We start from the raw sequence: 72,089 nt of genomic DNA on the forward strand, positions 1-72,089 counted from the left end.
CAAAGGTGTTTGTTTCTAGGAATGCAACCTTCTTGGAGAAGGAATTTCTATTGGATAGAAAATGGGAGATAATAGAACTCGAAGAAGTTCGAAAGACACCCACGATTGTGGAACCCACACCCGAACAGCCAATAGAGAAGATACAAGTTCCTAGAAGATCCGAGAGGATCTCGAGACCACCTATGAGGTATGGTCTGCTTCTTGAAGAGGGCCAAGATGAGCCTGACCATGGATGTGATCCAAGGATCTTCAAGGAAGCATTGTCTGATGCCGATTCATCCAAGTGGCTTGAAGCTATGGAATCTGAGATGAATTCCATGTATTCGAACCAAGTGTGGAATCTTGTGGATCCAACTGAAGGAATTGTTCCTATAGGGTGTAAATGGATTTACAAGAGAAAACTTGGGACGGATGGGAAGGTGGTGACCTTCAAGGCACGATTGGTAGCAAAAGGTTATACTCAAAGGCAAGGAGTTGACTTTGAAGAAACTTTTTCTCTAGTCGCAATGTTCAAGTCTATAAGGATTATGCTAGTAATTGCCGCATGGTATGACTATGAAATATGGCAGATGGATGTGAAGACAGCTTTTCTTAATGGGGATATTAAGAAAGAAATTTACATGTCTCAATCTGAAGGGTTCACATCTATCGGAAGTAAGCATAAAGTATGCAAACTTCAGAGATCTATTTATGGTCTCAAACAGGCATCTAGGAGCTGGAACTTCAGATTTGATGGTACAATCAAAGAGTTTGGGTTTACTAAGAATCCTGAGGAACCATGTGTATATAAGAAGGTCAGTGGGAGTGCTGTGATATTTCTGGTACTTTATGTTGATGACATTCTACTCATTGGGAATGATGTAGGAATTTTGCAATCAACTTAAGTATGGTTATCGAGTAAGTTCTCGATGAAGGACTTGGGTGAAACATATTTTGTATTGGGAATACAAATCTATCGGGATAGATCGAAAAGATTGCTTGGTCTCACCCAGTCCACATACATTGATACCATCGTGAAGAGGTTCTCGATGGATGAGGATAAGAGAGGAAATCTACCAATGTGTCATGGCATGTCTCTATCCAAGTCCATATCTCCCAAGAATGATGCAGAGATAGAGACGATGACACGCATTTCATATGCATCTGCAATTGGTAATATTATGTATGCGATGATATATACACGTCCTAACGTGGCTTTTGCACTAAGTGTTACAAGTAGATATCAATCGAACCCTGATCTTCCACACTGGAAAGATGTGAAAGACATTCTCAAGTATTTGAGAAGGACTAAGAATCTGTTCTTGGTTTATGGGGGTGGAGAACTAAAATTGGAAGGCTATACCGACTCTAGCTTCCAAAGCGATGTTGACGATTCGAAGTCAACTTTCGGTTTTATATTCATGCTCAATGGTTCTGCTGTTTGTTGGAAGAGTTCCAAGCAAAATAGCACTGCGGATTCAACCACTGAGGCAGAATATATTGCTGCATCAGATGCTGCAAAGGAAGCTGTTTGGATTAGGAATTTCGTCCAAGAGTTGGGCGTTATTCCTAATGGAGTTGATCCAGTCCCGGTGTACTGCGACAACACTGGTGTCGTTCGCTCAGGCAAAAGAACCAAGGTCTCATTAGAAATCCAAACATGTACTGAGAAAATACCACATCACCAGGGAAATTATGGAACGAGGAGATGTCTTGTTAGACAGTCGCCTCCGCAGATAATGTTGCTGATCCACTAACTAAGCCTTTACCAGGACCATTGTTCGAAAAGCATCGCGAATCAATGGGTTTGAAGAATATGGGTAGTTGGCTCTAGTGCAAGTGGGAGATTGTTAGAGTAGGTGCCTATCGAGCCAATGTGTTGGCCGATGGTCCTTGTGAGAACTCTTGTATGACAATATTTATTTTAATAATATTTCACATTATTTAATTTGGCAAATCTTTATCTATATACCCATGCTAGCTGCATAGATAAAACCCTTGAATATACAAATAGTATAAAGAATATGAGATAGTCATGTGATGACTATCATGAAACTCATATTTGAAATACTGTATATTCTAAACTGTTCCTAGTCGATTTAGCCGCCATAAAGAAAGATAAAGGCCGCTCGAGCTTGAGACTAGTATTTGCGATGTGAGTATCATGTTTCATTGGTAGGGGACATGAAGATGTCCAAGCATGCAAATAGATGCTCCTTGTAGAGTGCACTGAACAACCCTCCCTAAAGGACTTTCCAAGTGGTTATCACTTATCGAGTGGAGAAGTCCTAGTTTATGGTTGTACACCATTAGTCCTTATGACCCGGGACAACATGGAGACTCTATATGCTAGTGCTTCACTTTGACTTGTTTACCGACTCATCTGGGGTCATCAGGTGGCAATGTTGGGTGTTGTGACGAAACATATAGGAGTCAATGCATTGTAGTCGGGGATTCACCGCTTACCTACGGGTATGGATATCCTATGTAATCTCATGCATACATAGCTTGAAATCTTTGATCAGAGTAGGTGATAATTAAGAAAGGGGTTTCTTGAATTACACCTTCGATGCAACTACGGCATGACACATAGTTATCGATTCAATGACAACTCTCGATAAACCAATGGTTGTCGAATCGGTCGAGATATATGAGTTGAAGGGACCGTACTGTATGCTAACCATAATTGATTGGTTCTTGCAGGCACTATCATTTGATACCTAGGGAGTCATGTAAGCGATGCTGCTAGACGTTTCACATGACTGGTTGGGTACTATCAGACTTGAGTTTTCTAACGTTCTTATTATCAATGAGTTGATCAATAAGAATGGAGCTATATAGGGTATGCTCATATAAGGGACTTGTTGATCCCGAATCACATGGATATGTAAACTCACTGCTAGTTGTATCAGTGAACCATTGAGGGTCACACAAGTACTAGCTTTCTAGATCCCGTTGAGATTAAAATAAATTCAATGTGTTGAACAACTTATAAAGGAGTTTATAAGTAAAATAAATTAGAAGTTTGACTTCTAAATTGGAGAATGAATGGAATAAGTAACTTTTAATTTGTGAATGTGTTCCAAGATTAAAAGTTGACTTAAAATAATTAGTTTATGAAAATGGTGATTTTTTAAACTATTATTTTGAACTTAGTTAATTAATTCAAGTGTTGAATTAATTTAACACTAGTAGTCATTTTAATGTACAAATAATTAAACACTATTGAGTCTAGTAGAGCTCAAATAAAATAGTGTTATATAATTATTGTTACTAGTGTACTTGAATGAGTTCAAGTTGAATTTAATTAATTGATTAAACTTAAATGAGTTTAGGTTTAATAATTAATTAAAATAAGTTCAAATACCATTTAAATATATATATATATATATATATATATATTATATGTATATATAAACGTGTATATATATATATATGTATGTGTGTGTGTATGATGGAATATGAAGGGTTGTGTTGAGTGGCACAATTTCCATGCATGTTTTGCACTTCCAATGCACGACCTCTTGTGTGCTTTGACCAAGATAATATAATATACACACATACACAAAAATATTCTATTCCAACACCTTGAAGTGGCCGAACCTTGTGCCAAGAAATTCTCCAAGTTTTCTTTTCATTTTTGAGGGAGAAATAAAAGAAATCTCAATGCAAAATTCTCTAAATATTCTAGTGCATATTTAGAGCGGATCTAGATCGTCTAGTCGTGGACCTAATTCGGAGGCTCGAAGTATTGAATCCATTTTGAGCAAGGAGTGCTCTTGAAAGCTTGTAGATTGTATCTACCGTTTCAAGAGCCTAGTTGTTTATCAACTTGGTTGGAGCCATAAATCAATCTTTGAGATTGATAGGTAAAATTCTAAACACCCTATGATTGTTTATGTTTTGAATACTACACAAGTGCTCAGATCTCTTTTGTTAAAAATTTTATATTTTCGCTGCGTTTTCGGGCACGAGTTAACCGATCCCCTTCACTAGTGTATAGTTTGAAGATTCTGCATCAAGCGCCCCATAAAGCAAGACAATTCCTGGAGAAGAAAAATTGAGCTATTTTTTAACTTTTAAAACTAAATCACTTTAAAATAGTATACATTTAGTATTAGTATCACATCAACCTCATAACAAACACTTGCTAAGACATAAAAAAAATTTCACAGTAAGAAACGGATCTCATCAATCTTATAACAAACACTTGGCAGCACATATTTAATCCAACAAACGCACAATAAAGATAGAATGAATCAAAACTCTCAACACAATGAATTAACATCATTAACCTTGTTCTAATAAACCTCATCAACCTCATTCTTAGAACGTATTAAATACGACGTAATACTTTTCGCATGAGATGTTGTCCTTAAACATTGTTAAAAAATATAGAGATATTTATGAATATACGTGAGATCTAAATTTTCTCACGAAAAAATAAATGTTAATACAATGTTTTTGAAACCGGATCGAACTGGCCGGTTCAACCTCTTCGACCGAGAACCGGTCGGTTCTCCGGTCCGAAACAACTCCAAGAACCGAAAAACCGGTCAAACCGGTCAAAACCGATTGGACCAGCCATGAACCGGTTTTTCGAGTTTTTTTATTTTTTAAAAATTTAAAATTTTTTATTTTTAAAATTTTAAATTATATATTTAATATTTTTATATATAAATACACATTATTATTTAGAATTTTTATTTCATTTAAAAAATTATTTTAATAATTATTATTATTTTTAATTTATTATTTAAATAATTTATAACTATAATTGATATTTTGAATATATTTACATATTTATTTAGCTTTCAAACTATGTTATATATATATATATATATATATTTTTGCCTATTTTATATAATTTTGGAATTTTTAAAATTCAAAATATATTATTTATTATATTAAATTATATAAACGGTTTTTTAGTTCGATCGTTCGGTTAAAACAGTCCGACCGGTTGGACCGTTTTTTTAGGTAAATCGGTTCGATCAAAGGTCCGATTATGAAAACACTGTGTTAACCGATACATTTTTAAAATATTATCCTAAAACTAACATGAATTTTTCACGCAGATTTTGGACATTGGATGGTGGTGCAGTGTGCGGAGTGGACGAATGGTTTGTCTCGAAATGACCTGCTGACCCCGATTTGCTTTATCAACTTCTTCTTTTCTTTATTTCTTTTTCATATTCAATTCACAAATTTTGGACATTGGACGTACGTGGGCTTTTCTAATAATTAAAGTTGTATGCTACTTTAATTACAATCATGAAGTCGTTTCATCAAATTATATAATTTTAATATATTATCACATTTAATTGAATTAGTTATCAGAACACCTGTTTAATTAAGTATGATTTTGCCAAATACTGGACGTGATTCCAAAATGCATGTGGTGTGTTTGATTTAGTTGAGAGATATACGTATTGCCTAGTCCTCTCTCATGTATTACCATTTTTTGTTTTAATTTCCACAAAGCAACTTCTTACTTCAAAATAATAATAATAATAAGTCTTGTGCGGACGGTTGTATAAGAGGACTAATAGTAAGAGAAATTTGTAATTTTGGTCTTGTATATATAATTTATGATTTTTGTTTTCTATATTGGTCAATTTTAATTTCAATAATGTATTTTTCAATTTTTTTTTTATTAATTTCAATCAAATATACAGTCCACGTAATTGACACCACATTGAAAAAAAATACTAAAATTATAGATTAAAAGATCAAAGATAACAAAATTAAACTGAAATTTGGTAATATAGAAAACAAAAAATCACAAACAGCCAAATATACATGATCAAGAGTAGTTTTCAAATGATATAATAAAAACTTGTAAACGTATATATGCACGCGATGCGTGCACACAAATTAAATTTCTATCTAAAATATAGTCTTATATTTGTGCATGACAAATTTTTATCTGAAATAAAATAAGATTTGAGTAATTCATATTTAATGTTATGTTTATTTTATTATTAATTCATTATTATTTATTTTATTCAAAAAAAATTATCGTAATTTTTGGGATAAGGGTATTTTGGAGACAAAAATTGGTATGACATAACCTACCAAAAGTAGTTATTATTTATGTCTCAAACTTAATAATAACTAGTGAAAAATACACACGTCTTGCGTGAGTAAAATATAAGTTTTTTTTATATTTATATATTTTTTTAAAGCAAAAAATGGAGTGAGTGGGAGGTTTAGTGAAATAGTGGACTTGAAGGATAATTATGGAATAATGTATTTTGGTGTCCTCAAAAGTAGTTAGTTTAGTATGATCAACTATTATAATAGAATATATATGTATTCAGTTTTTTTTTTGAAAATTATTTTTTTGTCCATTAACTTGTCTATTTTTTTTGTTCTGGTCCATTAACTTTTCAAAATTTGATTTTGATTCGCTAACTTTTACATCCTATTCATTCACAAAAAATTGAATAATATTCCACTTAACAGAAATTGTATTGCAATTGTAGGATAAAATCAAGAGTCGGTGTTGTCTGCAGTGTTACAACACCAACGACAACACAGTGCAGCAAAAAATAAATTAACACAAATAAATTTATTGTGTCAAAAAATAAAAATGAACAACAATTACGTATAGATTATCATTTATGGTCACATTTGAATAGCTTTATTGAAAATTTAATATCAATTGATTATTAAGGGATTGTTCCGCATTGTGAGAATTGAGTGGTAAAGAATATGAACATTAATATTCTGAAAAATTAATTAGTTTATATTATTAATTAATTTAAAAGTGTAGGGTTCAGTACTTTAGCTATCATCATGTTATTTAAGTACAATCGTGAAAGATAAACCTCATCTCTATTAAGTTCTAAAGCGCGCAGTAGCCGTGGCATCACAAATAAAATAATAAATACCATTATATTCTTTATGTCGGATTTAAATTAATTCTTTTTGTCTTTGAATAAGCATGAAAATAGACACGATGTTTGTTTATATTTTTCGGGAATATTTCATTCTCAAGAAAGATTAACAAAGCATATATGATACATACATACATAATGTGTATATACGTATGTATTATTTTTAATCTATAAATGTATTTTCATTCCACTCTTATTACTTTGATTTTCCATTTTGAAAAATATTTATATTATTATCTTGTTTTTAATTCATGCATGTACATAGGACCCGTTTGGATTTGATAGATATTTTTTTAAAAAAATGCTTTTTTAAGCTATAATTTTTAGCTTTTAAAAAAGCTCTAATTTTGACTTAAAAAATGTTTTTTTAAGCACTTAAATGGTCACCAAAATACCTTGTTAACAAAAAGCACTTTTTGATATGGTTTTTGAAACCAAACGGGGTCATAATATTCTTAAATTTTATAATTATTCACTCATTATTTAAATTAAAATATTTCCTCCCATATAAATTCACCAAAAAAATGACATATTTTAGCAATCCAATTTGTGGAAACGTTCCAAAAATATTTAGCATGACTGAATATCGATAATAAGAAAATTGGTTCATTAGAAGTAAACATCTCATCAACCCAATAATAGAACCAAACATATAAAGAATAACTGTGAAACTAGCAAAAAAAATTTTGTCACTTTTACATTTTTACCATTCTTTATTTACTTTTAATTTAATTTTATTTTTATGTGTGTTCCGGAAACAGAAAATATTTATTTGTCAAAAAATAAACAGAAAATATATGGATGTTAGGGAAATATCAGAATCGTGTTTTTAGCTAACTAGAACTAGTTTTTTTTTTAAAAAAAAAAAGAAAGAACGAAAAAAGAAGAACTAGCTTGGAAATCGATACATCTTCAAATGTTTACTAAACATAGCTAAATTTAACTAAAACCTAAAATTTAATTATTTTTTAGTTAAAATTTTGACGAAATCCAAACTTTATTCGATGTTGGTCCCAAATCAAGAACATGAAGGGACATCACTTAACTTTTGACTATTCAAGAATCAAATCATGATCATCATATTATAAATGTCGTGACATTGAGATATTGCTCTACAAATAAAGCTATATCATGAAAGGTTAATAATCATCCAAATTTAGCAATTTTTTAATGAGGATCAAACTTGAACTTACATTTAGAAACCAATATATGTCTTTTCACTGTCTTTGATTTATATTCTTCCAACCTTTTTTTTTTGTCAATTAATAATAATAAATCCAATCCTTCAACAAATTAATTAACAATTCAGTTATTCGAAATAAAATCGCGCGCTTTAACACACATAATTTATATGAAAGTGGATTGTCAACTACATATTGTTAATATGTTTGATTCGATGTAAAATGTATTTTCACGAAATAACTATATATTGATTCGAATCAAAAACACATTTTCAACAAAATCGTTTTTCAGTTGGGAGACGAGAATTGACTTGCTTTATAAGAGTTATATAAGTTCAGACAAATGTCTTGTTAGAACTATTTGTAACTTATAATCAGTTTATAACTCCAAAATCAGTTTGGATTTTGACAGTTTTTTTTTAATTTTATTTAAAGGCAATGACAGTTGATATTATATGTTCTTCAACATGTACATAAATTGCACACACCCGCATGTTATAATGTTATGTATACGTCCAGATCGTGGGCTACTCCGAGAAAGCAGTCAAGCACAGTTATTTTGGGTTTTAACCCAACAAAGCCCGTTCTGTTTTGGGTCAGCAAAGAAATGGCCCAACTCATTCAGCTCGTTTGTTAACTTGTATTTGAAAAGAAATTGTAACCCAAGCATTTATGCCTAATACATCACATCTGGAAAAAATCCCGGTTCAGTCCTAAATATTTTTATGTTTTCGGTTTGATCCCAAATATTTTAAAAAGTTTCCAGTTCAGTCCTAAATATTTTACGTTCAAGATTTCATCCTAAATATTTTCCAAAAGTTTTCGATTTGGTCATTCTAATAAAAAAAAACTTACAAACAAAAGACAAAGTTAAATAAAATAAAATCTAATAATAATAATAATAATAATAAATTTTAAATAAAAATATAATATAAATTATACAAAATAAAATTATAGAATAAAAAAATAATTGAACCGTGCAATCTTATAGTTAAAAACATTATCAATCACAAACAAATAAACAAATATTTTAACAAATAACTAGTATTACTTATTTCACAAAATATTTGAAAATTTCAAAATAAATTTCAAGAGAAGAATATTTATGCTTAACAATTGAGAAAATATAATGAATTATTTGACCACCGTTGAAGTAGTGATATGAAATTAAGTTTTATTTAATAGTAAATTTTTCTCAAATACTAATTTTTTAAATTATAAAAAGAGTTTTAAAAAGATATATATCTTTTTCCAACCTCCAATTTTTTTTTAAAATGTGCAACCATCATGAAGAGAATATAACAAAATTAATAAAAATGTGAAACAACATCATTAAATTTTAATTCCTCAAGTTTTGTTTATTTTATTTAAGTTTTTATTTTTTAGCATCATGAATTTAATATTTTTATTTTGAACATTGTGTAAAATTGATTTAAATTTGGATAAAAACTCTAATAAATTTGTATTTTATTTACAACTTGTTTAATGTTAAATATATAATAAATAATATAAAACTCAATCATAAATTATATAACACTACGCGGTGTTAATTTTAACACACAAATAGATGAAATGATCAAACTGAGAACTTTTGAGAAATATTTGGCATGAAATAGGCAATGTAAAAATATTTAGGACTGAATCGGGAACTTTTGGGAAACATTTAGGACCAAACCGGGAACGTATAAATATTTAGGACTGAACCGGGAACTTTTGAGAAATATTTCGCACCAAACCGGGAACGTCCAAACATTTAGGACTAAACCGGGAATGTATCCAAACATTTAGGATTGAACCGGGATTTTGCCCCATTACATCTTTACACAAATTTGTTACAACTAATAAATTGAAATATTTTTTTCTTAACTCGGGTCAGACCGGGAAAGTGTCACACAAAAGTCTTTTTTTTTTTTTTTCCAAGTATGCACTCTCACAAAAAGCTTATTTTTTTTTTTCATGTTTGATCTCACTTATTAAAAATAGCTTTTAATTGTGTTTAGGACATTGGAATCGATACCGCTTATCACATGAACTTTTAACGGTTTATTTACCATGAGGGATTCTATATTCATTGTGTTTCGATGCGCACTAGACAAATATCGACTAATACACTAGTTCAATGTAATTCAACTTAATCTAATCGAGTCTACGCAGAGAGAGCTGAAACTCTCAATTCACGCAACAAAGCTCATGACTTGGCATACAAAAAAGGAATAGGAGGGGAAAAAATATCAGCAGCCGCTTGGTGCTCCTGATCTTAGGAAACGACGCCGTCGAGGCTATGGGTGGCCGTGGATCTAACCAACGGTTATCCTCTTCGGTGTCGTCCTTCGGGAGTCGAATTTCCTTCTTAATGCTCTCAATGTTTGCGACCATGGCAGCATTGTATTTGGCCGGACGGTAAGTGCTTTATTCCAACCCATTCATTTTGCATTTCATTCATTTTTTAATGCTCCAATTGTTTGTGTCGATCTGATGTTATAGGTTGTGGCAGGATTCCGAGAGCAGAGTTTATTTGATTAACCAGCTCGATAAAAGAACCGGCCTGGTAAATTGCGTGCTTTTCTGCTGTAATTATCTTTGATTTTTTAATGTCCTTTTTTTACCGGTTCGCTAGATCTTACAATTGAATTAATTGGAGTGAGCTTTGAGTATTTTATGGCCAAGTTTATATTTTCCAGCACTATGAAGTGACGGGGCTATAGGACTCATCCTTAATAAGAATAACGGAATCTCTGAACTTGTAGATTGCTTTAGTATTACCACACACTGGATGCTAATACTGAGAGAAAAGAAAATGATCGATAAATCATATACCTGTTGCTCTTGGCCAATTTGAGAACTGTCCTGTTTCTTTCTATTGTTCGACTAATTGCGTTACATCTGTTTCTTGTTTAGGTGATTTTTCCAGCTGAAACTCGATGACATCCTTTTGTGTTTTTATGTCAGGAAAAATCTTCTGTTTCTGTGGATGATACATTAAAGATAATTGCTTGCAGGTAGTTTAAGTTTATCTGTCTACTGCATGTTTATGTGGATGTGTTTGCATGGGTGAATTAGATTTGCTTGTCAGGAAAAACAGAAGACACTAGCTGCTCTCCATGAGGAGCTTGAGAAAGCTAGGCAGGAAGGATTTGTGCCTAAGCATCTCTCAGAAAACAGCGAAACTAATGAGAAGAAAAAGCTTTTGGCTGTGATAGGGATTGTTACAACTTTTGGACGCAAGAACAACAGAGATGCAATTCGTAAGGCCTGGATGCCTACTGGTAAGTCGTAGCATAGCACCTGTTCTAAAATTCGGAATTTTTTCCTGGTATATATCACTGGATAAACAAGTTCATGTCACCTTGTTGTCCAGTGATATGCTTCTTATTTCTCTCAAAAGTTCAGCTTAGGGGCGTGTTCAAGTGGGGTGGGGGTGTGGTCTCCCTGTGAAATGGACATGACTATATTACACTCCAATAACACCTTTACCAAAATTCTGTTGTTTTATAGATTATTTTTTATTTTCTAAAGTTGATTCACGGGACTTGGTAATTTAAAATTCATTCAATGCAGGTGCTGCTCTCAAGACATTGGAGGAAGAAAAAGGCATCGTCATAAGATTTGTATTAGGAAGGAGGTTCATATGATGCTGATTAAAATTGTAGAAGGGTTCCTTAGAGTGCTGAAATTAATTGGTTTTACTTGTCAGTGCAGTTCAAATCATGGAGATAATTCAGAAAGGGAGATCGAAAATGAAAATAGACAGACAGACGACTTCATAATTCTTGTATGTTTGAGTTTCCTGTTCTGATTTGAATTGGTCATAAAACATTTTTTACTACAAGAAAACGTACTTGGCGTCGTATTTCACTAAGACACTAACCATTTCTGGAATTGTTTTGTTGGGATAATTGATTTTCAGTGAAATGGTTTTCAATTTCTACCTAGGGTCGTGCCCCTGGTCTTGCATTTGTGTTGTGTGAATGGCTTTTTATGGAAGCTCCATCTCTCACATACGAAAAAGCATTTCCTTTTCATGTCTTTAGGAAGTTTCCTTTCTCAATTTCCTTTCCTAGCTTATTTCTTGGATCAATCTTGTTTTTCCTTTCAAGATTCCCCTTTTTTTCTCTCTTTCTTTTTTTCCCATTTCCATTTCTCAAACATATATAGCTTATCTCAATATAACTTACCTGCCTTGTCCTTTCCCCCACTCTTTTTAGATGACTCTAACTCATAATGCGTGCATGTACGGCTGTGCCCCTTTTTTCTGTGTTTGTGTAACTATATATAAGGAACGCATTTGGTTAGAGAAGCTTTTTCAAAAAAGAAAATATGATGTTTGATCGAGCGCTTTTAATTTGAATAGCACTTTTGGAAACTGAAATCAAGAAGCCAAAAATTTTAGCTTTTAGAGCTTTAGCTTGATCATGCTTTTAAAATTGAAGCAGTACTTTTTAACTGTTATAGGCCAACATAAAAACTACTTGAGCTTTTGCTTAAAATATCACATGAAAAAGTTTTGTTTAAGGAAGTGATCTTTTAAGCTAAATGCTGATGTATCTCGATGAACTACTATATATGTTGTATTGGATCACACTACTATTTAATATAGATTTGTTTAGATGTTTGAAGGCTCACATATTGTTAAATATTTGAATCTTTCTTCTCAGGGCAATCATGTGGAATCTCTTGACGAGAAAGCAAAGAAGACGAAGTTGTTCCTCATTCATGCTGTGGAGCACTGGGATGCTGAGTTCTATGCTAAGATCAATGATGATGTTTATCTCGATATTGGTATTGTTCATTGACCTTTTAACTTGTGAGTTTTTTGCTTTTTGCTTGATGTTTTGGAAACATCCGTTGAATCAATAAACTCATCTTGTATTTTCCTAGTTGAGAGTCTTGAGACATTTTTTTAATCATTGTAGATTTGTGAAAGAATTGCCATTTCACCCAACATGGAAAACTCCTTTGAATGAATCTATAAAACAATTGAATCAGAACCATGCATTTACCTGAATCTTTTGATATGCTGATAGATTTGTTAGCTTGCAATTCATGCACCTGTTGATTCCTGAACTTGCAAGCACCTCACTGGAGCATTAGGAACAGCTCTTATTTTAGCCACTAGGAACAGCTCTTATTTTAGCCACTCCCCTTTACTTGCTCCATATTGCAAAGAACCGTGCAAAGTTTTGAATTGGTGCTTCTATTGGCACATTGTAATTTCATTTCGTACAGATGCACTTGGAGCTGTGCTTGCAAGTCATTTGGATAAACATCGTGTCTACATTGGATGTATGAAGTCAGGAGAAGTTTTTTCTTTGCCGTGAGTTCATTTGATCCCTTGATTGTAATACTCTTTAAATGAGGAATCTGGATAATATCTTGAAAGTTCTGCTGATTATATATTTGTCCTGGATGGACAGGAAGCACAAATGGTATGAACCTGACTGGTGGAAATTTGGGGATGGCAAATCGTGAGTAATGGGATTTTCCAGCTTCACTTTTGTCATGCAACCACTCTTGTAAACTTTCAATTTAATTTGAAAAGCAGATACTTTCAGCATGCATCTGGTGAAGTAGTTGCTATTTCGCAAGCGTTGGCTCGGTTTATTTCAATCAACCAGTAAAGTTCTTTAGTGTCATTACTCAATCCTTGTTTATGACATTTCTTCATTTCTTATTAATTGTAGTGTTTGGTGGTTGTTTATTATCTTCGATTTCTGCAGATTGATCCTTCATACTTACGCCCACGATGATATAACTATTGGATCATGGTTCATTGGGCTTGATGTGAATCATGTTGACGAAGGGAAATTCTGCTGCTCATCCCGGTCATCAGGTTTCACTATACTACGGCCTCACTCATTTCTATTTTCATTACACTTTTTTTTTTTGGTGGAGTTGATTAATGTTGATTCAATATTTTCAAATTTATAACCCCAGAACTATTAAAAATTGGAGAACTCACCAGAAAATACCCCTTCTGGAAAAAAAAAACTTTCAAGACATTCCCCAAGTCAGTTATTGATTACATTTTCCAAATCGCTAAAAACTATACTAAATGTCTCCTTGTCTTTTAGCCATCATTGTGGTCGTCTGGTCATGTTATTCTCCTATAATGGGGTAGTGTTTCTATTGCATGCGGAGTAACAAATGATACCCCATACTTGTATGCACCAGATCAAATTTGTAGTGATTGACTCCGTTATTTACTGTTCTGCAGGTGCCATTTGTGCATCAGGATAATTAGATTGTAAATGACTAAATTCGATAAAAATCTCAACTGGACCTGTATTACACTGTATATCCAGTGAATGATTTTGGCCTGACTGAAAACGTTGTGAAGATATGCTTTGAGGGGCTGAAAGTTTTCGTGTTGTCGACTGCTTAGAGATCTCATTGTTCAACTGCAAGAGATGGAACTCAAAACATCTGATTATTTTTTTGATATCTTATCTTACTCTTTAAAGGAGGAGAAGATTGGTGTATTGATTTTGCGGAAGACATGGCCACTATATATATATATATATATATATGTATTTTTAAAATGAGCTTGAAACTTAAAGGTGTACAATATCTGAACCATTTTTTTTTCTTGTGAGAACAATACCTGAACTTTTGAGTACGTACCATCTCATCCCCCCACGCCCACCACAAGGCCCAAACAACCACCCCCCTCCCTCCCTCTCTCTACAATGTTAGGCGATACATTTAGGAAGTGTTTGTAATAGATTGTTCTTTTGTAGAAGTGATTAATTTATAGATTATAAAAAAGTTAAGAAAAATCAAAAGTTGGTAGTGTTTGAAAATAAATGTGAAAATCTAAAAATCAAAGTTGGGTAGTGTTTGATAAATAAGTGATTAGGGTGATTTTAACAATGATATTCTTATTAGAATCACTTTTGAAGAATCATAATCACGACATGACTAGTTTTTGGATTTCAATTAAGTTAAGCATAAGTTAACACATAATCTAGGTTTAAAAAACACACAAAAAATAATTTTTTTAAGCCAAAAGCTAACAATCACTTTTTTTAAGTGATTGCAAACACTCCCTTGATATATCCATTAGAATGTCAATTTTTCCTACTGATATTAGTCAGCTGGTTTTGTGTCATGTGATGTGTATTTGAGTATGACAGTATGACTATACATCATATGAGTAAACTTTGTACCTCTAAGGTCTGTAAAAATATCACATCATATCACTTCTTATTCTGATTTTCAGAGTTGGAATTATTTTGTTTTTAATGATTGATGTACAAAATAAACAACTTTATGATGCGAAATTTTTTGTTGATTTCAGAAAAATAATGCAAATGACGTGAATATTATATAAACCACATTTTGTTAAAATAAATTCCAATTCTAGTGAATAGTGATATATATTATGGTAAAAATTGTTCAAAATTATTTCCTTAGTATAACTTTATGTACTTTCTTGCACGTTGCCCCTGAGTGACCTGACCATCTAGGGAATTCCTAGACTCGCACTTTTCAACGCCTAACCGATGAAAGCTAGCTAGCTAGCTCAATGGAATGGTTTTAACATGACATAACTTGTATGCCCACACTTTGCTTGGCTATTCCTCCCTATTTGCTAGTCAAAACTATCAAGCAACCTAATCTCAAGAAACGTGAGTATAAATTTATCAAAAACAAATAAAGAGAAAAGCCAAATTTGTGAATATGGGTAGTTTGATCCAAATGACACTTGCAAGACACCAACACATGGCTTGTGTTGGTTGCATGGTTGAGCTCCTCTCGTTTGCAGCCTAAAAAATAAAGAATACCCAACAAAGCAAAATAAACCGATCGAAACGAATATTGCCTTACAACAAGTGTACAAAGAAGATGTTACGAAAGAATTTGCTATGAAGCCACAAAATGCAAAGTTCCAACCACAACTTCCTCTTGGGTTTGTATGCCACCAAGTGAATAGTTGCCAATATGCCATGACTTAAATGCTTGGATGGATTGGCTTTTTTCGAAATCAAGTAATATTTATTTTTTTAAAAAAAATGAATTGGTAGATAAACCTTTGAAAGCAAAAAATATTTAAAGAGCGCCATTAGGTTTTGATATTGCAGAGGCGTCGAGTTATTGCTCCATTGATGGCCTTATAAGCCAAGAAGATACGAACGAAGCAATGGGCCATCTTCAAAGTTAAAGGTGGCTTTCTTTCTTGTGGTATAGCCATTGATAACTAATTACACCTGCACAAATCTCTTTCTTATATGTTTTCATGCAATTGGGAATTTTTTTTTAAAATATTCATTATGTATTTGTGTTAATGCAATATAAAGAAGAACCATCCAAAACATTGTCTAAAAATGTAACAGGATATATTATGATATTGAGAGTCCCCACTGGTATTTTTGTTACATACACTACAAATGACACATTAGTGTGATGGTGAAATCATTAAATTCTGCGGTCCCATCCTCCCCACGGCTTTGTCGGACTCGGATCACTATCTAAAGATAATCTCATTACTTGCAAATTTGTTTTAATAATTTATTTGATTTAAATGATTACAAATGAATTTCTAAAACCTTTTCCTAGGGTTTCATACTAGCTCGCTTTTCATTATTATTATTATTATTATGATTATTATTATTATTATTAATTATCTCGTATTATTCCATGAATTGGGTTAAACTAAAACCCCCCAAATCTAATTATGTATATGATAGAAAATATTTATTTTCTCTCAAAAAAAAAAAAAAAGTATTTCTCAATGTGACTACTTCTCTATATATCAGTCCCAAATATGAATTATTGTTATTCTCAATCAGTCAAATAAAATGTCTTGTTTTATCTTTATTCAATGAGTTATTTATTCTAAAAAAAACTAGCAATTTAATCATATATAAAAAAATATTGGAACTAACGATACTTATATATTAATGAGAAATAGAAGAAATATTATTAAATATAGATACTAACTAAATATTTTGGATAATAATTTATTTATTTGGGTGCAACCGAATAATTAATAATACTATGTTTTCTTAAAAGAAATTTAAAAATGCACTATCTAACAGTGTATTAATCGTGTATTAATCATAGATATGGGTTATTCTCAAAAAAAAAAATCATAGATATAGGCACTCTAATAAATTGATGAATTTCACGTATATGGATAAATGTTAATCTCACTCTTATAGCATATCTGAAACTGGATGTAACTATGCTGCACTTAAAGATCTACTCTACCAGTAGCACAATCCTTGGAGCACTGTGAGCCCTACATCTTTTTATGTGAAACTCAGTGAGCCAATGATGTGCTTATATCGGTGGAGCATAGTCTCAATCCTCTGAAACTAAAGTGCAATGTGGCATGAATGGAGTCGAGACTTTTATAAACATGTGACGTTTGGAACTGTCGATACTACACATTGGATAGTACCTAATGTGCAGCATTGAAGCCTCTCATTGGCCACATCATGTGGCCTCACATGATTTTATGTGAGGCCCACATGATTTTAGTCAATGAAAAGTCTCCACAGTTCACACTGCCCATGAGGTACTATTCCATGGGCAGCATCGACAAATCCGTTCACTGATCCAAAAACTATATTTACACTCGACAGAGCATCATCTCAACCCTCGAAAACTAACTAAGGTACAGTGTGGCATGATTGGAGTGGGGAATTTTAATGTTCACCATTATAATTAATGCTCTTTTTAATTCTCAGCCCCTGGAAATGGACGGTACATGCATGCATTGGCATGAATAAAAGTGAGAGGTGACGCATATAAAGTTGGGTCAAATCAAACCATTTGCATCCCTTTCATTTCATTCCATTGTCCGTTCGGCGATATCCACTAAATATTATATTGAGTTCGAAACTATATTACAGCGAAGCTCCAACTTTTATCCAATTCAATGAAATTAAATTTTTATCGGTGTCTGACATAATGGTTTTGGTTAGCCTAGAATTAATTGGAAACAGGCTGGCTTTTCAATCCATTATATATATATATATATATATATATATATATATATATATATATATATATATATTCTTTTTGACATGATTGAATTCCAACAATGCTTTTGGGAAATTTGCTTTCGAAAGTTGTAAGTAGCTAGGATTGATTCTTGTCATTGTCAAATGGTGGAAGTAGTCATTATGCGTTTAATTGTAGGTTTCATTTGATTATACTAAGAAATTTATGTGAGAAAAAATTTTGAGTCCGAAAAGCCATGAAATAGACCACAAATGCTAATTGGTTGAGATGTTGGAATATATTGGTTACGCTGAATGCCAAATCCTGTACAAAAAGAGTAACAGTCACTGTAGCTTCGACCTCCTCTTTCTCTCTATGCATCATTTATCAGACAAATGGTAGTTATTTCCAGTTCAAGGGGGTGTTGCCACTCAAACCAAATACCAAAAGCACAAAGAACAAAAAAGAAAAGTGCTCTGCTTCTGCTTCTGACTCTAAATTTCTCCTTTAAAATCTCACCCTTTTGACCCGAATCTCCACATTTCAAACTCTCCCAGCTCCAATTTCTAAACCCATTTCCAGAATCTGGCTCACACTTTTTCAAGGTACCATTCTTTTTGCTCCTGCTCACACAGACATAAAGGTTTGTTTCCCAGCTTTTGTTTCAGCTCCTAGTACCAATTCAAACTACGAAAAGATGGGTTCTTTATTTTGAAAAACGGTTTAAAAATTTCTTGGAGCCAAGAAAGAGCCAGAAATAGTAAATGGGGAACCAGACGTTTCTCGTGGGAATCTTGTTCTTGTTTTCGCTGGTAGGATTCAAGTTTTCTGGAGCTGTTATTCATGGTGACAAGCGGGCTTTGCTTGATTTTGTAAACAAGCTGCCGCATTTCCATTTCTTGAACTGGAATGAAGAGCTTCCGGTGTGCAAGAACTGGACCGGAATCACTTGCAGTGAAGATGGAACTCGAGTGATATCGGTAAGATTACCAGGGGTTGGGTTTCAGGGCCCAATCCCAAAGAATACTTTGAGCCGCTTATCCGCGTTGCAGATCTTGAGTCTCAGATCCAATGGCATTAACGGGTCTTTCCCCATGGAGTTTGGTAACCTCAAAAACCTGAGTTTTCTTTATCTGCAGTACAATAATTTCTCAGGTCACTTGCCTCTGGACTTCTCTGTTTGGAGGAACTTAACATTTGTAGACTTGTCGAACAATGGGTTTAATGGGACTATCCCTAGTTCACTTTCGAGTTTGAGTCAGCTTACTGCTTTGAATCTCGCTAACAACTCGCTTTCTGGTGAGATCCCTGAGCTGCATTTGCCAAATTTGCAGTTGCTGAATTTGTCACAAAATAATCTTGTCGGTAGTGTGCCTGAATCACTTCATAGGTTCCCGAAATCCTCGTTTTTTGGTAATAACGAGTCTTTATTGGAATATAATGTTACTAGTCCCCCTCTTGTTCTGCCTCCTCGTGATCAAAATCCAAAATTAAAAAATGGTGGAAAATTGAGTGAAAGGGCTTTGCTTGGAATTGTTATAGCTGGTTCTGTTCTTGGGATTCTAGCTTTTGGTTTTGTGTTACTTATTTGCTTACTTAGGAGAAAGTCCGTGGATAGTTTCCCTGGAAAATTGGAAAAAGGGGATATGTCCCCGGAAAAGGCAATTTCCCGTAACCGAGAAACAAGCAATAAGATGGCTTTCTTTGAGGGATGCAACTATGCGTTTGATTTGGAAGATTTGTTGAGGGCTTCTGCTGAAGTTTTGGGGAAAGGCACGTTTGGGACGGCCTATAAGGCGATATTAGAGGACGCGACGATGGTGGTGGTGAAGAGGTTGAAAGATATAAACGTCGGAAAGAGGGAATTCGAGCAACAGATGGAAGTTATCGGAAGCATCAAGCATGAGAATGTGACTGAGTTGAGGGCTTACTATTTCTCCAAAGATGAGAAACTTATGGTCTATGATTATTACAGTCAGGGAAGTGTAGCTTCAATGTTACATGGTACAACTTCTAATCTGATCTTCATGATTTCGATACCCGATTTTGTTTGTCCTGCATGGTTCATATGTTTATTAGTCCTTTTCTGTCAAGTGCCATTGTTATTGGTTTGGAAACTCTATGGTCTTAGCTAGTTGTTCTAATAAATGCACACACACACATATATACTTATAATTGCGACACATTGTGATTTTCATCCAAACATGCAGGAAAGCAAGGCGAAAACCGGAGCCCTCTAGATTGGGAGACTAGACTAAAGATAGCCATTGGTGCATCGAGGGGCATTGCTCGTATCCACAGAGAAAACGGAGGCAAGCTAGTTCATGGAAACGTCAAATCATCGAACATATTTCTAAATCCTCGAAAATACGGATGTGTTTCAGATCTTGGCCTGTCAGCCATAACAGCTTCATTAGCTCCAGCACTTGCTCGTGCAGCTGGTTATCGTGCTCCGGAGGTTACAGACACTCGAAAAGCAACGCAACCCTCCGATGTGTATAGCTTTGGTGTGATGCTACTTGAGTTACTGACGGGGAAACCTCCTGTCCACACGACTAACGGCGATGAGATGGTTCAGCTGGTTCGATGGGTGCACTCAGTTGTTCGAGAGGAATGGACTGCAGAGGTGTTCGATGTGGAGTTGCTGAGGTATCCAAATATCGAAGAAGATTTGGTTGAGATGTTACAGATAGCGATGGCCTGTGTGGTGAGAATGCCTGATCAGAGGCCTAAAATGGTGGAAGTAGTCAAAATGATCGAAAATATAAGACAGATGGATCCTATGAACCCAGCCTCCTCTGAAACCAAAGATGAAAATAGGACGCGGTTGCCTCCGTTGTCGTCACCACCACCACCACCACCACCACCACTCGGTTTTTGAGACGAAACAACCTCCAGTCCACCTGTTCACCAACTCGGTGGACGAAGATCGTCTGATTGGAGACTTATTTTGGCCGTTTGGCATGATCCAGGTCAAGAAATGGTTGGAATGGGTGAAAGATATAATTTTTTTGGGTTGTTAAATTTGAGCAGAGATAACAGACTCGTGATATTCTTGAATCTTGGTCTTTTTGTTTTTGCAATTGCACATGCATATGTATTGTCTGTTTCTTCGTGATCTGGTTTACTGTGTAGCTTTTACTACTTGCTAGTGGTATATTTAACTCATGAAATTATAAATATATGTACTAATTTATGGTGCACGTTTTGGACTCAGAATATTTTTATCTTATGATAAAAAATAATATTGTTTTATTTAAAGAAGTCTTGATCTTTTTCCCCAAAAATGGGTCCGTTGAGCTGAACTGAAATAGGGGCTCACAGCCCAAACATTCTTAAGCTCCAGGCCCAGATATAGTTTACTATTTCAATTTGGGGCCCATGGTAATCGTTTGTTCGACATCTCGATAATCAATATTAAAGTCCCACCGAAAAAAAAAATCAAGATTTATAATATAGGTTAAAAAAAATTATAACGTTCAGATTCAACGATTATCACCACTGTATAATTCTCGGTGTCGATTACGGATCAAGCACCAGAGAAACGCCCGGTGCATCGAAAGGATGTAGATAAAGACTAAAGAGGATCGTTGATCTCGAAATTTACAGAAGAAAGGGACATTCTCGTGTCAATTAAAACTGTATACGAATAAATTGCGGAAGAAAAATACTACTGATACCATGTTAAAGTGTATATAGATTGATGAAAATCTTCATCGAAAAATTCACGATGCAATTGAAGATGGAAAGAGAAGTTATTCAATTGAATTAATTGTAAAAGAGAATTTGGTACAAGTATATATATGTAAGTGTAAAACCGCTAAAACTGCAACTAAAAGGATTAAAGTACCACTAATTGACAGCTAAGCATGATGAATTTTACTTAACTAATTATAAGAAAATATACTGTAACATCACGGTTTTTTCAGCGTGCTTATATCCTCACTCACACGCACCCTGAAAAATTTTTCAGGGATCACTCATCCTATTATTTTCCATTGAATTTGGAGTTCTTATGTGAATAGTTCCCGAAAAGGAGATGCACATTCATGATATGAGTTGTACATATCAAATCTTTTGTATCTCTCATTCTGATGTGAGATCAGTTCATTCATGCCACCCATCGCCCATTCATTGGTGGAAATGCACATTCGTGAAATGAGTAGTATATATCAAATTTTTTGTACCTCTCATTCTGTAACACCCGGAAATTTTAATACGTAAATTCGCATGCATAATTAGGAGAAATTAATTTTAAAATAAGGGTTAAATGAATTTATGTGTTATTATGTGATTTATATGCATAATTTAAGTTATTTTAGCATTTAACCCAAAATTAGTGATTTTTGTGATTTATGGAAATTAATTGGTTTTGATCGCGTAGACGGGACCGTGGACGGACGAGATACCAAAATATTTAGCCAAAAATATTTTATGAGTTTTATGAGCCTTAAAATAATATTTTAAGGTATTTTGTCAAGAAAATTTTAGTATTTAATTATATATTTATTTAAGGGGCTATTTTTAGCCAAAATTAGTCTCTTTATTGACTTTTATTAATTTTTAAAATTAGCCTATTTAATAATTTCGAGATTTGGAGTTATCTTAGCAGATTATTATTATTATGATTAGAGTTTTAATTATATTTTCTATGATATATTATCTATATTAATTAGTTAATATTTATTATACAAAAATTAATTTAAAAACCTAAACCTACCCCAAACCCCACCACCCACTACAAATTATTTAGCCGACACTCATCTCCCTCCTTCACGCCTCCATCTTCTTTTTCAGCAGAAAACAAGCCACCATAGCCGATCAACTTTTATTTGAGGATTTATTTGGTCGTTCGTCGTTCCGGAGTCCCGTAAACGCATCATCCGTTCGACAATAATTTAAAGGCATGTCTAAAACTTTTCTTTGGCCACCATATGAGCTATTATTCATGCATGATTATTCTTGTTCAGAAATTTCATAAGTATTTCGAATTTATGCAAACTTTTGATGTTTGATGCATGTATATGAGAATTCATGATCATAACTCATGTTTTTGCCTAGCATGGTTCGGTCCAGGGCTAAGGGCTTGGTCAAGGGGTGTCCTAGGGTCCCTAGGGTCGAGTAGTGTGGTCGGTTTGAGGCTGGAGGGGTCCAAGTCGAAGCCTTCCATTTTTGTTGCACAGCTCGCGCAGATTAGGGTCCTGAGGAAGAAGACTTCGTTCTCCTTCCTCAGGCCATTATTTTGGGTGAGGTTTGTTGGGTTTGAAAGCTTAGGATGTTGGCTAAGATTGAGGACTGGTTTCGTGGCCTTTGGTGGTCTGAGTCATCGGCACGAAGCAAAACGCTGGGACTGCTCCGGCTGCGCGCGAGCTGAGGAAGGGCCAACTTGCAGGGCTTCGTTCTCTGTCTCTAGGCAATGGTTTGGGCTGGTTCTTGTCGTGAAAAAACCGCCTGGGAGTTGGCTTGTTGAGGGTGGTGGTGCTCCGGCCATTTGTGGTCGGAATTGGCCGGCCGAATGCCGGAATAGGGGGCTGCTCGCACGGCCGAAAGTAAGGAGAGGAGGGGGAATCGGGTTGGGGGTTCTGGGTGGTTCCGGGTCGGGTCAGGGTAGTGGGTCGGGTCAGTAGGGTCTAGGTTCGGGTCATAGAAGTGGTTTTACCACTGGCACAGAGGTAGTTTACTACCAGCATAGAGGTGGATTATTCCACCGCCACGTACGATGGTTCTTTAGACTGATCTGTCGGCACAGTTATTAGTCACATTCATGGATATGACCATACTCAGTTTTTATGTTTATGACATGCTCAATTATGTTATGTATGATTAGTTATGATGTATGTACGACTAATGATGAATAATTTTTATGATGCATTTATTTTAAGATCATGCATGCATGTCCACGTAAGTTATATGTATTAGTATGATTATGTGATGCATTATTTTAAACCTCGTTATCAAGGATTAGACATGTTGAGCCTCTAGGCTCACTACGCTTATATGGTGCAGATGAGTATGATGATGTCTATGTAGCTCCTACCGGTGGCGAGGACGTATGAGCGAGCATGGCAGTGGACCCCGTGACCGTCGCAGTTATTTAGATTATTGCATTGAGTTTTGAAACATGATTTATTTTATTATTGTTTCCGCGTATGAGATTTTTCAGCAGTATTGTTTATTATTTTAAATTGATGCATGAAACATTTTTAAGGATTTATTTATTTAATATTTTTTTTAGGTTACTTAAGAAAAGTATGTTATTTTTATATACATATATGTATGGGCGTATATGTATAGTATATAGCATAAAAAAAAAAGTTTTTCCGCATTTTTTAGTAGTTGGGCGTTTCACATTCTGTTGTGAGATCAGTTCATCCATGTCATCTGTCGCCTATCCATTGGTGGGTTTTCATCTTTCAGATATTAACCACTCATATTGCGGACTAGGGGTGTTATTGAGCCGAGTCGAGCTACTACTCGAGCTCGACTCATATTTTACTGCTCGAGCTCGAGCTCGATCGAGTAGTAAAATATATGCTCGAGCTCGATATATATATATATATATATATATATATATATATGTTGGAACGCGTGTTCTCTGATCAAACGGATGTGATACCCGAAGCAGCGGAAGTTTAAAAATTTTATTTTGTGATATGGAACGATTCCATATCGTGGGTATAAAATCCTAACGATTAAAATTGTTGCAAGTAAAAATAAAACACAATTAATATTTTTACCTCTTCAAGCAAAGGCTTGATTATGAACTCCAACAGAATTAATCTGCTCTTCTTGTAAATCCCGGGAACCGATGACTTGCTCGATCAATCTCCGGAATCAGGTCCACGAACAGAAAACAGAAACCCTCTGATTGATTGCACTAGAAATCAATCAGATGTTTATCGTAGAGAATAAACAGATTTGATCTGTCAATTCAGAAAGTGACTTTTCAGAAAAATCACAGACCGAATTTTTTCAAAAGGGAGTAGAGGATTTTCAAAAAATCCCCTTGAAAATATTTGTGTGTAATTCGAAAATTGCAAGAGGAAAAAGTGATTATTTTCGAACCCTACACATGTATTTATATATAATTTCTAGACTGGATTAAGTTATAATTGTATTAGGACACTTACTCCTTAGGGCCCACAATCCATAACTTAAGCCCAACAAGCCAAGCCCGTTATTATAGAAATTAATATAAAATTCATCATGACTCTGATTGATAAACCGATTTCACCAATGTGCACAAAAACCATTTCTGCACCTTTTAAAGTCAAGATAATTTTTCTGAATCCGAATTCAGTGATTTCCAAAAACGCCCATCCCTATGTCATTTTAGGAAATTCCACTCCCTTTAGTTAAGAAGTCCAACTTCTCTTTCGTTAAATTTAACTCTTTAAATTTAACTATCTCAACGGGGTTTAGTAATCCATTACTTGTGTGACCCTCAATGGTTCAGGGATACAGTTAGCCATGGGCTCACAATTCCTTGTGACTCGGAACAACAATTTTCGACTTACCCATCGAATCATGGTAAGAGCGTCTAGCAACATCGCCCCATGATTTCCTAGGTATCACTGATAGTGCCTGCAAGAACCAGTAGGTTTTGGTTAGCGAACAGTACGGTCCCTTCATCCATATATCCCGATCGAATCAACAATCATTGGTACATCGAGAGTCGTTCGAGATTCGATAACTATGCAATGCATCTTGAAGATCAAATAGTGACATCGCATGCGCTACTAGGAAACCATTTCTTAAAGCACATCATGTACCCTGGCCAGAGATTTGTCACACTAATATCTCCTCAGATCGCATAGGATATCCACGCTCGCAAGCATGTGGTGAATCTTTGACAACAAAGCATCGACTCCTATATGTGTCGTAACCCAATCCCGACACCTGATGACCCCAATAGAGTCGGTAAACGAGTCAAAGTACAGTACTAGCATATAGAGTCTCCATGATGTTTCAAGTAGTAAGGACTAATGATGTACAACTAAAACCGCGGACTTTATCCACTCGATAAGTGATAACCACTTGGAAATTCCGGATAGGGTAGTTCGATCATTCATCATATGAATATCCATTTGCATGCTTTGAACATCTCCATGTTACATACCAATGAAACGTGGTACTCGGCATCGCAAATGCTAGTCTCAATCTCGAGCGATCCTTATCCTTATTTACGGACGACTCAATTGACTAGGAACTGTTTAGAATATACAGTGATTATAAGATGTGTTTCATGATAGTCATCCTCATGTACTATCACATCTTACATGCACTCTAGTATCTTCAAGGTCTTCATCTAAACAACAATAGTATATCACAATATAACAATATGAAGAAAGATAAAGTAAATGTCATGATAAAAGTGTAAATTATATTAAACAAAGATTGTTTACATATAGAGTCATCAAAGCCCTTAGCCACAAGTTGGCTAATCGGGCACCCACTCTTTCAATATATATATATATATATATATATATATATATAAATTAATAAATTAATAAATATATTATAAAATAAATAAATATATAAAATATTATAAATATATATATATATATATTATATTTATTTATATTATATATATATATGTGTGTGTGTGGCTTATCGAGTAGCTCGCGAGCTACTCGATCACATATTTTCAAAGCTCGACTCGAGTTCGATTGTATGCTCGAGCTACTCGAGCTCGGTCAAATCGAGCTCGAGTCGAGCTTTGACCGAGCTACTCACGAGTAGCTCGACTCGTTTACACCCCTATTGCGGACCATGTACCGCCCTATGACATTTGACTTCGGGTGTCACAAAAATAGTATTATTTATTATGCTAATTAAAATAAAAATAAATTGTGTTTCTTAAACAGAAAATTCAGATTTGTAAATTTTACTCATAAAATATGATTTTGTAAAACCAAAAACAAAAGGAAAGCAAGAATTGTTTGGATATGAATTTTTTTTGTTATGCTTGTAATAACTTTTCCCTATTCTTTTTCGCCCTTGAAATTTTCCCCCACTTTCATTCTTAGCTAGTAGCTACTAGGGTCTAGGTATATATGTGGGAGTTCTAATAGAATTATAGAAATTAACTCTAGTTCATTTGCTTAAGGAGATATTAGTTACGATATTAATCCCCAAGTATAAATTATTGATGTCATTTTCATGCCATAATTAAAGTAAATTAAATTATTTGAAGTTTAAAACCCATAGGGGGCAGTGAATTATTAGTGAATTTACGAACACGTGCCACTATATGAAAGATCAAACCCAATCTATAGCTAATTGAAGTTGCAAGGGGCGCGACAATCAATCAATTAGTTAGTTAGTTAATTAATTAATTGATTGATTGATTAATTATATAAACTAGTGCGCAAGACTACACTCAAGAATTGCACGGGTATGTAAATCTAATTAATATTGATTAAAAGAATGAAAACAATTTGTCAGTGATAAATATATAAAATCACAAAAATTCATATGAAATTGTTCATGGTAATTATCAGAAATTAGAAAAATATAGTTATTTAAAAATTCATATGTAATAATTACCATAAATATATTATTTATCTATTATATATATCTATTATATATATATCTATATATATATATATATATATATATATATATATATTATATATATATATATATATATATATACTGTATACACACTACAATGTATAGCGTGAGTGAGACCAAAATGAAACACATTCATCATTTATTAAAAAAATATATAATGTTCATGGTAATTATCAGAAATTAGAAAAATATAGTTGTTTTCCGTATATATGCATAGAAAAATTAATAATCAAAATTACAAAGAAGACAAAAATAAAACAAAAATTTCAAATTTTCGAATATGATACATATATCACAATTTATAATATACATAATAATATTATTATCCGATTCAAATTAACATTAATCATATCAGATATTCAGATACGATGAAAATAAAATTATTAAACACACATGACAGGATATATATATATATATATATATATATACTAGTATTTCGATGCATGCGTTGCGTGCTCGTACATTTTGTTTTTTTTTAAAAAATAAATAATAAATTAAAAAATTAAAAAATAATAAAACAATAAATAATCAATTGTAAAATTAAAAAATAATAAAAATATAACGTTTTCCTAAACAAATATTCACAAAAAATATATATATCTCATAAAGTGAGTGTCATATTTGTAAATAAAATAATATCAAATGACACAAAGTGGTTTTTTAATGGCTAGAAAAGAGAAAACTATATAAAATGACTATTTTGCTCAATAATTTAGATTTTATTGAAAATTAAAAGTTAGGAGATAATGGTAATTTCAAATCAAGCTCCACCAATAAATTGAAAGTTTGTAAATTAGAGGGTCTCTACTTTAATAATATAGTAAGATATATATCTGCATTTTATTTATTTCTTTATTTATTTATGGATGAATGCTTTAATTTAAATATTTAAAAATAGATATTCAATATAAAATGATAATACGAATGTATTTTAGACAATGTGTCGGTGGCATACTAATTTTAGTTACAAGTTAAACCAATTTTAATTAGTTTTGCATGGTTCCCACGCTGCATGACTCACCCTTTATTTAATTTCAAATCTGTTTCATGAATTCTTTATACAAACGGTGTAGGCGGCTTTTTTGTCTGATTCTTCGGTTTGTAATCAGCTTTTGTGGCCCAATAAAAAATCGGCCCGGCCCATGCAAGAATTAAGCGGAAGTTCAAATTAGAGGGTGTTTGATTGAGTTTATGAGCTCTACAAAATAACTTATAAGCTATTCAAATTTGTTTAGTAATAATTTGGTCAAACAACTTATAAGTTTTAAAAAGTTTGAATGACCTAAATTTTTTGAAAAATATCTTATTTTAAAATTTAACTTTTCCAAAATATCATTGTATCTTTCTATAAATCCTAATCATGTCTTTCACTCACTAAATATTTTTTTTTAAAAAAAAAATTTCCAATGAATGTCAATTTTTATAAATTAAAATATGAAATAGTTTTATTATTTGTAATATAGGCTTAACATTTGTGATAAAGTTTTAAAACTATTTTTAAAAAACCTCTGTAGTATTATATTTTTTTTTTGATAATTCTCACAATAAAATTAAAGATCTTATATCTTCAAACACATCAACATCTTTAATTTATTTAAAATAAGTTTACTCAAGCACTTTAACAACTTATTTTAAAAATAAGTTCTCACGGCTTGTAAGCTTCTAAACCAACTTATAAGCTAGTACACTGTTTTTTAATAAGCTTCAAACACTCTCTTACTGCTAAAATATTCATGATAGAATTGTCTTGTATGTGTTGATTTTGTTGTTGTTTAGTATTATATACAACAGTATTCTACGGATGAAATTTGCCAATTTGTTTTGCATTACATTTAAAATCATGTAAAATTATTGTCAAATTAATAAATTATTATAATCCTTAAAGAAGAATTCAAAATCTATTAAATATATAGATTTTGGCAACAAAAAAAAACATATAATCACTTTTTGAAAGCATTTACAAACACGAACTATGTATCTAAAGAAACGCAAATAATTAGATTTAATTTATAATGTCTCGATTCAGAAAAAACTCGATAAAGAGTGGGTTACGTAAATTCGAAAACACCTACAAGTTCAAGATCACTGAAGTTGAAGTTATGGTTGCCTTTTCATCTTTAATGTGTGGTAGCTCGAATGCCAACCACCAGATATGATGAATTCGACCAACACCAAAGGGCAAAAATTGGGAGTCATAATGGTAAGTTCTTGCCTGTGGAATTTGTCTTTCCTCGAAAAGCTTGTTATTGTTGGAGGAGATGCATAATTATTACAAATCATATAATATACGTACGTGCATACAAACATACATATTATTGAGCAAAACTCATGCAAAGTAAATAAATACATGTCGTACGTTTCTTGGCCGCTTTGTGTTTCCTTGTTAAGAGCTAGTAGAATATATTACAACTAATTTGGTTCGGATTATTTTATAATACATATTATACGACTATGTAAAATAATTATTTAGTTTATATAAAATAATTTGATTTATAAAAGCGTGATGGAAGCACACGAATGAGCCAAGTGCTCCAAATTGGTGTGCAATTAAATGAGAGCTTTAGATGGTCACAATTCGTGGCAGAGTCAATATTATTGCCTCATTGTAAAGGATTATTGATGGAAAACACCCAATATTGGTGCACATTTAATGAGAATCAGTTTCCACATTTATTGGCTTCACCTGATCAATTTCGAAAAATGAAATCATGAATTAAACTTATTTTTTTTCTTATGTTATATTTTGTCCCTTGACATAATTCACGAGTACCAAACAAAAATGCGAATGGATGATAGACTTCAATCTCTAATTAATCAGTATTCTCCGGTTAAATAATCCAGATATTAATTAATTCATGGCAAAACCGATTCGAGATAATTATTTATTTAATATAATATACCTAGAGAAACAAATCTCAAGCTATCGGTGATGTGCAAATAAATTCTATTAAACTGTACAGCGAAAATTTTTTTGGATATCGTGATGGGTCATCATCAAATGACACACGTAGAGGATTGATTCATGAAAATGGTAAAAAGAATTCGACTTTCGAAAGCAAAAAAAATGAGTCAAATTTGTCGTAAAGGCGTCATCATATCCTAGGTTGCCAGAGTTTAAAAAAAAAAAAAAATTAACCAGACGATGATATAAAAATCTCATTAGACTAGGTCGATGTGTCTATGCTATATTAAGAATAACAATTGTTCATTTTGTTTTCGTGACTTCGATAATTATATAGTATTTTATTTTTGTATAAGATGTAAATGTAGAAAGGTAATGCTGGTCTTTTATGTATGTCAGTATATTCAATTGATTTTGCTCATATTGCTATCTTTTGAACTCATTTTGTTATTTAAGTGATTTATTTTGATTTTATTACTGTGATTTTGATAATATATTTAAATTGTAATTTATAGTACAAGCGTCACATTACAAATCTTGGAGTCAAAGATAGAGTGACCTGTTAGGTTTCAGTCATTTTGACACATCGAAGTTACGGTACCGATCGTCCTCGATATTTAAAATATACAAGCATATTGTATTGTACTATATATTATATTAATCTACGTATTTATATAATATAATATAAGTGAATGAAAATAAAAAAGAAAAAAGAAAAAAAAAATCACCATTGGCAGGAAAATAAAATAAAAGGAAAAATTCCTTGTCATAAATAATATGGGTCCCAACATGGCAGACGTGTCAAAATCCTAGGCGGCCACCGAATGCGGCGGCTCGCAAACAATTATCCTCGGCTTAGCTTGCATCAACCGGAGTTTGAATTACTTTGATTGATAGATAATGTGTGATTAAGCAAGCATTAAGCAATTTCAACTTTATAGAAAGACGAAAAATGAAAAACAAAGATTTAATTTACTTTGAAATGAACGAGATCCCTATAAAATAATGGCTTCATCTCCAAATTTTCGGTCTCCACCGCAACTGAAAAAAGATAGAAGAAAGAAACCACACAACACACACTCCCCTCTTTCTCTGTCTCCAAGGCCTTCCTAATTCCTCTTTCTTTTAACAAACCACACTCACTCATTTTCCTCCACTTTTCTTCAATATATTTCCAAGAAGACAAAAATCCCCAGGAATCCAAGTTTCCGTCTGGGTTTTACTCAAAAATATCGACCCAGAAAAAAAGTTGCTTCCCACTCATATTTTGATTCCTTTTTCCTTCCACATTTTTCACTTTTTTCCATCGATTTTTCGTCCGCCTGGGATTACGGTCTCATCTTTTGTTTTCGTTTTTTTTTATATCTATCTCGTGCTGCGCTTTAGTCTTGCTCTTTTTCTTTATTCCCCCAAGAATCTTCTCCGCTCACTCTCCTTTTTGAAGCTCTTCACGCTCTCATATATCCTCCTTTTCCATGCTAATCTGATATTTCAAACAGTATGATGCGTAAAGAGATTGAGAACACCATGTTGTCTGCTACAGTCAAATACACCGAGCATATAAACCAAACGACGGCCGTCCGGCCGCCAAATACCGGCGGAAGGAATCCTGCTTCCTTCCCCACCACGGTGAGATTTCTAGTCACTGACACGGACGCCACTGACTCCTCTAGTGATGAAGAAGAGGGTTGCTCTGTTAAACGCCGGAGAGTTAGGAAATTCATCGACGAGGTGAGAATCCAGCCTTGTTTCAGAAATGACGGGAGCAAGAACGGAGACGTTAAAACTAACGAAGTTCCGAAGAGAAAAAGGCCGGAGCCCGCTGCGCTGAGGAGGCAGAAGAAGAGCGGTGGACGGAGAAACGAGAGACCGGCGGCGAAGTTGGGAAATGGTAAGAAGTTCCGCGGCGTGCGGCAGAGGCCTTGGGGGAAATGGGCGGCGGAGATTCGAGATCCCCTGCGACGAGTACGCCTATGGCTGGGCACCTACAATACTGCGGAGGAAGCTGCCATGGTGTACGACCACGCGGCAATCAAGCTGCGTGGACCCGACGCGCTCACCAACTTCTCCACTCCAACATTGCTGGACAACAAAACAAGCTCAGGGTACAACTCCGGCGAGGAATCGCACAACACCGCCCGATCTCCCAAATCAGTCCTCCGCTTCGTCTCCACCGCCGAATCCCAACCCGAACCCGAACCTGAGTCTTCTTCAGCAAACGGCACCACCGATTCCTTCAACGAGGACTCGCCGATTTTTCCTCCCAAGGACGACCTGTTCAGCGGGTTCGAGAACCCGGTACCGGTACCCGATTTGTTCGATCAAACGGGTCTGTCGGGTGACATATTCGGAGCGGACTTTGACTGCTGCTACGGACAGATGCTTAACGGGTCGAGTCTTGATTTCGGATTGTGGCCCACTTGGCAAGCGGATGATTACTTTCAAGATTTTGGGGATATATTCGGGTCGGATCCTCTCGTCGCCCTCTGAGAGTAGTTAGATAAAGATTTACTATCTAAATAAAAATGTTAGGAGAAAATCAGCGATTATATAGCTGATCTTTCGGCAGTTTTGAAACAAACGTAGTACGTACGCTAGATTTGTTTATTTATTAGTGGTGCTAATTTAATATCTTTAGTAATTTAGATGTTGTTTGTGCTCATATTACTATTACATTATTAATCAATCATATTAGCACACCGCATATTGGCAAATAATATTGAGAAATTACTATGAAGTTAACCAAAAAAAAGTAAAAATGGACCAAATATGATGTGAATTGCGATCACGTGACTAGTAAAGTTTTGAATTAGGTGAAACGATGGAATGGAATGAATTCTTCTTCTACGTACGTACAAACAAACACGTGTTGCATATATATATATATATATATATATATATATATATATATATTCAGTTCGAATAACTTAACTAAATCAGATTTGGTAGCGACCTAAATCCTGTCGCGTTATTTGTCACTCATAATTACGTGCTATTTTATATTAGCCAAAGTTTTCTAAACACATTTTGGATCCTTTCTGAAGGAACGATATTCTATCTTTCTCGTTTCTTAGATTTTTCAATAAAACAATTAGTAATTCATATATATATTTATGAGAGTTGATATTTACACTTAATTTTTTGTTATTTGAACCCCATTTGTGAATAAATTTTTATTCAACTTTACACATGAAATGGAGTGTAAATAACACAAAATGAAGTAAAAATATCAACTTCATATATATATATATATATATTAAATTTACAGATACTAATTACATATAAAATTAATTAGTTCAATAATACAAAACAGGTTTTTAGGAATAGTACTGCTTCGCTTTCTGAATCTTACTTTGAAAACGACGCAACATAAATTTTGTTGGAAATTTATTACATGTACATATTACATGTGCTTCTGTTGCTTAATATTTTTAGTTTATAGATAGATCTAAACTTGCAAAAGAAAACATAAGATCTAAATCTAGAGAATTCAATTTGTGATGTTAGACAGTCGCACAGATCAAATGATAGCTCGATTTATATTTAGAGTATAAAATAATACTTTTGCACAAAATAATAATTTCTCGTAGAACGAGTCGAATATGACACATAAAAGTATTGAATTGTAAGGCAGTAAAGCCTATCCTTATTCCAAGGGCAGTGAAATCTCGGGTACAAGACCACCAAAATCACGGATAAATTTCTTCATGAATTGGTGGTACTTGGGGGTGGCTCCTAAAATCTTGTCCCATTTTTTTTTCCTTTAAATTAAAGAAATTCATTAAACCGAGTCCAACAAGATTACATCAGAAATAAAAGAAAGCGAATATAAAACTTTACGTTCCAAATCAGTCAAGAACCTACTGTCCTAAACAAATAATGAGCAGTTTGATTCGTTAATCTCTTATCAAAAACAACTTAAAATTTTATAAACGCAACCAATTTAAATTTCTATTATATTATTTTAGCCGACACTGTCTTCTATGCCGGGTTTGTGTGGGGCCCGGGCCCCATAAATGGTCAAGATTCACCGGGTGATCTTCACCCGATGTAGCATAGTCCCTCCCAATATTTAGATTAAACTATGATATATATCCTATCTAGCAAAGCTCATAGACCTTGTCTTTGACGACATTTTCCTTTGGGACATGGAAAATAAAATTAAGATCGGCGACTTAAGTATGGAGCCTCACTATTTTCTGCAGGTGAGATATTACTCATTGGACAATCGGTCGTGTGCTTGTCTTCTCTTGCCTAAATTTAGTATTCACAAAATTCAACTTTGTCATGTGATTAGGAAACCATTTTTCCATCCACCGGGAAGGAAACCATTACCAAAGGGGATAAAGAACAATAATGGACAAATTCCCGAGCTCAGCAAATTAATCGGGATTGAGCTATCTCAACTCAACCAAACTCGAGCAGAGTTATCGTTGCATTTTCTAATATACCTGATATTAAAATCTCAAATTTGAAACCAGTTCAAAAGTCAATTGTAATAAATCTTCTAAACTCCCCAAAAAAATGTGGAGCTAATTAAGTTGGAATATTTTGCGACTTTAACAATCTTTATCCTCCTCAATTTACCCTATAGCTAAGTTCGGATATCGCAGGATATATGCGTGATAAGAATTTGCAAGTTGTACCAAACAAAAGTATTTTATTCTCTTTGGACGTACGCGTTGCGTGCTTATATAGGCCGTATTTAACGAAAAAATGAAAAATAAATGATGAAATAAAAAATACAAATATTGCATTTCAGTGTATAAACATCTACTAAAGAACAAACAAAAATTTTAATTTAACATTTATGTAATTAAATAGCTATCAAATGACAAAAAATAGAGGCATACCAATGGCAACTCACCAAATTTTCTTCATACTTAATATAACATTAAATTAATTATGGTAAATTCGACATTTGAATGACGGAAATTACACTAAAAAATCTCAAATTTAATAATATAGTATAGATATCTCATGTATATTGATAAATATACTTTGTTAGATTAAACACTAAAATACTACGCCAACGATAACATCTCATTTAAGTTATTACATACTTTGAAAAGTATATATATTGATTTAATTAGAGCTTTAGAAAGAAAATTATTATAAGATATTTGCTAGTTTTTGTTTTTGTTTTTATTTTATTTTATTTTATTTAGTTTCTGTTTTTATTTTTACTGTAATTAATTTAGTTGGGGCTCAAATTTCAAGAATTCAAAAGGACAGTTTGAGAGCGGTGGTTGTGGTCCTAGGATGAGCTGTGAGAATTCAGACATGACATAGGTTTGGACAAGCAACAAAGGGTTCATTGAAGCCTTCCAGAAAATCTAAGCTTATGCCATTTTCGTGTTCTTACCTTTAAAGACATGCCAAAATATTAATTTTTACCTTACAATATCTCACATAACCGTCCAACAAATGTATTCATTAAACTTTGTCTTAATGTATTTCTGTAAACAAGAATGTGATTGCCCATTAATACATCCTCTTGTCTTCCTATGCTATTCAGATGATGGGCTGTTCAGGTGACACGATATTCTCATCACTTTGAATCACATTTTCTTATCCACATTAATTTGTTTATTCCGCATTCTATTATAATTCCCCTATTTTTTTAACAGACAAATTAATGTTGTAAAAATGCTAAGCGACCGTTTAGACCGAAAGTTTTAGAAGAAAAAAAACTGTCATGTGGTGCTATAATTGTCACACAATAAATAATAAAACTAACAAAAATTTAGTTATAAACCTTGACGAAACCCCACCCAATAGACAAGTCTTTTGAGATTGACACATCATGAGCTTATAACTTAACATTGGTGCTCTCGTTGAGAGTCGGCGTAGCGAAAGGGATGACCTAGAAAACATGGGCGGAGGGACATTGTCCTTTGGGGGGCCAAGCCCCAATATATATATATAATCTTATTATTATTTTTTTGTTTTTCATTTGTCACAAAAAGCTCAAAATTTTCTAAATCGATCCAAAAATATAATGACAGTTTTTAGTTATTGTATGAATACTCCTTGTAGTTAATATCTAAAGTCTAATTAATATAATAATAGTAATGCATCTTTAAATTTTTGAACTAATTTTACAAAACTAATTATAAACATGATTTGGTGACTCCAATTTTTTGTCTCTTCCCTCCCTTCATCTCACTTTTATGTGAGGATTTTCCATCTTTCTTTATTATCTTGAATTCTAATCCACTTTTAAATTTTAGTAAGACATGTTTGTTTTAAACAAAAAAACTTCATTGATATTAATTTTCTATTACTAGATAAAATGATCATTATGATACAAAGTAAAACTTGAAATTGATAGATTTTCTTTCTATTAAAATGTGTCATATTTAAATAAATAATATTCTTAATGACTATTGTTAATATATATTGAGAAGCTAGTTGCTCAAAAAAATTAGTAGATTTTTTCTTGAGATGCAAGAGAAACGTTCTAAATTTTAATTTATTCGGAAAGTAACGATGTATTTTAGAATTTTTATTAATGATGGATATTGATTATTATTTGATTAAACTATAACGTATTTAAATTTTATTGTTACATATGATAATTTTTTTTTCATTTTTTCCAATATTGTTACTGGCCCCCCTCAATATTTAATATTTCTGGCTCCGCCCCTGCTAGGAAATGACTATCATCAAAGAAAAAGTGAGTGAAAACCGTTTAGAGTAGGTCGCAGCGGACGTCGACTTCTCAAGGAGTCGATAATGTTACAATTGTCTCACATTATTTAATAATAAAACTAACAAAAAATGAGTTATAAACTCTTGAGTCAACCCCACCCAATAAATAAACATTTTGGGATGAACACGTTTATAACCTAACATGCACACTAATTGTATGAAAAAAAAATGAAATATATATGAGAAGAGGTTATGACTTGTTTTATTTTTACCCGAATTTACTTGAACCTTTTGTTTTCCATTTTAGTAGCTAGTCTATTATCTATATTGTTATTATTTTGGTATATATATTAGGTCGTTTTAACTCCGATGACTGATTTATGCGCTTGGGTTTTGTGAGAATTGATTGGGTTTTGATATATACAAAAATTGGCATCAACCAGTCGCACTCAAACATGACAATCATTAAGCAAACGTGTCCCGATTTAAAATCACTTTCTAAAACCGTCAATATCAAAGTTATTGTATATTCAGAATCCAAATGAATATTTCTTTTCAAACCGAATTATCGAGAAAAAAAGAATCTTCAAAACTCATCGCCATTGGAAGGTCAACAATATTATAGAGACACAATTACATTAGCTTATTAAATTATTTTTTAAAAAAAGTAACATAATATTTTAGTCACCCCATGCTTGTAAGTGATAGCGAAATTAAATTATTATTATTTTTAAAAAAATTTATTAATAATTCTTTCGGCAATCCATTCCACTGCGCTGCGTACAAAAGTTAGTTAGTTATGGGGCAGAGGGATTTGCCGAATGTCCGAGTCTTTGCCCTTTCTTTCTCCCTAAAGACAAACTTCAAAGGACACCCAAATGGTCCTCTTTTTTTAAAAGCTACAGTTTTCTTACATTTTCGATAACAGAAAGCGCATAATCAAGAATCTAAGACAATCCTAAACTATCTTTCTGGATAAGGATTCTATTTTCCAGAATCATCACTTCCATTTCGGTTAATTATGCTTGTATATATATATCTTTCATTTATCTCATTATATCTATATGTGATGCGTCTAATCTGTATAATCGACTGTCTCGACTCTTTATAGGTATTTGTTAAGATAATGGGCGTTGACCCATTTCAACCCTAAAAACTAGCTTAAGATACGTAGTCGACTATGTGTTATTTAACTATAAGCAGTTCAACGTACAATAGTAGAACATGCATATAATATTATGTTACAATTATGGATTGAGATCTAACTCAACCAAAAAAAATAGTTTAAAAAAGATCGTACACGTCCATAAATGAAACTCTAAAAATTTTACCAAGACAACATAAGCTAACGGTATTGGATTAGTGCTTGAGCATGACTAGAAATAAATTTTTTTTTAGCTAAACGTTACGATGTTTGACCCCATTTCTGAGATATTTATTTTTTTGGCCCCCTTGAGAAATATGACACGTGGCAGACAGGGGTAAATGTGGGATTTGGAATGTGGGACCCGAAAGGTCATTGTCAACAGCAGACAGGATAGTGATGGAGCAAATGAAATTAGATCCTTTGGGGCTCAATATATATGATATCCCACTCTCCCCTATTTTGTTTAGTTGTCTGCGTACATTGAATAGAAACTTGTCCACCAAAATCTTTATTTTTTTAAGGAAAAAATATATAAAAATCACACCATTTACAAATTTAGAATATCATATTATATTCTAACCATACATCATATATATTCGAGTTTAGAAGAAAGAAATGATTTTGAATATAAAATTGTAATAATAATGGTATAAAGACAGAATGTCATTAAATAATATTCATGAAAAAAGTGATGGGTGTGGGGGCAGACACATTTAATGTGCTCACGTCTCACTTGCTCTAGCTAGTTGTGGGCTATGCATAAACATGTTGGCTTTTTAACAGTCACTCAATTATATTACTAACTTTTATATATTATAATAATAATATAATAATAATTACGTCACGAGTCTTTCTGAATTTTTTGTTTCCCGCATTTCAAAAATCATTTTATTTTAAAATATCATCCTATTATATTATATGATAATAATTTGGCAATACAATGAGACCATTCTTTCACGTGAAAAAAGCCTTTAAATGCAAATTAATGGAAGTATATTCGGAGCCCATCTGTGAGCCTTCTTGGGCTGCCACTTATCCTTTTTTTTCCTTTTCTTTCCGAAGAAAGAAGAAGGCCCACTTCAGTTGTATTTCCAGATTCGATCTGATAAGATCATAGCTTTAAAATCAGATTTTTAAAGATTCGAATCAGACTATAACAAAATAAAGCACAAGTCTCTTGTAAAATACCGTGAAACAATCTCACAAGAGTTTTTATTTAAAATAAATCATAATATTTGTCTGTGCCTAACATTAGGTGTTACATATGATACATAGATCAAAGTTCTAACATATAATTTCTTAATCGAATGATAAATTACAGGGAAAATGTATGATGTCAAGTCATTCTGTAAAACAATCAAAGTTGTTGAAATAATATACCTTACATTCTGTCAATGGTACTGTCGATGACTTATCACAAAGCAACCCCCCAAAGCTACCGTGAGGAGAAGAGCAATTTGGTATTCGGGCATGGTTTGGGTTGAAATCAACATTTCATACTTTACAAGGGCCAATGGGATAATTATTTCTCTAAGACTAAAAAGCTTATGCAAATTCAATATCATGAAAAACATTGTGGAAAAAAAAAATTAAAATACAAGAATTTGCTTTTCTTTTGAACTTGTTCTCTTGCTCTTATCTCGAAACTTATGTGCCTTTTACTTTAAATACTGAATAACTAAAAATAAGACAGTTTTTTTTGTTCAGTAAATTAGATAATTACTATTTAGTCTTCTTTTTTTTTAAAATACTAATGGATGTACGTTTACGTAGAATGCATTTAAAGCTAATCTTATAGAGATAAATTGGAATTAAAACCATAACAGTTTATTTAAGATAATAGGAGATAATTTAATGCATTAACTTCTTGCAAATTGTTTGCCAATATGTATCATCAATGCATGACCTAAAGCACCTTTCAAATTTTCAATGGAGCAAACAATCCATAGGATACCTCAAAACCACAAAAGATAACATTAAATTATCAACAATGGTCCATTCATAAAGATTCTGAAGTTCATTATTCATATTTCATCACATCACTAGTCTATTGATTTTAGACGCAATGAACATGATTTTGAAAAACGAAAAGCTCTGACAAATGAGTTCAGGCAACCAATGGAGCATCAAGAGAGTGGATGAGATATGTTAGAACCAATGCCAGCAACATGAGGAAACAAGCAATGCCCTGATCAACCGTTGTCCCTGTTCGAATGTACGGCCAAAAATTAGTAGATCATACATAACCAGACAGAATTTTTGCTTTTAAGTTCAACCACTGAGGTAACATGAGACACTTGACGAACTTTTACAAAATGCATTTGACAGTGTTGCACTGATTTTAGATGCGAGTTCATTCATGTCCAAACCGAAGTTGCTGCATGTTATGGTTCTATACTACCAAGACAAGAGAAACAGAATAGCTATGTTTAATTAAAGAGAGAAAGTCCATGTTACAGTTGCAAACAATAATAATGAGCCTAGAAGTATTTATATTCCATTGTAAGCAAAATAGAAAACTTAAGCTTAGAGATACAGTGTCCAAAATCTAAGCAACAAATAGAGTGACTTACAGGCAACAAGCAATGGCTAAGCCTGAAGTGTTATGAAGAGGAGATGAAACAAAGATGTGAAAATTAGGAGGGTGAGACTATTTTTCTGTATGTGTAATATATAAAATTATAGAAGCCTATGGGAAAATTTAAGGACGACGGCTGCCCTTGCCAGACCATCTTCGGTCCAGCTTACAACTGCTCTATTTCTCATATGTGAGACAAAAGCATAGCCTAGGCATTCGATGTGTTGATAGAACAAGTGAACAATAAAAAAAACTCAAGGTCTTCAATAATCTTCAGGATATATCAAGAAATCAGAGGGCCCGTAAGGGAAGATATCCCAAGCCCTTTTAGTCGGAAATCAATAACAGAAGATGAACTTCCAGTTCCTAAAACATTTTACGTTGTCATATAATCACACAAAATTTTACCAAACAATATCATAATTGCAAGCATATCCTCGTAACGAGCTTTTTTTAAATTTCCTTGCATTGTCCTTATGATAAAGTAAAATGTGAAAGCATTACATAAGATAATTAGCAGCTCTGGTTACAAATCTGTCTCAAGAACAGTTATGTATGTTTGTTTATCCACCAAATCATATCATTATGTTTGTGTAAAATAATACCTACAATCAATCCATTTTACACGACGGCATCATTCCATATTTCTCTGAAACTTTATAATTTCAGCTTAAATTTCAAAAGACAAGATTCTTAATTTCCAACTTGCATATAAATAATCAATGTGATCATCAAAATGTGGATTCCAGAGCATTAAATTCAGACAAAATGCCTCTTTATTATAAAAAAGTTCTCAAATCCTCCGATTTCTTTGTTGAGAAAAGACAAATAATAACAATGCATTCAAGATCTAAATTTTGCCCCAACCCTTTAAGTTCGAAGATCAACCAAGGAGGAAACAAGCAACGAAATCACAAAGCCCGTGCAGCATTTCTCAAATAACATCATATCAAAGCAAGAAGAGCCAATAAAATGCACAATTTATAGAATAATCTTCCCGTAAAACAACGTTCAAGAACAGCATTTCCAAGATTGTACGCGTTAAAAAAAAAAGAGGGGAAGAAAAAAGAAACCCACCATCACTTGTTGGAGAAGGAGCGGGGGCCAAATGCTGGTGGCCCTGAACAGAAGGCAACAAAAAGATTGCGAAAACAAAAGAAAACATCGCAAACACGCCGAATGAAACTTTGCAATTCATCTCCATTTTCTTTCCTATATTTTTTTTCCCTCTCTACCGCAGAGAAGCCCTTCAGAGGGGAATTTTGTTCCGATTTCCAAACGAACGGCTCCTGCGCGGAGAGAGAGAATAAATGCGTAAGCAAATAGCAAAATCTTGGATGCTTTTTATAAAGAAGATGCCAAGAATCGAGTGGCGGGTGAGTGCTGAACATTCAAACCATGTTATGTTGTTTTTTTTTGCAGATTTTAATGATATATTTATTTTGTTGTTCCAAAGTGTTTCTGTTTCCTTCACCATCGAGAAAATCCGTATAATTCGCAATAAATATTTTTTATTTTTTTGTATTTTTTTATTCTTTTTTTTGTTTTTCATAAATTATTATAACTCTTTCGGATTTTGAAGGGAAAAAAAGAAAAGGAAGAAGATAAATATGATTTTGCATAAAATCCATTTTCCTATATAATAATAAAGATAATATATTTTTTGAAACTATAAAGATAATATATTAAGTCAAAAGAATATTATTGTTTTTTTTTTTTTTTGCATATTCACACCCCGTTAATGAAATGATATCTTCGGGCTACAGCCTAAATGTCAAAATTTTTGATAACTAAGAATTTGACATAATTTTTTTTATAAAAGCAAAAAAAAAAAATTAATCGTAAGTTCTTATGTGTATTGTGGCATTAACAACTTTTTGTGAGTAATACAATGTGTTAATGTTTCGATGTACTTCCTTTTGAGTATGTTTGTATGATTTACTTTTTATTGATAAATTTTTCTTTTATTGAAAAGAAAATATTATTTGACAAGATCTACACACATTTTTATTAAACTCAATTAACCATGATAAAAAAATGTGCCCCAATTAAATATGCGTTATTTATTATTTTTAAGTGAATGACAATATGTGATGCAATGAAATAAAAAAGATTGGTTGCATTACGATATTTCATATCGAAATTTGTAAAATATTTTATATTTCTAGAATAAAACATGTTTCTTGATAAATAAATTCACAAATTTGGGTAAACGCAATTGATTTTCTTGCTTTGACCAAAAATGCGAAAAAACATTTGAGATCCTTAAAATTGTAAAATAAACATAATCATATTTACAATAAAAAATAATATTATTGATATTAAAAGTAATGATTTTTTTTTTTTGAATGATTCAAATAAAAAACTCTTCTAATAAAACTAACTCGTAAAATCAACGTATAATATTTATTGCCGAATTAAAATGATGTAGATCTCGTGGTACCATCGAAGGCAACCAGACGAACCAGGGATTGGTAAGGATTGGTGGGATCCACCTCGTGCTAATTCTGTATGCTTAGCCAGCACCACATGCTATGGTCCCAATCAAATTATTTGTCATTATTATTTTATTTCTAATCAATTAGTACGTGCTTCACCATACTAATTATCAGTAAACAATTAATTATATTTTAAAAAAATTATTAATATAATTAAGTTTTATCTTTATTACGCAACACACACATACAAGATAAACTATGTATGTATTTATAAAATCTTGAAATGGTTGACCCAAAGGAGACCTTATCTCATACGAGTTCGAGGCTCGTGCAACACTGAAGTGCTAGTGGACAGAACGGACAAACCTAAATTTAAAACAGTACAAACGAGAGGCGGGGCAGATACGAGGAACGGACGTAGATAGATCAAAAAAATCCAACACATACATCCGTTAGAATCGACAATGGAAGAGCCATGTGTTGCCAAGTCAATCATCATCAGAAACATACTTTTGCTTCTTCCATTTGTATGCTGCTTCCAAAATCTTGAGATTTGTCGTCTGTGTTTCTTCAGGGAAAAGGTAGTCGATGTACTCCTCGTACCTGAGAGTGATGATAGCATTAGCATCAGTTGCCAGCAAAAAGAAAATTCAATCAGCTGGGTAAGGTCAGCGAGTACAAAGATTTTGTGGCTCTCGAACCAAATTCAAATGCCTCTTATTAAACTTGAGAACTGTATAATAACGAAAAATTGGTAGCTTATTCATTGTTTAAAGAAAAGTATAACAAGTTACGTATATAACATTTCTGAAACACATGATGAATCGGTAGAAACCAAGCAACAGGGAGTAGAAAATATGCCAAAGGGCGGGCAGAAAATTTGAAAAGAACGGGGATAGGGAAAACTTATTATGGCAACTGTGTATATTTGCAAGGTAACCAAATTCAAATATCGGAAGTGGCACAGACAAAAGATAATGTACAGAGTGTGCAACACAACAAAGGGTTGAGAAGAAATGAAAAAGGAAAAGGCCAGTTGCATACCCTCCTGGACCATCCTCGGTTTCTATGTGCCTCCTCTTTTTGAGTTTCTTCGGAAGCTTGACACGGACCAAATCTACATTGCCAAGTTCACCGAAACAGCTTTCCAGGTTCATCCACTCCTCCAAAAGCATTGCCCTTTCCTCTTTTAATTCCGGAGCAGAAGTTCTAAAATAGCCAAGGGCTCTTTCAAAAACAGCTGATAAGCAAAGGAAAAATGTGAGGTTTAAGTTCACATTCATCAATGAAACATGCGAATTGCAGAAAATGTGATATTCTTACCTCGAGCATGCTGAAGGCATTTCCTCTTTTGTTCATTGTCATCTGAGTCCTGCAAATCCTCCATAGCAGATGCCTCAAACTTAGCATAACTAATCCACACCTTCAAGTGTTTTGTGCGGTTCAAAAGCCTCTCATAAAGGGCTCTAGTTCTTTCATATTCAGACTCTGATATTTCAAAGTCAATGTATGCCTATCAATGAAGAAAAAAGAACGACAACGTGAGAAACTAGTACTTCAAAACACACACACACATTTGTATGTATGTATATACCATAACAAAGCTATAAATGAAGAGGCATAAAAATGAGGCCATATCTTGGACAAACACAAGTAACACATCAATAGTAGAACGTAGAAGCAAGTTTATTCCCATAAACTTGAGTGGATTAATATGAAGTCATTCAGCAGAATGAATTGAAGAGCAAAAATGAACAGTCGGTAATGCTACTGCATTATCCAAGTACCTTCCATAAAACTTCTGGCATATCAAGTGCAGGCTGGTCAATTGCAAGCTCAAAAAGAGCTCTGGCACGCTCGGTTTCAGCTAAGGACCTTTCCAGCTCAGCAAATTTGCTCCAGGCATAACAATTCTCAGGTGACCATTCCAAATACTTTTCATACAATTTTCGACAGCGTTCAATGTTACCAAGTTGCAGCTCCATTTCAATGTACTTCTTAAATATCTGTTAACAAATGCAGGAATTTAGATAACAAACCAAGAGAAAAACCAGTAATAAAACAATCAGTGGCCCAAAACAAGAAAAAGAGATTGTATATCACAGTAAACAAATGAGTTCCATCATACCTTATCTTTGGGAGCTCTACCAATCGCTGACCCTAAAATTCGTCGAGCCCGATCGATAGCTAACTGACGTATTTCAAACTGTGCGGCCATCAACCAAATCTTTGCAAATGAAAATTTGTCGTGAGGAATCATCTTGAGACACAAGCTGTTTCATTTCATTGTCAATCGGCAATATGTTTGATGGATAATAATTCCACGCGAGTACAATATCAAGTATGACCAGGAAAAATTCAAAAGGAAGCATGGAAATGGATGCATAAATCTTTCTGCTCATACCTCTCAATAAATTTTAAGCTGACAGAGTTGACTATCAAAATGGCTTACAATATTTATTGGAATTAAAGAGTTTTTTACGCTACTTTCACATAACTTTCATTAAGCAAAGGCAAAGCAATTTCCTAGACACATCCTCCTTCAATTCACATCTAAATTATCTAATACCATAGTTGTCAAAAGCGTGAGGCGCAAAAAAGCGCTCAAGTGTGTTTGGGCTTAAAGCGCAAAGCGAAGCGCACGCTTTACGGACAAAAAGCGCAATAAACAAAATATTATCAAAATAATAAAAATAAGGTAAAGAATCTTTGCAAATTTGACAGATAAACATCAAATATCAAAATAGTCATCATCTTCATTATCCAAAGTTGCATAATTCCAGGCAATATCCTTTGGATTCGATGATGGAATTGTTGTGTTTGATTGTGACATGATTCTAACAACTAAAAAAATAAATAACAATCACAAATTATTGATTTAAAAAACACACACTTGAATACAATTTACAGAAATTCATAAAATTAGGGTTTATCTATTTGGACAGCAAAGAGAAGGGGTGTGGTAAGTAAACACCGGCAGGGGCCGCGAGCGCCGTGGCGAGGCAGAGCCAGAGCCGCAGGGTGAGGCAGTGAAGCAGAGCCCAGGGGGAGTGAGAGGCAGTGAGTGTCGTGAGTTTTGAGAAGAGTTTATTGGGCTTTTAAACGTTTGGGCCTTGCAAACTTAAAATTGCACCTTCAAGATGCGATTTTAAGCCTGCAAATAAAAAAAAAAATTAAAAATCTGTGTTGCTTCCATGAAGCGCACAAGCGAGCGCTTTTCGCCTCAAAGCGAGGCGCACTGAAGCGCTCGCTTCACGGACCTGCTGCGCCTCGGAGTACCCTGAAGCGCTAGCCTTGCGCCTAGAGTCGCTTTGCGCTTAAGCAAGTGCCTCGGTCGCTTTTGACAACTATGTCTAATACAGAAAAGAATAGGAAATTCTTGGCGTTGAGAATAGTTTCGTAATTTCGAGAGACCGGGGAACTTTAAATTCTTTTTTATAAAGTTAAATGAGTTCCACAAATATTGGGAATAAGCAACACCGTATAGGAAATTCTTGACCTTTGAGCCTAGTGACGTAATTTTGAGAGTCAAGGGAACTTTCAATTCTTTCAATGAGTTACATAAATTTTCAGGAATATGTGACTGCCTTGATGCGCACGGTTAAGTAGGTAAAATCCTGGGGCTCAAACTCAACTATGTCAAATGAACGGATGTGTCATCCAGATGCACCAACAGCAAAATAGTTATAGATTATTAGGCCGTGTTATCATTCTAACATCAATATCCATGATTTCAACTTTCATTTTTTCACCTACTATGAGACTTTCCAGTTTCCACATTCCAAACACAAAATCCTAATATCCTATACATTGTTAGAAAGACTCTTCACAACACATGGTAGAAACCTTCTATAATTCACACAGAAATTCACAGATAAGAGAAATATATAGTGACAGCAGAACCATAAGCCACATAAGAACCATCTAAAAGACCAAATTTGGTAATTTACTTGTAGACGTCTCTGGTGCGATCCACATTCTGGGCATCTAGCTCTTCGTATAATACATAATTAATCCTACACAAAACAAATGCGACCAGTCAGCATAGTTGATTCCGGAAGACATTATACAAAAACAATTCAGAAGCAAGCCTTACCACAAGTAGATGTATCTTTGCCAATACCGCTTCTCTTGTGCAGGTGGAATGTTTGCAATGGCCCTCTCATATATGTCCTCAATCTTGTTTTTATCTCCGACACTCTCTTCCAACCTTATATAATCAAACCAAGCGTCATAATTAAGTGGGTTTTTCCGAACCTCGTCCTCATACTGAAATCTCCTCTTGCCGACAATGGCATCCTCGATTCCTTCCCTATCACCATACTGTTTCTCAAAAGCCACAAATTTTTTGTAAATCTCCTCCGCTCTCCCCTTAGGAATATGATCCAAGGCATACTTATATATACACCTTGCTCTCTCAGTTTCTTTACACTTCTCCTCGAATTCCGCAAATGCCACAAACAACTCCTCCGCCTCCTCGTCATCGGCCAACTTATCCACAGCCCTCTCGTAACAACTCCTAGCGCGAGAAACATCTCCACTTTTAAACTCGAACTTTGCAAAACGCACCCAAGAACCTACTTTTGGGTGACAAGCTACGAATCTTTCAAATATCTTTCTTGCCCTGTCGACCTCATTATATCTCAACTCAAACTTAATATACGAGAGCCAGCCCTGTTGATCAGGCATCCAATCCATCCACCGCTCAAAAATTTGCCTTGAACCAGCCACATTGCCTAGCATCTCCTCCATATGTATGTATTTGTACCACAATTGATCGACTCTAGGCAACAACACAGTAGCCCGGTCCCAAACATTCCTCGCATGATTTATAAACTTATTCTTCATCTCGAAATCAGCATACTTCAACCACAATGTATGATCCCTGTAATCCACCTCCAGCGCCCGTTCCCAAACGGACCTAGCGCGGGTAAAATCCTTCTGGGACTCTTCCCACTTGGCATATTTCACCCACACGCTTTTATTCCACCGAACTCTTCGGATTAGGTCTTCGAATTCCTTGCGTTTGCGGAGGCGGTAATCTCCTAGCTCTGTGACGTCGGTGATTTTCTGCTTGGGTGGCCGGATTTCTGCTTCCTGCCTCTCACGGGATTCTCGGAGGATCTGCTCCGCCGTGATTTGGATAGGCGCAGGAGTCTTGTTCTTGACTCTGGTTGGCCGAGGCAACTTAACCTCCGTATCTCTTCGGGTTAGGAAACCCAAATTCGGGTCCGCATCCTTCTTGCTGGCCATTGGTGAAGACGGTAGGATTACACAGAGCCTGGATTACGATTAACTCAAGAGGTTAGTAGCAAAACAGTGCAATTGTTATCATAAATCTCATTCTCAGCCTAAAAATCAGTCATATTGCTCACGAGAAAAATCACGAGAGTTTGGGAAATTAATGGAAGGGGTGAAGTACTGTTTTAAAGGAAATTTAATCGGTCCTCACCTTCGAAAAATTGACTTTTGAGAGCGGAAATATAAAGCAGCGAACCGGTACGAGAGCAGAGAGATGGAGATAGAATCATAGAACGATTCACTCTGCAGACTGGAATTTAGGGATTAAGGTTGTGGGCCTATACTGCGGGCTTCTAAGTTTTGAATATTGCAAGTCCATGGGTCATGCCCAATTTTATTAAACAATGTATAAAAATATGAAAAATAATTTATTTTGAAAATCGGTTAAATCTGTTAATCGATTTTTTAAAATAAAAAATCGAAACCGAACCGATTTGACCAAATTTTTTGAAAATAAAAACCAAAATTCTGATTTAACCGAACCAAATTTCTGAATTAGATCGGTTCAATCGGTTAATTCGGTTTAACCGAATTGATGCTCACCCCTAATGATATCACATATTTTTATATATAACATGGATTAATTGTACTTATTTATAATAAAAAAATAATTTTTTGACATAAAAAAATAATACTTACCTATAATATTTGTTTATGATAACTCAAATTAGAGATTCATTTAACAAAGTTAACACGTGAGACCGTGTCGCAAAAATTTTTATCTTCTAAAATAGGTCTTTTGTTAAACGGTCTAAAAAATCATTAACCGTGAGACGGATCAACCTACCCATATTTACAATAAAAAGTAATACTTTTGCGCATAAAAAAGTAATATTTTTTCATGGTTAACTCAATTAGATGATCCGTCTCATAAAAATAAACTAATGAAACTGTTGAACATAAATTTTTGTTAACACAAAAATACCTCTGTCGTTATGGTCACAAACAATCACTCCCTGGTCCCTGATGAGTGCATTTTCTATGCATTAGTTTGTGATATTTTTAAATCTATTTTGTGTGCATTCATATTATTTTTTTGTGTTTTTATGTGTTTTAGTGTATGTGTGTGTATTTCACTCTCTCGGTTAATTTTGTAGGAAAATAGATTTTTGAAGAATAAATTACGGAGCAGCCTTTGTCAAAAATTAATTTTTAATTTTATAGAGCTCCAAATCCAATTTTTACCGTTCAAAATGAAGTTCCAGATGTTTTGAAGCTGCTGTCCAAATTTCAGCTCGATCTGATGGCTAGAACTGAAATATGAATTTTTCAAAAAAAACTGCGCGCAGGCAAGGATGTATGCACGGTCCCCGTGCATGGGTCCGGATAAGGGTCCGTGCATCCTCGTAAAAAGTTCGGCGTTTTCAGTTTAATGCACGAACCTAGACACATACCCTTATCCAGGGTCCGTGCATGTCGCAGAATCAGAAAAAATAGAATTTTCGGGAATTAAAACTTTCAAATTTTCGGGCTTTATTTCTTGAGTTTTCAAAGACATATAAATAGGAGATTGTCAGAGGTGAAAAGGGGTTCGAATCGCATCAGATAGACGGCGGCTAGGAGGTTTGGAGATTGAAGAACGCTCCATTCGAGTTTTTCTTCCATTCTTCTTTAGATTATTAAACTTTTGTTGAATATTGTTTTCGTTATTTGAGTAGTTTTTCTTCAACCAAGACCGCGAGATTGGCCAGACTATTTTATGTTGAATTTGTGGATTTTGATTTGGGATTTTTAGATCTTTATTAAAGTTATTGATTGTTGGATTTATATTTTGTTCTTGTGAATAATCTGATCAATTATTTACTTGGATGTTAATTGATTCCGAGTCGAAAGGTTAGGAATTGATTTCGATCACTCCAATAATTGACATATGGTTAAACCGACTAGAAATAGTATTCGGTTTCAGTATGCGGTTTTAGGTTAAAACTGAATTATCACAAATATTGAATGCATTCATGTTTGATTAGAATTATGAAAATTAATTCGTCATAACTTGAATAGGTTTAACATGTTCTATAAATAGACTGTTAAACAAGATAGGATAATTCGCCGTGATTTAAGATTAAATCTGGATCCTAGATTTGCCACTTGTTTACATAATTTGTTTGGTACCTGCATGTGTCTTGGTTGTCTCGTTTTAATTAATTTTATTTTCAGTTATTTTTAATTCTTATTTCTTATGCATTTTATATTTTTAAATTCTTATTTTTATTCAATTCAAAATCTTTTTTATTATTTTGTCTAGATTAAGCTAAATAATTAATTCTTGAGAATTGACTACAGTTCCTGTGGGATTGATACTTGGAATCTCAGTCCACTTTACTACTACTTGACCTAGTGCACTTGCTAGTAAGCACCGAATTTGGCGGTCAGTCTCTCATTCATATAGATGAGTAATGATTGGATTTTGCTATCTTTCTAAAAGGCGATTCTATGCTACATCCTGTGAAACACTCCCTAATTTTTTTGAGATGTTCGCGCGAACATTTTTCTAAATGACAAAAAATAGCACGCTAAATGACAAAAAAAGTACATGCGAGGTCCATGTGATTTTTTTCACCAAGATGTTCGCGCGAACATCTTAACAAAAAACACAAAGAGAGTGTATCTCACTCAGTGTAGCATAAAATCATATCTCTCTAAATTCAACAAGATAAACAGAGATTCCATATATATTTCATATTGCAAGTGCAACATCTCTTGCCATAGTGCTCAAGTAATCATAGCAAAGCGTTCAAAGGCCTCTTTGCTAAATTAACCATAAGCGTTCCAGAGTGTTAGCTAGCATGCCTTCCATGCTTGATAAGATTGTGGAACTCACTCTTTTTATTGATAAGTGGGCAACAAAATAAAGTACAGGCAGTAGAGTCTAAGCTCGACCGAGTTATTAAAGAATTAGTCGATTGGATCGAACACGCACCAACAAGAAAGCAACATGCTCCGCGGATTGGTTCATAACTTTGAATTTGTCATTGATATATATATATATATATATATATATATATATATATATATATATATATATATATCGTGTGAATATATGTTATTGATTTTCGGGTGATTATTCTCCCATGTTATAGAATTATGCAGATAAATTTTGAAAATTGAAAGCAACAGAATCATAGTCGTAGAACATGATAAGCTGACCTTTGAAAAGTAAAAGGCATCAAAACATCAACACATTTATCAAAATGACTTTTTTAATCCATTATTAATCATGTATTTCCTCTTGTACCTTTATATCATGTGTTAATAAAATCTCCTTATCTCATTATTTTTAATCTAATATTAATTTAAAAATTATTTAATTTTCTTAATAATATTTTCAATGATTAATTATTTACATGCAACACGTGCACTTCCATAGTAAATCTAAATATTTATCTTCCAAGGTTTCCTACCACTTTTCAAACTTGACATTTACTCCTATGGGCCACCAAAATAGTATCATCAATATACAAACAACACACACCAAGGCACCATCTTCTAGTATATATATGGGTAAAGAACTACGAAAAAAATAGAGTAATAAACGAGACTATCTATTGACAAGACTAATGATCACTGAAATAGATATTATATGAACTCTAGGGTTGTGTCTTGAGCAACTCCTAAAAATGAGGAAATTAATAAAGAGCGTAAATGTGAGAAATAATTCTTGCAAGAATGTTTTCTTAAGAGCCTTGGTGACATTAATGAAGTTATCCCTTCATATTTTATAGAGAAAGAACTCAAAGGGTATAAAATCCCGATGAGTGGGTTTTGTGCAAATATTCTACAACATTCTTTTGTCTCTTTTAATTAGGAAACATCATATATACTAGCAAAAAGGTCACATGCTTTGTGTGTGTAATATATTATATATAGATATTTTATGTTATCGTGTATATATATATTTTATTTTAATAAATTACTTTCTTTAGTTATAATTATATTATATATATATATATATAATGAATGAGATATAAATGAAAAAATTTTCTATCCTACTAAAAGCGGTGGATAGAAAAATTTTGTCACATATTTTCATGATTGCAGAATGCCGCAAGTATTCACGATTGTACGAGACTTTTTGTCACATATGTTTACTTTTTATTTTACATAAATGAGATAATATAATGAATGTTATATATGTAAAATTACAACAAAAAAAGGGGGTATAAAGATGAAAGATGCACAAAATAATTCAATGTAATAATTTCACATTTAACTTCTATTTTAATGGAGCTTATTTAATTTTATAACTTTCACTTTACATTTCTCATGGTTAATTCAAATAGGAGATCCGTCTCATAAAATTAACCCGTGAGACCGTCTCACATAAGTTTTTGTGAACTCCAAAATACCTCCGTTATTATGGTCACTCCCTGGTCCCCATTCATATACATGAGTAATGGTTGGATTTTGCTGCTTCTCTGAAGTCATCGAGATAAGTAGAGGTTCCATATATATTTCTTATTGCAAGTGCAACATCTCTTGCCATAGTGTCCAACAGCCCAAGTAATCATAGCTAAGCGTTCAAAGGCCTCATTGCTTAATTAACCATAAGCAAACCTCCAGAGTGTTAGCTAGCATGCCTACGATGCTTGATAATATTGTGGAACTCAATCTTCTTATTGATAAGTGGGCAGTAAAACAAAGTACAGGTGGTAGAGTCTAAGCTCGAGTTATAAAACAAGTGGTTGATTGGTTCGAGAATGTCGGGTCCTACCATGCACAAAAAAACAGCAACAAGCTCAGCGCATTGGTTCATAACTCTGAATTTGTCATTGATATATATCGTCTGAATATATGTGTTATGATTTTCGATCGGGTGATCATTCTCCCATGTTAGAGATTTCTGTAGATAAGTTTTGAAAAATGAAAGCAATAGGTGATTCCTTTACTTCGATTACCTTAGCTGTTGTTGCATCCAAAGCAGAACACAATAGCTTTCTGCAGCTAGATACTCTGTTTCTTTGGTAAAAATGGCTATGGATGTTTAATTTTTGCTACACCAAGAGATTAGCCTATCCCCTAAGAATTGACACGATCCACTTGTACTTTTTCTGTCCAGTTTACATCCAGCGTAATCTGCATTTGAATATCCAAATAAATTAAAGAAATTATCCTTGGCATACCACAGTCTAACATTATGAGTTCCTTTAAGATACTTTAGAATTCACTTGGCAGCTATGTAGTGTGATTGCTTTGGATTTGATTGGAACCTAGCACAAAGACAAACTGCAAATACAATATCTGGTCTACTGGCAGTTAAGTAAAGTAGTGACCCTATTGGACCTCGATACATAGTTGCCTCAACTGACATTCTCCATTCATTTGAATCAAGTTTAATTAATGAGCTCATGAGAATAGTGGCAGCTGTGCAGTTTTTCATTCCAAACTTTTTGATAAGTTTTTTGGTGTATTTGGTTTGGCTTATAAATATTTAATTCTTCATTTGTCGAACTTGTAAGCCGAGAAAGAAGTACAATTCACTCATCATGCTCATCTCGAACTTTTTCTGTATTATCTTAGAGAATCTCTTGCACAGTTTGAGGTTAGTTGACCCAAAAATAATATCATCAACATATATTTGAACAAGTAGTGTGTGATCACCTTTTGTGAATTTAAATAATGTTTTATCAACTTTGCCTATAACAAATTCATGTTCAATAAGAAATTTGGTCAAGGTATCATACCAAGCTCTAGCATCCTGTTTCAGTCCATAAAGAGCTTTATTAAAATTAAAGACATGATATGGAAATTGATGGTTTATGAATCCAGATGCCGGCTCAACAAAGACTTTTTCTTGGATTTTTTCATTTAAGAATGTACTTTTGACGTCCATTTGATATACTTTGAACTCTTTGAACGATGCATAGGCAAGAAACATTTTTATTGCTTTCAGTCTAGCTACTGGTGCATAAGTTTCATTGTAATCAATTTCTTTCTCTTGCCTATATCCTCGAGCAATAAATTTTACATGAATATATGTGTATATAAATAGATGTAAATATTATGAATTTTTTTAATTAGATGAATATAAAGATTTAATTATGAAATTTTTTATTTCTGTTTTTAGCAACACGTTTTTGTAGGATTTTGCCAAAAATGACAAAAACTCCACTAATATGTGTGTGTGTGTGTGTTAATTATATGAATATTGTGATTTAATTCCGTAATCAAGTTATGAAATGCATTATATTTTTGTTAAAACTAAGTTATTCTATATTTTTCTTAATTTTTAGAATTTGTTGTATTTAAGAAGGGGCCGAGAAGTTTGATTTTGTATAGTTTTAATTAAGGTAGTGATTTTGTATTCTTTTAATTCATAATTTTAGATAGTGATTTGTATTGTTTTTTTTATACAAAATTAAAAATAAAAATATTATGCAATTTTTAATTACGTAATATTGTGATTAATTTTAGAATTAAATTTGTTGAAAAATCATCATTAATCAAAATATTACAATATCAAATAATTAATTTAATAATTTGAAAAATTATGATTTTTTAAAACTATTTTTTTCATTTTTGTTTAGAAAATTTTCGTTCCGAATCTTAATTTAGATTTTATTTTAAATATTTATTTATGATTTGAATTTTTTTAAAAGCAAATATTATCAAAAGAATGCTGAAATCAGAAAATAATTTAAATAATATTGTGTATTTTTAATTGGATATAATAGATGCAAATATTATAAAATTTTTAATTATATGCATATTGTGATTTAATTTCATAATTAAAATCTGAAATATTTTATATTATTATTAGTTTTTAGGTTGGATTTTATTTTAAATGTTTATTTTTTATTTTAACTGTTTATTTATGATTTATTAATATTTTAAAAGCAAATATTATCAAAAGAATGTTGAAATTAGAAAATAATGTAAATAATGTTGCGTATTTTTAATTGGATATATATATATGTATTATGAAATTTTTAATTATCTGAATATTGTGATTTAATTCTGTAATTAAAATCTGAAATATTTTTTATTTTTGTTATTTTTTTAGAATTTATAGTATTTAATTAATTATGGGCTGAAAAATAATCAATAATTTTATAGAATTTTTATTTAAAAATTATATATATATATATATATATAAATTACGAAAATATTCATAAAGACTAAAGAATTATATATTTGTATATAAATATATGTATATATTTATATGTAATTAAACATTGATGTATATATTTCAAAATGATGTTTATATATACATATATATATATATATATATAAGTTTTCAGTTGTCCAACCATTTCTGCACAACTCGTTTTCGACCACTAAAACCCGTTACCAGGTTTTAGTTGTTTTTTTTAATTTTTCACATCACTAAAACATAGTATCAGATTTTAATGGTCGGGGACGAGTTGAACATCATTGTTGGACAACTGAAAATTTATATATATATATATATATATTATGTTTGCATTTATATTAAAACATTTTTCAAATCTTTAGAACCTTTTCTAAATAATTAATGATTTTTAATTTTGTTTGGAAAACAAATATTGTAAATATATGTATATGTATATAAAAAGATGCAAAGATTATGATCAGAGCATGTCCTTGTTATCTAGAGGCCCTAGGCGATATTATAAATTATGCCCCAAGTTTATCTTTCAATCATAATTTTTCTTCCAAGAGCATGGCTTCATCCAAAGAAAACTTTTACATCATCTGTAATATCATATATACCTTTTTTAAAAAATACGACACAAGCAACTCATTTAAAGTGTCTTTTTGATGCACTTTTAAAGGAAAATCATCAATTATATCATGGGCAAATTGGCAATAAATCCTCAATTCAAACATCAACTTTGTGTTCAGTCCCTAATGCATAAAGTTTTATTCTGCACTTCCTCATACACCAAAATCTTTATTTTAACTCCTCATTTCATACTTTATCTCATTTTCCCATTAAATTTTATTTTATTTTATTTTTCTACTTTTTTTTTTTCTCATATTCACGTGAAGAAGCTCTGACTCTCCCTCAATTTCATCTCTTTTCTCCTCCGATTTCTATCCCAGAAAGTTCAATTCCCCATTCTCATTCTCACGTGAAGCCTAGCTACTCTTCTCCCCCAATTTCATCGCTTCTCTCCTTTGATTTCTATCCGTCATTCCATATCCACCGATTTCCATCTCTTCCCATTCGTTAACGTTTTTCTCCTGTTTTATTTTTTTCCCCTTGTTCAACCTGAAGTTTGGAAAACGTGGTCTATAACGACGTCTGCATCCACCAAGAAATCCACTGACAGCAAAAGGGAGTCGGGAGAAATGACTAAGTTGTTGCTTTGCTCTAGTATTTCGAGAAGGACTAAGAGAAATGAGAATAAAATGAACAATTTTGTTGGTATATTTTGTACTGTACTTTGATCGGACGCATAACTATGTTGATGAAGTTGGTACTGTATTTTGGTAGAATTGATGTTTAATTTTTATTTATAACTATTTTTATGAAGGTGGTATTGTATTTTGATGAAATGAATATTTAATTTTTATTTATAACTATGTTTATGAAGTTGGATGTTTAATTTTGGTAGAATAGATGTTTAATTTTTGTAGAATGAATGTTTAATTCTCATACCACAATTAGATGTATCGTTATACTTCATTTTCAAGCAAATGTACTACGTATCTTAATAAATGGTACTGTGGTTTTGACCAAGCACCAACATCAATGTAAAACATGTATGGAAAATGTACCAAATTTAAGAAATTTTCATACCACAATTAGACGTTATTATACTTTATTTTCAAGCAAAAGTACTACGTATCGTTACAAATGTTACTGCGTTTCTGATCACGCACCAATACCACAATGTAAAACATGTATGGAAGATGTACCAAATTTAAAAAATTCTCATACCACAATTAGACGTTATTAAACTTCATTTTCAAGCAAAAGTACTATGAATCGTTACAAATAGTACTGCATTTTTTATCACGCACCAACACCACAATGTAAAACATGTATGGAAGATGTATCAAATTTAACAAATTCTCATGCCACAATTAGAGGTTATTATACTTCATTTTCAAGTAAATATACTACATATCAATACAAATGGTACTGCTTTTTGAACCACGAACTAACACCATGTAAAAATGTATGAAAGATGTACCAAATTTAACAAATTTTCATACCACAATTAGAGGTTATTATACTTCATTTTCAAGCAAAGATGCTATGTATCAATACAAATGGTATTATGTTTCTGACCACGCACCAACACAACAATGTAAAATATGTATGAAAGACGTACCAAATATAACAAAATCTCATACAATAATTTGACGTTATTATACTTTATTTGCTAGCTAAAGTACTACGTATGGATATAAATGGTACTGCGTTGCTGACCACTCACCAACACCATAATGTAAAATATGTATGAAAGATGTACCAAATTTAACAAATTCTCATACCACAATTAGACATTATTATACTTCATTTTTAAGCAAAGGTACTACATATCAATACAAATGATACTGTGTTTCTGACCACGCATCAACAACACAATGTAAAAAAAGTCTGAAAGATGTACCAAATTTATTACATTTTCATACCACAATTAGACGTTATTATATTTTATTTGCTAGCTAAAGTACTACGTATAAATATAAATGGTACTGCGTTGCTGACCACTTCATTTTCAAGCTAAATTATTTTGATTTATATCACAAAATTAAACATTTGGTGTGTAAAAATGTGTTAATCACCATTGATGATATAAAATTAGAAAATTTGATTCATAAATAAATTTGTTTTAACCATAGATGTTACAAAAATATACAATAGATACATATACATGTATTTGTTAATCACCATATATGCTATTAATTAGACATTAGAATGCATAAACATGTTATAATCATGATTGATACTAAAAATTTAGACATTTTATGAGTGAAAATGTTTTAATAACCATTGATGTTACACATTAGGACATTGGATACATAGATAAAGTTGTTTTAACCATAGATGTTACAAACTTAAACAATGGATACATATAAATCTGTTTGTTAATCACCATATGTGCTATCAAAATTAGACATTAGGATTCATAAACATTTTTCAATCATCATTGATGTTATATAATCATGCACTTGATTCATAAATTTGTGTTAATTACTATTCATTGTTCTCCCCTCTTGTAATGTAGATACACAGTACCAATGAAGATCTTTCATACATGTTTTACATTGTGGTGTTGGTGCATGGTCAGAAACATAGTACCATTTGTATTGATACGTAGTATCTTTGCTTAAAAATGAAGTATAATAGCATCTAATTATGGTATGAGAATTTGTTAAATTTGGTACATATTTCATACATGTTTTACATTGTAGTGTTGCTGCGTGGTAAGAAACGCAGTACCATTTATATCTATATGTAATACTTTAGCTACCAAATAAAGTATAATAACGTCGAATTGTGATATGAGATTTTGTTATATTTAGTACATCTTTCATACATGTTTTACCTTGTGGTGTTGGTGCGTGGTCAGAAATGCGATACCATTTGTATTGATCCATAGTACATTTGCTTGAAAATAAAGTATAATAACCTCTAATTGTGGTGGGAGAATCGTTAAATTTGGTACATCCTCCATACATGTTTTACATTGTAGTGTTGGTGCGTGGTTCAGAAATGTAGTACCATTTATATTGATACGTAGTACTTTTTCTTGAAAATAAAGTATAATAACGTCTAATTGTGGTATGACTTTGTATGAAAATCTCTTAAATTTGGTACATCTTCCATACATGTTTTACATTGTGGTGTTGATGCATGATCAGAAACACAGTACCATTTGTAACAATACGTAGTACTTTTGATTAAAAATGAAGTATAATAACATCTAATTGTGGTATGAGAATTTGTTAAATTTGGTACATCTTTCATACATATTTTACATTATGGTCTTGGTACGTGATCAGAAATACAGTATCATTTGTAACGATACATATAGTAGTTTTGATTGAAAATGAAGTATAATTGTGGTGTTGGTGCGTGATCAGAAATGCAATACCATCTCTAAGGATACATATTACTTTTTCTTGAAAATAAAATATAATAACGTCTAATTGTGGTATGAGAATTTGTTAGATTTGGTACATTTTTCAAACATGTTTTACATTGGTGTTGGTGCTTAATCAGAAACGCTGTACCATTTATAATGATACATAGTACATTTGCTTGAAAATGAAGTATAACGATACGTATAATTGTGGTATGAGAATTAAACATCCATTCAACCAATATTAAACATTCATTCCACCAAAATTAAACATTCAACTTCATCAGCATAGTTATAAATGGAAATTAAACATCCATTTCACCAAAATACATTATCACCTTCATTAACATAGTTATAAATAGAAATTAAACATCAATTCAACAAAAATACAGTACCAACTTCAGCAACATGGTTATCTGTCAGTACAGTACAAAATACACCAACAAAATTGTTCACTTTATTCTCATTTTCCTTAGTCCTTCTCGAAATACTATTGCAGAGCAACAACTTGGTGCCTAATGCGGCCTCTGGGTACTAGCTTTCACCTCAGATCCTACTCGTTTTTGAACAATTTCTAAATAAAAAAATAAAACAGTATGCCATAAGTAATGAAAAAGCAGCATAATTTAATAGATTTCATCGGATTATCATGCACGGATTCAAAATCAGCATAATTCAAACAAAAATCAGCACGTGTCGAAAAAATATCATTAGAGTTTCAATAAAAAAAAAAGAAATATTTGAGGAAAAAACTCTCATAAATAGAAGAAACCAACATATGCCGAAGAGAATTCGGCACAAATTGAACGAACAAGCGCAAAAACAAATAAAAATGTGACAAATATTTTATTAAATGATTTTGATTCTAATTTTAGAATATAATACACTGTTTCATGGAAAATCAAACTTTTTTCATCTCCTTCATTAAATAAGAGCTCATATTCAATGGCGCAAACCCCCAATTTGATTCAAAAACCACAATCACATTCGTCAAACACCAATCAACTAAAATGCAAATCACTGATCCAATGAGCAATGCGACAACCAATATAGCAGTAGCCATAAAACACACACCATCTTAGTCGATTTCAAACAAAAATAACAAGAACCCATTAAAAATTGGAGCAATAATAACAGTTAGAATAAAGGAAAAAAGGGAAAAAATCGGCTTCATGAAGAAAAATAAAGGTAAGATTTGTGTGTGTTTTTACCTAATAACAGATTACTCCCGACTCCCTTTTGTTGTCCGTGGATTTCTTGGTGGGTGCAGACGTCGCTATAGACCACGTTTTCTAGACTTCAGGTTGAACAATGGGGAAAAAATAAAACAGGAGAAAAACTTTAACGAATGGGAAGAGATGAAAATCGGTGGATATGGAATGAGCTTTCCGACGGATAGAAATCGGATGAGTGAAGCGATAAAATTGGGGGAGAAGTGTAGCTAGACTTCACGAGAGAATGAGAACTGGGGAATGAAATTTCCGACGGGATAGAAATCGGAGGAGAGAAGAGATGAAATTGGGGGAGAGCCGGGGCTTCTTCACGTGTAATGGGCCTGGTGCGTCCCTCTGCCTTTGGCCCATCTGGCCTCAGCTCTGGGGGCCCGCGACCATACTCATGATCTTCTCTCCACCTGTAAAGGAGAGTTTTTGCCCTCACCAGGATTCAAACTTAGACTACCAGATATATATCCAAATAAGTGCTTTTTCCAAAATGTCAACTGTTCTCAAACGGACTCTTTATCAAATTGTGCTCAAGTTCGACCATACACAGTGTGGTGCCTATAGATTTTGTATAATATATAATCTATTATCTATTACTACTATAAAAATATAAATAGTGTGCAAAATTTTTGCATTGTGTATTTACTGCATTGTTCAAAAAAAATAAATGATTGATATTAATTGCATGTGCATATGTGGAAAAATAGTGTAAATTTTAGGGACAATTTTGGATATTGAATTTTTGAAAATCAATGTGTTGCTTAGTCATTTAATTGGTGCATTTATTTAATGGTTTCCATCTCATAAATATATTATTTAAAAAAAAACAGAAAACACAAAAAATTTCCACTATCTTTTTTTTCTTATAGACTATTTTGGAATTTACTAAATGTATAATTCTTATTTTTATTAATTATGAGTATTATTGTATTATAATTTTTTATCTTGAAGAAAAATGTAAAAGCATGAGGTAAATTAAGTTAGTTCTTTTCAACCTTTAAAAATAAGTGATTATGGATATATATATATATATATAGATAATGAATTATATATAAATTGTAAAAAATATAACATGAAGAAATTTAAAATTCACATATTTTTTGTACTATCACAATAAAAATAACCAATCTTTTAAAATATTTTTTTATGCAACACAATATTAATATTTCTACAAAATTAAAGTTGTAGTTAATATAATATATGGATAGAGAACATCACAATAAATGTTATGAAGAATAAGTTTCATAATTTAATATATTAATAAAAACATGCTATATTAATTAGAAAGAAAAAACAATTAATATAATATTTTTTGTGAACTCATTAATTAAGCACAAGATTGTAATTGGTTTTTCAAGTATCATATTGCACTTATAAATTTAACCTCATATACTATTACAATATAAGTGCAATAAAGGAATTAATAATTATTTTCTTTCTTTTTATTTTCATATAGTTTCTATATTATTAAAAAAATACAATGTGTCAATTCATCTCTTATTTAATTATAAACATAAAAAAAATTATACTATTCATCTAAATTTTAATTTTTTAAATGAATTATTCTTATTTTTATTAATTATGAGTATTACTAATGATGATATACATTTTGAATTAATAGATAATGAATTACATATAAATTGTAAAAAAATTGTTATACATAAATTTCATATGTTACATTATGATTTTTTTTTTTCATTTCATTTGTGTATTTCCAATATTCCAATATAAATTTTTGTAATAATATTCAATTAATAAAATAAATTATTGTAACCGACAAATAATATAGTAACAAATCTTGCAAAATAAATAAATGCTTATAGTAAATATTATATAGCATTTTGAAAAATTCTCAAATATTTAAAGTAAATTAAAAAATTAAAAAATTAAATATTTGTTCCAAATTTTATATCAATAAAAAACTTGCAAAATAAATAAATTATTCTTGTAAAAATTATATGATATCTTAAAAAAATTTCAAAATATTTCTGCTATAAGAGTATAAATGTAGGGGTAAAGTTTTTTCATTGTCTATATACATGTTTACCTTTATTCTATATAAATAAGATATTAATTAGAGTTATATAAGTAAAATTACATAAAAGAAAGGGACAAATATGAAAAAATGAATTAAAAAATTGGGTGCAATAATTTCTCACATATAAGTTACATTTGAATATGGAGTCTATTAACTCTAAAAAAAAAAAAAACAAACAAACAAAGGAGTTTATATAATTCTATAAATTCTACTTAATTTACTCACTTCTTATTAATTGTATCAAACAAAAATTGTTATACATAAATTTCATATATTATAGTATGACTTTTTTTTTTTATTTCATCTATGTATTTCCAATATTCCAATAAAAATTCTTGAAATAATATTCAATAAATAGATTATTGTAACCAACATATAATATAATAAAAAATATTGTAAAATAAATAAATGCTTATAGTAAATATTATATAGAATTTTAACAAATTCTCATAAAATTTTTAAAGTAAATAGATAAAAATCCAAAAATCCAAGATTTATTTCAATAATTTACATATATCAAAGTATTATTCGTAAATACATGATTTTTGTTCAATCTTTTTACTAAGTAACGTTTAATGATAATTAATAATTTTATTTTCTACCATTTGAATTTTTTATACCGAGTAAATAAATATTTTTGTATGACACTATTAATAAGAAATAAGTAAAGTAGAAGTTATATAATTAAATAAACTCTTTTTTAGAGTTAATAGACTTCATTCAAATGAAACTTATATGTGATAAATTATTACACCCAATTGTTTTATTCATTTAATCATTTTTCCATATATGTCTCTTTCTTTTATGTAATTTTATTTATATAACCCTAATTAATATTTCATTTATATAGAATAAAAGGTAAACATGTATATAAACAATGTAAAAACTTCTTCCCTACATTTATACTTTCATAGCAGAAATATTTTGAAATTTTTTAAAGTTATTATATAATTTTACAATAATAATTTATTTATTTTGTAAGACTTTTTATTAATATACAATTTGAAACAAATATTTAATTTTTTAATTTTTAATTTATTTAAATATTTTATGAGATTTTGTCAAAATGCTATATAATATTTACTATAAGCATTTATTTATTTTGCAAGATTTGTTACTATATTATTTGTCGGTTACAATAATATATTTTTTAATTGAATATTATTATAAAAATTTATATTGGAATATTTGAAATACACAAATGAAATTAAAAAAATCATAATATAATATATGAATTTTATGTATAACAATTTTTTTACAATTTATATGTAATTTATTATATTAATTCAATATTTATATCATCATTAGTAATACTCATAATTAAATATTTTATGAGAATTTATAAAAATTCTATATAATATCTACTATAAGCTTTTATTTATTTTGTATAAGAACATTGTTTATTGTCATATATATCATATTATTAATATAGTGGATTAATTGACATTAGTATGTATATCATCATCAGTAATACTCATAATTAAATATTTTTTGAGAATTTTTCAAAATTCTATATAATATTTACTATAAGCATTTATTTATTTTGTATAAGAACATTGTTTATTGTCATAAATCATATTACTAATATAATGGATTAATTGACATTTATTTTTTAAAAATATTTTTTAACTGTAACAAAAATATAACATTTATATAAAACTTCAATTTGATATAATTTTGAAGATTTTTAGTACGAATAAAGTGATAAATTAATAAAACAATATATTAATTATTATTTATGTATTTTAAAACTCTGACTAATTTTTATAGAAAACGATGAAATGATAATATATAATAAGTTTAGAATCATAGTATTTTAAGTTATTAACATTATATATATAATATGATTAGAGTTTGAAAATTTAAAATAAGTAAAGTAATAAATTTACATTACAACAAAATTAGCAGCTTAGAAAATTTTAGTTATTGTGTTATTTGTTAATTGTAAATGCTAACTCTATATATTATTATTTCTAAATATTAATTATTACAATTATATTGTATGTTTTGATTTCGCATTCGTTTTGGCCGTTTAATATTGAGTAAATGTTTTATAATATCTTTTTTAACCTCTTTATATTTTTATTTATATATCTTTTTTTATTCAATGTGCTAAATGTTTTTCTAAGGCATCTGATTTTTTGGTTTATGATATATTCATGTTTTTAAGTTATATATAAATTCCTGAGTCAATAGTTTTTATCTAAATTAAATAGTGAAGTAAATAAATATTAAAAATACATAATATGTTTTACAAAATTTATAAAATATTAATTACTATATATTTTATTATTAGTATCATTTTTAGTTCAATCATATAACTAATTGGTTATAAAAATAAGTGATAGTATTTTACTGATGTAAATAAAAGGCCACGATGAAGAATAACCAGAGCAATAATTGCGTCATAATTTTGCCAGAGTGGGGATTACCTGTATGCATGAATTTTACAAGTGGCCTCGATCCGTAAATAAATAGCCATGAAAGGGCACCAAAACCAAACAAGCCTCCAAAGATTCCATTCTCTTAAAATTGAAAATAAAAAACAAAAAAAAAATTGAAGCGCTACAATTGGTGTGGGGGTCGCTGTGTAAGCCAGACAAAACCACTCTGCATTTACGCCTTTTATTTTGAATATTCTTTCAATTTTCATCGCATATTTTGAAAAACAATAATCCCACACCACACTTGCCTTTCTCTCTCTCGAACAAGTTTGGCGTTTTCTCTGCCGCTGCTGTGCTGTGCTGTGCTGTGCTGTGTTGGAGGACTGAATTTGCCAGCTTTGATTCTCAGGTGATTGATTGGTTGATCGCTGATGTTTTTGAATTCATCTCGGAACTCAATTTCACTTCTCGCTCTTTAGCTTTTGGATTGATTCTTTTCACTTTTGATGATGTCCAGTTATGATCTCTGCGCTGGGGGATTTGAATTGTGCGCTCTGATTGTGGCGGGATTTACGAGGTTTGATTGCTGGAATTTTTTATCAACTGTTGTTTTTGCCATTTTTTTAGCTTGTGTGCTAAGCTGATGTTAAGAATTGATGTAGAAATTAGCTTAACTGTGCTCTGGTTTGATTTTTTTTTTTTTTTATGCTATTCAATCATGATCTCTCAACTTCTAATATAAGATTAGAATTGTCCTCTATGATTTTTTGAGAAACTCTGCCAATTGAAAAACAACACCCAGTTTTCTTAATTTCAACGAGATTTTCGTGTTTACTGCTTGCTAGATTTGTCAAGAAGTTTTGTCTCTATTCTTGCTATCCTAATTTGCTATTTTTATTGTTATGAAATCTTATTAATTTAAATGGTTCGAATAATTTTGGCAGCTAATTATGCGTTTTCCTTTATTTTAATTTGTCTCCATCTTTTGTTTCCTCGATTCCTCTTGATGTTCTAGTTAAGTAAATCTTTTTAATTGATTTTCAAACAAGGATCTGTGTTTAAAATAAAAAAAGAGTTGTTTTTCAATTGACAGATATTAAAATAAAAACTTTTGGACAGATATTAAAACATAAGTAAATAAAGGTTATAGTTTTTTTTTATATGTATAATTTATATTTATTAAAAATCAAATGCCGACAAGATGAGAATTTCATTAATAAGATTATCAAAAGAAGAAAAATCCTAATAGAGTCACTTTCTTCGAATTAAACGAACGAAAAGGAGAGCATTACGCGCTGTTTACATTATTGTTTACACATATTTAAAGAGCAACTTAATTAGCTGGTCCTTTCTTTGACTAGGGACAAACTTGTGATTTCGAATTTTTTTCTAAGTATTGATCCATCTGACTTTTTGGGTGTCAAATTTGGCTATTTCCAGGATTTATGTAAAATTGAGACATTTATTGAAAAAATAGAAAAAAAAAAAACTTGTTTGCTCAACAGTTCTTTCTTATTTATATATATTTTTTTTGCGCCAATCGTCGTCCATCCAGCATTTTGATTTAATAGTGTTTTAGCTTCATGTCATGAAAATGGTGGGCCCGATCTGTCGTATACTTAAATTACATAGCATGTTGACTCTGTCGTCACGCATATTTTCCAGCCCCACCCAAAGCGAGTTGAGAACAAGGTTCACTGGCCGGCTTCTATATCATCGCCTGAAGAGGAGCGAAGGTTTCATAATTCATTTTATTCTTTTTCGTGATGGGCATTAAATGATTAAAATTCCTGTCCGATCTTTGAGGCTTTGACTGTCTGGGCTTCGTGTATTTTTTTCCTTGCCAGCACAGACTGCTTATAATCCTATTGTCAATGGATAACTAAATCTAAACCCCTGAATTACCGCAATTTATATGAAGAAGAGTTTCTTGGCGGTGGTCTGATTCGTTCTCTCCTCGGCAAAATCATGAATGGATGACTAGGGAGGGGGTGACATTTTTTTTTTTTTGATCTTTTGAGAGCCATCCCATTACCATTATTGGCCCTTGGGCAAATTTGCTATCTATGTGATTATGCCTTTCAAATCCTTCATACAATGCATCAGTGCTTCAAATAATTGCTATATTTCCCTGTTTTAGATTTGCACTGATCGTACTTTTTACGCGGGAAGCGCTGACCCAACCAGATATCGTCAGTCATTTTTCTTGGGCTCTAGGTTCCTTCTCTCCAAGATGAAGATTGCCTTGTGATTGAGAAGCTAGACCATTTGCAGAGAAACAAAAAGAAAAAATGCCTAGGCGTCGCTGGCGGGAGTCATTTAAATCCTTCTTTGGTAGTTTTGATACGGAAAAAGATGAGGAGCTTAAAGAAAGCAAATCAGGTAATGGTTTTTAGCTATAATTTTCCCATGTAGATCAAACTACAAGGAAAGTTGAATGCATAATGCCATCAACATTTTGTTTCAAGAATTGCAGTTGTTTCCAACTTTATATTTACTCCATTCACTTACAAAGCTAAAGATTAGGTGAAGCTCAATTCTTTTTAAAAAAAAGCCTCATGACTGCAGAAATTGACAGCAAAGTCCAGAAGATTTTTAATCTTCTCCAAGGCGATGGTAGTGCTCAGAGCGAACCTCTTACTTATTTGATGGAGGATTTCAACAATAATTACCAGTCTCTTTATGCTCGTTATGTTCATCTTACTGATGCGTTGAGAAAGAAAGCACAGAGCAAACATGGGAAGGACAGTTCCTCATCCAGCTCAGATTCCTCAGACTCGGATGATTCACCACGGAAAAAGAGCATAAAAAATGGTGAAGTGGAGAATAAATTGGAGGATGCTGCCAGCGTCGAGCAAGAACTTGAAATGGCACTTTCTGAGGTTGCTGACTTGAAGAGAAAGCTGGCAGTCACTATTGATGAAAAGGAGGCATTATCTCTGGAATACCAGAGGGCTTTGAGCAAAACGCAAGAAGCAGAGAAGATTGTAACAGATTTAAATGCTGAGGCTGAAAATTGGAATAATGAGAAATCAATTCTTTTGACTGAAAAGGCCGACCTCAATGAAGAACTCGAGAGTGACCAGAAACTAATTGCTGAACTGAACCATAAACTTGAAGAGATGAAGAGCACCAGAGAAAGCTTACTCACTGAGAAAGATGCTGCTATAAAAAATGTCGAAGAAGAGAAGAAAGAGGCTGAAAACTTGAGAATCTCTCATGGTCAGTTACAAACTGAGAAAGAGACCCTACAAGTGGAACTAGAGGGCGTGAAGGAAGAATTATCTGTGTTAAAAGAGAAATTGGAATCAGCAGAAAATGAAGTTTCTGGGCTAAGTCAGGCATACGAGGCTTCCAAAGAGGAGAATACAACTCTTTCCTCAAAAATTTTACAACTTGAAGATGAAGTAAAACAGGCTGAAATCAGAATTGAAGCGATTTCCACTGAATCAAGCCAATCGAGTGAAAAATGGAACAGTGAGAAATCTAACCTGTTGAGCGAGAAGTCTGATCTCAATATGGAACTGGAGAGTGTCCAAAAGCTACTAGCTGAACTGAACCAGAAATTGGATGAGGCAAATCGAGAGAAAGATAGTTTAATTGTCGATAAAGATGCCGCCGTCATCAACATTGAAGAACATAGGAGAACAGCTGATGAATTGAGGACCATTCACGGTCAGTTAGGACAAGAGAAAGACTCCCTACACCTGGAACTGGAAGCGGTGAAGGGGGAATTGTCTACTTTAAAGGAGGAACTGGAATCAGCAGAAAATGAATTTGCTCGGCTAAATCAGGCGCACAAGGCTGCCGAAGAGAAGAACTCAACACTTTCCTCAAAAAATTTTCAGCTTGAGGATGAGCTCAGACAGGCAGAAAACAAAATTCAAGATACTGTCTCTGAATCACACCAGTTATATGAAAAATTGGCTGTGAAAGAAAGAGAGCTTTCAAATCACCTAGAGACTCATGAAACTCACAAAGAGGAAACATCAACTCGCCTGAGGAATTTGGAACAGGAACTTGATCTGTCGCATTCTGAGAGAAGAGAAATGGAGAATCTGAAAGGTGATGAACTTTCTGCATTGGTGAAAAAGCTTGAGAATCAAGAGAGAGAATCATTAGATCAAATGAATGATCTAACCACACAGATCAACAGTATTCAAACCGAGATGGAATATTTAAAGATTCATAAAGGCAAGCTTGAAGATCAGATAGTGCATGAAGGTAATGAAGCTGCGGCTCGAGTAAAGGAATTGACAGATCAAGTCGATGCTAAGAAGATGGATCTGGAGTCTCTGCTCTATCAAAAAATGGAATCAGAGACACAGCTGGAGAAAAGAGTACAAGAAGTTTCTGAGTTTTTAATTCAGATTGAAAATCTGAAACAAGAGTTGGCTAACAAAAATTTGGAGCTAAAGACGAACATAGACGAAAAGGATACTCTTGCTTTACAGGTCGAGCATCTGGATCTTGAACTCAACACCACATGCAACCTTAAAACTGAACTGGAGGAACAGCTAAAACTCAAAAGTCAGGAATTTTCAGAATCCCAAATTCAGATAAAGAACTTGAATGAGGAATTGGAGAACAGTGCTGTGGAGCACCAGAAAGTAAAAGAAGAGAGAGAACCTTGTGTTGGAGGTGAAGCGAAAAGGTGAGAACCTCAGTCAGTTGCAAGAGGAAAAGTTAAATCTGGAAGCTAAAAGTTTAGAGATGGAGAGGGCATTAACTGAAAATGAGACTGAACTCTCCACTTTGCGGAAGAAATCTGAAGATGAAGAGAATGAAGCATCTGCTCAAATATCGGCATTGACTGCAGAAGTAAACAGTCTTCAAGAGCAATTGACGTCCATGACTGATCAGAAAAGTGACAGAGATCGTATTCTTGAGAAAAAGAGTTGTGAAATATCAGAATTCATGATTCAGATAGAAAAGCTGAAAGAAGGACTATCAAGCAAAACAGCAGATGGAGAAAGAATAAAGGAAGAGAAGGAAAGTCTAGTTGTACACATAAATGAATTACAACAGGAGCTAGAGGCTTTTCGTCACCAAAAAAGCGAACTTGAAGATCAAATAAGTAGTCAAATTGATGAAGGAAACCAGTTGAGGGAGGAGAAGGGAGTACTCGAGACCAAGATTTCTGAATTGGAAAAGAATGTAGTTGAGAAAGGAGATGAGGTAACTGCAATGCAGAAAAAACTGGAGGATGCACAGAATGAAGCATCTACCCAGATTGGTGCCTTGACAGAACAAGTCAACTCCTTACAGCAGCAGCTGGAATCACTGCATTCTGAGAAAAGCCAATTGGAAATGCAAATGGACAGAGCTAAGCAAGAGTATTCAGAAAGATTAACTCATGCTGAAAATCATAGTACTGAATTGGTGAACAAGATCGTTGAACATGAGAGAAATCTGCAAGAAAAGGAAGACTCCTTCATCAAGATGGGCGATGATCACCAGCAACTGCTAGTGCGGCTCCGAAGTCACGAGGGAAATCTCAAATCATCGGAGCAAAAGATTAAAGAGATAACAGAACAGTTCCATGAAGAAATTGATGCAAAAAATAACGAAATTACTCAACTGGAAGACACTATCGAAGATCTGAAGAGAGATCTGGAGATGAAAGTAGATGACATCAGTACATTGGTAGAGAATGTGCGAAATATTGAAGTTAAGCAGCGGTTAACGAGCCAGAAGCTCCGTATCACCGAACAGTTGTTAAGTGAGAATGAGCAGAGCCATTTGACCAAAGAAAAAAAACTTCAGGAAGAACAAAAATTACTTGAAGAGAAAGTAGCTAAACTGGCAGGGATAATTTCTGTTTATCGAGAAGCTCAAGCAAAAATTGTAGCAGGGATTTCAGATAAGGTAAATGGCACATTGACCGGTATTGATACATTTAGTGTCAAGTTTGAGGAGGACTATGGTCACTTAGAGACACGGATTTATGAAATCATGAGCGAGCTCAATGTTACAAGAAACTGGATCAAAGAAACTAATATCCAGAAAAATCAGCTAAGAATGGAAATTGCAAGTTTAGTTAAGCAAATAAAAGATGAGGAAGAACAAGAGTTGGTGTTGAAAAGAAAGATGGCCGAACTAGAGGCAAAATTGCAAAAAGATGAAGAGGAAAAGAATAGTTTGATTCAAACCCTGGAACACCATGAAGAGAAAACTGTAGAGCTCAAGAAAATAATATCAGAAAGGGATGGAACGATGGGAGAGTTGCAAAGAAAAATAAGTGAAAAAGACGAGGAAATCTCAGGCTTGATCGAGGAGAAAAGAGAGGCCATAAGACAGTTGTGTGTGTGGATTGATCACCACCGGAACCGCTACGATGATCTCAAAGGCATGATGACGAAAACAAGAGGCGGCTCAAGGAGGCAAATCGCTACTTAACACCAAGTGCACATCAACTCTCCTTCTGGTACGATTTGTTTCGACGTGTATTTCTGAATTTGATTAGTTGCTGTATCCATTTGAGCAAGGGGTTAGTCCTGTTTAATTCTAGACAAATGTTTAGAATTAGAATCTGAATCTTCACTTCCAGTATAGGAACATTTTCCAGTTTGATCAGTTGTGTAATTATATCTATTCAAATTTTGGAGTGCTGCAGCTATTGCACTGTGGTTTTTATAGCAAATCTAGTGTGTGGATTTTTATTCTTGGCCAATTTATATTTCCATTCAAATGCTTTCTTCAATTGTTTCTAATGATGCTCCCCGATATTTTGTTACAGTGACACACATAGAAAAACGTTTGGCAGGAAATATTATATCGATCAATCTGTGTAGAAATGCCGTATTGCCTTATCGTGTGC

The 72,089-nt window shown here is 32.6% G+C and overlaps 4 protein-coding genes and 1 pseudogene across 4 annotated transcripts; 4 read left to right on the forward strand and 1 right to left on the reverse strand.

Annotated features, from left to right (window-relative positions):
• Positions 1-10,202: 10,202 nt before the first annotated feature.
• Positions 10,203-14,592, forward strand: LOC140872777 (hydroxyproline O-galactosyltransferase HPGT1-like). Its single transcript, XM_073275659.1, has 12 exons — positions 10,203-10,462; positions 10,547-10,610; positions 11,012-11,061; positions 11,123-11,328; positions 11,621-11,684; positions 11,762-11,834; positions 12,718-12,841; positions 13,289-13,376; positions 13,477-13,527; positions 13,605-13,676; positions 13,780-13,892; positions 14,277-14,592. Exons 1-12 carry the CDS (start codon positions 10,344-10,346, stop codon positions 14,297-14,299), a joined length of 1,047 nt encoding a protein of 348 aa, XP_073131760.1. The 5' UTR covers positions 10,203-10,343; the 3' UTR covers positions 14,300-14,592.
• A 3,726-nt stretch (positions 14,593-18,318) lies between these two features.
• Positions 18,319-21,088, forward strand: LOC140872748 (probable inactive receptor kinase At4g23740). The gene is made up of 2 exons (XM_073275631.1): positions 18,319-20,014; positions 20,221-21,088. The coding sequence occupies exons 1-2, from the start codon at positions 18,775-18,777 to the stop codon at positions 20,889-20,891; spliced, it is 1,911 nt and encodes a 636-aa protein (XP_073131732.1). The 5' UTR covers positions 18,319-18,774; the 3' UTR covers positions 20,892-21,088.
• A 10,261-nt stretch (positions 21,089-31,349) lies between these two features.
• Positions 31,350-33,134, forward strand: LOC140872794 (ethylene-responsive transcription factor CRF2-like). Its single transcript, XM_073275679.1, has one exon. The coding sequence runs from the start codon at positions 31,989-31,991 to the stop codon at positions 32,976-32,978; it is 990 nt and encodes a 329-aa protein (XP_073131780.1). The 5' UTR covers positions 31,350-31,988; the 3' UTR covers positions 32,979-33,134.
• Positions 33,135-43,520: 10,386 nt separating this feature from the next.
• Positions 43,521-48,848, reverse strand: LOC140872739 (uncharacterized). The gene is made up of 8 exons (XM_073275623.1): positions 48,758-48,848; positions 47,402-48,586; positions 47,256-47,321; positions 45,434-45,578; positions 45,093-45,311; positions 44,629-44,818; positions 44,350-44,545; positions 43,521-43,908 (listed from the first exon to the last, which is right to left on the reverse strand). Exons 2-8 carry the CDS (start codon positions 48,556-48,558, stop codon positions 43,794-43,796), a joined length of 2,088 nt encoding a protein of 695 aa, XP_073131724.1. The 5' UTR covers positions 48,559-48,586; positions 48,758-48,848; the 3' UTR covers positions 43,521-43,793.
• Positions 48,849-65,409: 16,561 nt separating this feature from the next.
• On the forward strand, positions 65,410-71,931 carry LOC140872719 (uncharacterized; annotated as a pseudogene).
• The last annotated feature ends 158 nt before the right edge of the window (positions 71,932-72,089 follow it).

This window comes from Henckelia pumila, unplaced genomic scaffold (assembly GCF_033568475.1).
Source record: "Henckelia pumila isolate YLH828 unplaced genomic scaffold, ASM3356847v2 CTG_477:::fragment_1, whole genome shotgun sequence".
Taxonomy (NCBI): Eukaryota; Viridiplantae; Streptophyta; class Magnoliopsida; order Lamiales; family Gesneriaceae; genus Henckelia; species Henckelia pumila.

Excerpts from the sequence above, each read along its gene's own strand:
- LOC140872739 (XM_073275623.1), bottom strand. The coding sequence starts at position 48,558 with ATGGCCAGCAAGAAGGATGCGGACCCGAATTTGGGTTTCCTAACCCGA. Across the intron at positions 45,312-45,433 it reads GTAGAGCTCCCAAAGATAAG|ATATTTAAGAAGTACATTGA; the intron begins GTATGATGGAAC and ends ATTTGTTAACAG. Across the intron at positions 44,819-45,092 it reads TGCCAGAAGTTTTATGGAAG|GCATACATTGACTTTGAAAT; the intron begins GTACTTGGATAA and ends CTTCATTGATAG.
- LOC140872777 (XM_073275659.1), top strand. The coding sequence starts at position 10,344 with ATGGGTGGCCGTGGATCTAACCAACGGTTATCCTCTTCGGTGTCGTCC. Across the intron at positions 11,062-11,122 it reads TTAAAGATAATTGCTTGCAG|ATTTGCTTGTCAGGAAAAAC; the intron begins GTAGTTTAAGTT and ends TGGGTGAATTAG. Across the intron at positions 11,685-11,761 it reads AGATTTGTATTAGGAAGGAG|TTCAAATCATGGAGATAATT; the intron begins GTTCATATGATG and ends TTGTCAGTGCAG.
- LOC140872794 (XM_073275679.1), top strand. The coding sequence starts at position 31,989 with ATGATGCGTAAAGAGATTGAGAACACCATGTTGTCTGCTACAGTCAAA.
- LOC140872748 (XM_073275631.1), top strand. The coding sequence starts at position 18,775 with ATGGGGAACCAGACGTTTCTCGTGGGAATCTTGTTCTTGTTTTCGCTG. Across the intron at positions 20,015-20,220 it reads TGTAGCTTCAATGTTACATG|GAAAGCAAGGCGAAAACCGG; the intron begins GTACAACTTCTA and ends CCAAACATGCAG.